The 72,089-nt window shown below is 46.5% G+C and overlaps 1 protein-coding gene across 1 annotated transcript; it reads left to right on the top strand.

The window, feature by feature from the left end:
• The first annotated feature begins 28,510 nt into the window (after window positions 1–28,510).
• Window positions 28,511–56,948, top strand: RIPK4 (receptor interacting serine/threonine kinase 4). The gene is made up of 8 exons (XM_063956682.1): window positions 28,511–28,784; window positions 44,566–44,857; window positions 48,881–49,029; window positions 49,327–49,376; window positions 51,335–51,493; window positions 53,070–53,176; window positions 53,497–53,749; window positions 54,041–56,948. The coding sequence occupies exons 1-8, from the start codon at window positions 28,603–28,605 to the stop codon at window positions 54,967–54,969; spliced, it is 2,121 nt and encodes a 706-aa protein (XP_063812752.1). The 5' UTR covers window positions 28,511–28,602; the 3' UTR covers window positions 54,970–56,948.
• Window positions 56,949–72,089: the final 15,141 nt, after the last annotated feature.

Raw genomic sequence — 72,089 nt, 5'->3', positions numbered from 1 at the left:
AGATAGAGGCCTCCTGTTAGAATTAGCGAGGATCCGAGTGCTGCGTCTGTAGGAGATAGAGGCCTCCTGTTAGAATTAGCGAGGATCCGAGTGCTGTATCTGTAGGAGATAGAGGCCTCCTGTTAGCATTAGCGAGGATCCGAGTGCTGTGTCTGTAGGAGATAGAGGCCTCCTGTTAGCATTAGCGAGGATACGAGTGCTGCATCTGTAGGAGATAGAGGCCTCCTGTTAGCATCAGCGAGGATACGAGTGCTGCATCTGTAGGAGATAGAGGCCTCCTGTTAGAATTAGCGAGGATCCGATTGCTGCGTCTGTAGGAGATAGAGGCCTCCTGTTAGCATCAGCGAGGATACGAGTGCTGCATCTGTAGGAGATAGAGGCCTCCTGTTAGCATTAGCGAGGATACGAGTGCTGCATCTGTAGGAGATAGAGGCCTCCTGTTAGCATCAGCGAGGATACGAGTGCTGCATCTGAGGAGACGGAGGCCTCCTGTTAGCATTAGAGAGGATCCGAGTGCTGCATCTGTAGGAGATAGAGGCCTCCTGTTAGCATCAGCGAGGATACGAGTGCTGCATCTGTAGGAGATAGAGGCCTCCTGTTAGAATTAGCGAGGATCCGATTGCTGCGTCTGTAGGAGATAGAGGCCTCCTGTTAGCATCAGCGAGGATACGAGTGCTGCATCTGTAGGAGATAGAGGCCTTCTGTTAGCATCAGCGAGGATACGAGTGCTGCATCTGTAGGAGATAGAGGCCTCCTGTTAGAATTAGCGAGGATCCAAATGATGCATCTATAGTAGACGGAGGCCTCCTGTTAGAATTAGCGAGGATCCGATTGCTGCGTCTGTAGGAGATAGAGGCCTCCTGTTAGCATCAGCGAGGATACGAGTGCTGCATCTGTAGGAGATAGAGGCCTCCTGTTAGCATTAGAGAGGATCCGAGTGCTGCATCTGTAGGAGATAGAGGCCTCCTGTTAGCATTAGAGAGGATACGAGTGCTGCATCTGTAGGAGATAGAGGCCTCCTGTTAGCATCAGCGAGGATACGAGTGCTGCATCTGTAGGAGATAGAGGCCTCCTGTTAGAATTAGCGAGGATCCGATTGCTGTGTCTGTAGGAGATAGAGGCCTCCTGTTAGCATCAGCGAGGATACGAGTGCTGCATCTGTAGGAGATAGAGGCCTCCTGTTAGCATTAGAGAGGATCCGAGTGCTGCATCTGTAGGAGATAGAGGCCTCCTGTTAGCATCAGCGAGGATACGAGTGCTGCATCTGTAGGAGATAGAGGCCTCCTGTTAGAATTAGCGAGGATCCGATTGCTGCGTCTGTAGGAGATAGAGGCCTCCTGTTAGCATCAGCGAGGATACGAGTGCTGCATCTGTAGGAGATAGAGGCCTCCTGTTAGCATTAGAGAGGATCCGAGTGCTGCATCTGTAGGAGATAGAGGCCTCCTGTTAGCATTAGAGAGGATCCGAGTGCTGCATCTGTAGGAGATAGAGGCCTCCTGTTAGCATTAGCGAGGATACGAGTGCTGCATCTGTAGGAGATAGAGGCCTCCTGTTAGCATCAGCGAGGATACGAGTGCTGCATCTGTAGGAGATAGAGGCCTCCTGTTAGCATCAGCGAGGATACGAGTGCTGCATCTGTAGGAGATAGAGGCCTCCTGTTAGAATTAGCGAGGATCCGAGTGCTGCGTCTGTAGGAGATAGAGGCCTCCTGTTAGCATCAGCGAGGATACGAGTGCTGCATCTGTAGGAGATAGAGGCCTCCTGTTAGCATTAGCGAGGATACGAGTGCTGCATCTGTAGGAGATAGAGGCCTCCTGTTAGCATCAGCGAGGATACGAGTGCTGCATCTGTAGGAGATAGAGGCCTCCTGTTAGAATTAGCGAGGATCCGATTGCTGCGTCTGTAGGAGATAGAGGCCTCCTGTTAGCATCAGCGAGGATACGAGTGCTGCATCTGTAGGAGATAGAGGCCTCCTGTTAGAATTAGCGAGGATCCGATTGCTGCGTCTGTAGGAGATAGAGGCCTCCTGTTAGCATCAGCGAGGATACGAGTGCTGTGTCTGTAGGAGATAGAGGCCTCCTGTTGGCATCAGCGAGGATACGAGTGCTGCATCTGTAGGAGATAGAGGCCTCCTGTTAGCATTAGAGAGGATACGAGTGCTGCATCTGTAGGAGATAGAGGCCTCCTGTTAGCATCAGCGAGGATACGAGTGCTGCATCTGTAGGAGATAGAGGCCTCCTGTTAGAATTAGCGAGGATCCGATTGCTGTGTCTGTAGGAGATAGAGGCCTCCTGTTAGCATCAGCGAGGATACGAGTGCTGCATCTGTAGGAGATAGAGGCCTCCTGTTAGAATTAGCGAGGATCCAAATGATGCATCTATAGTAGACGGAGGCCTCCTGTTAGCATCAGCGAGGATACGAGTGCTGCATCTGTAGGAGATAGAGGCCTCCTGTTAGCATTAGAGAGGATCCGAGTGCTGCGTCTGTAGGAGACGGAGGCCTCCTGTTAGAATTAGCGAGGATCCGAGTGCTGCGTCTGTAGGAGATAGAGGCCTCCTGTTAGAATTAGCGAGGATCCGAGTGCTGCGTCTGTAGGAGATAGAGGCCTCCTGTTAGAATTAGCGAGGATCCGAGTGCTGTATCTGTAGGAGATAGAGGCCTCCTGTTAGCATTAGCGAGGATCCGAGTGCTGTGTCTGTAGGAGATAGAGGCCTCCTGTTAGCATTAGCGAGGATACGAGTGCTGCATCTGTAGGAGATAGAGGCCTCCTGTTAGCATCAGCGAGGATACGAGTGCTGCATCTGTAGGAGATAGAGGCCTCCTGTTAGAATTAGCGAGGATCCGATTGCTGCGTCTGTAGGAGATAGAGGCCTCCTGTTAGCATCAGCGAGGATACGAGTGCTGCATCTGTAGGAGATAGAGGCCTCCTGTTAGCATTAGCGAGGATACGAGTGCTGCATCTGTAGGAGATAGAGGCCTCCTGTTAGCATCAGCGAGGATACGAGTGCTGCATCTGAGGAGACGGAGGCCTCCTGTTAGCATTAGAGAGGATCCGAGTGCTGCATCTGTAGGAGATAGAGGCCTCCTGTTAGCATCAGCGAGGATACGAGTGCTGCATCTGTAGGAGATAGAGGCCTCCTGTTAGAATTAGCGAGGATCCGATTGCTGCGTCTGTAGGAGATAGAGGCCTCCTGTTAGCATCAGCGAGGATACGAGTGCTGCATCTGTAGGAGATAGAGGCCTTCTGTTAGCATCAGCGAGGATACGAGTGCTGCATCTGTAGGAGATAGAGGCCTCCTGTTAGAATTAGCGAGGATCCAAATGATGCATCTATAGTAGACGGAGGCCTCCTGTTAGAATTAGCGAGGATCCGATTGCTGCGTCTGTAGGAGATAGAGGCCTCCTGTTAGAATTAGCGAGGATCCAAATGATGCATCTATAGTAGACGGAGGCCTCCTGTTAGAATTAGCGAGGATCCGATTGCTGCGTCTGTAGGAGATAGAGGCCTCCTGTTAGAATTAGCAAGGATCCGAGTGCTGCATCTGTAGGAGATAGAGGCCTCCTGTTAGCATCAGCGAGGATACGAGTGCTGCATCTGTAGGAGATAGAGGCCTCCTGTTAGCATCAGCGAGGATACGAGTGCTGCATCTGTAGGAGATAGAGGCCTCCTGTTAGCATCAGCGAGGATACGAGTGCTGCATCTGTAGGAGATAGAGGCCTCCTGTTAGAATTAGCGAGGATCCGAGTGCTGCGTCTGTAGGAGATAGAGGCCTCCTGTTAGCATCAGCGAGGATACGAGTGCTGCATCTGTAGGAGATAGAGGCCTCCTGTTAGCATTAGCGAGGATACGAGTGCTGCATCTGTAGGAGATAGAGGCCTCCTGTTAGCATCAGCGAGGATACGAGTGCTGCATCTGTAGGAGATAGAGGCCTCCTGTTAGAATTAGCGAGGATCCGATTGCTGCGTCTGTAGGAGATAGAGGCCTCCTGTTAGCATCAGCGAGGATACGAGTGCTGCATCTGTAGGAGATAGAGGCCTCCTGTTAGAATTAGCGAGGATCCGATTGCTGCGTCTGTAGGAGATAGAGGCCTCCTGTTAGCATCAGCGAGGATACGAGTGCTGTGTCTGTAGGAGATAGAGGCCTCCTGTTGGCATCAGCGAGGATACGAGTGCTGCATCTGTAGGAGATAGAGGCCTCCTGTTAGCATTAGAGAGGATACGAGTGCTGCATCTGTAGGAGATAGAGGCCTCCTGTTAGCATCAGCGAGGATACGAGTGCTGCATCTGTAGGAGATAGAGGCCTCCTGTTAGAATTAGCGAGGATCCGATTGCTGTGTCTGTAGGAGATAGAGGCCTCCTGTTAGCATCAGCGAGGATACGAGTGCTGCATCTGTAGGAGATAGAGGCCTCCTGTTAGAATTAGCGAGGATCCAAATGATGCATCTATAGTAGACGGAGGCCTCCTGTTAGCATCAGCGAGGATACGAGTGCTGCATCTGTAGGAGATAGAGGCCTCCTGTTAGCATTAGAGAGGATCCGAGTGCTGCGTCTGTAGGAGACGGAGGCCTCCTGTTAGAATTAGCGAGGATCCGAGTGCTGCGTCTGTAGGAGATAGAGGCCTCCTGTTAGAATTAGCGAGGATCCGAGTGCTGCGTCTGTAGGAGATAGAGGCCTCCTGTTAGAATTAGCGAGGATCCGAGTGCTGTATCTGTAGGAGATAGAGGCCTCCTGTTAGCATTAGCGAGGATCCGAGTGCTGTGTCTGTAGGAGATAGAGGCCTCCTGTTAGCATTAGCGAGGATACGAGTGCTGCATCTGTAGGAGATAGAGGCCTCCTGTTAGCATCAGCGAGGATACGAGTGCTGCATCTGTAGGAGATAGAGGCCTCCTGTTAGAATTAGCGAGGATCCGATTGCTGCGTCTGTAGGAGATAGAGGCCTCCTGTTAGCATCAGCGAGGATACGAGTGCTGCATCTGTAGGAGATAGAGGCCTCCTGTTAGCATTAGCGAGGATACGAGTGCTGCATCTGTAGGAGATAGAGGCCTCCTGTTAGCATCAGCGAGGATACGAGTGCTGCATCTGAGGAGACGGAGGCCTCCTGTTAGCATTAGAGAGGATCCGAGTGCTGCATCTGTAGGAGATAGAGGCCTCCTGTTAGCATCAGCGAGGATACGAGTGCTGCATCTGTAGGAGATAGAGGCCTCCTGTTAGAATTAGCGAGGATCCGATTGCTGCGTCTGTAGGAGATAGAGGCCTCCTGTTAGCATCAGCGAGGATACGAGTGCTGCATCTGTAGGAGATAGAGGCCTTCTGTTAGCATCAGCGAGGATACGAGTGCTGCATCTGTAGGAGATAGAGGCCTCCTGTTAGAATTAGCGAGGATCCAAATGATGCATCTATAGTAGACGGAGGCCTCCTGTTAGAATTAGCGAGGATCCGATTGCTGCGTCTGTAGGAGATAGAGGCCTCCTGTTAGCATCAGCGAGGATACGAGTGCTGCATCTGTAGGAGATAGAGGCCTCCTGTTAGCATTAGAGAGGATCCGAGTGCTGCATCTGTAGGAGATAGAGGCCTCCTGTTAGCATTAGAGAGGATACGAGTGCTGCATCTGTAGGAGATAGAGGCCTCCTGTTAGCATCAGCGAGGATACGAGTGCTGCATCTGTAGGAGATAGAGGCCTCCTGTTAGAATTAGCGAGGATCCGATTGCTGTGTCTGTAGGAGATAGAGGCCTCCTGTTAGCATCAGCGAGGATACGAGTGCTGCATCTGTAGGAGATAGAGGCCTCCTGTTAGCATTAGAGAGGATCCGAGTGCTGCATCTGTAGGAGATAGAGGCCTCCTGTTAGCATCAGCGAGGATACGAGTGCTGCATCTGTAGGAGATAGAGGCCTCCTGTTAGAATTAGCGAGGATCCGATTGCTGCGTCTGTAGGAGATAGAGGCCTCCTGTTAGCATCAGCGAGGATACGAGTGCTGCATCTGTAGGAGATAGAGGCCTCCTGTTAGCATTAGAGAGGATCCGAGTGCTGCATCTGTAGGAGATAGAGGCCTCCTGTTAGCATTAGAGAGGATCCGAGTGCTGCATCTGTAGGAGATAGAGGCCTCCTGTTAGCATTAGCGAGGATACGAGTGCTGCATCTGTAGGAGATAGAGGCCTCCTGTTAGCATCAGCGAGGATACGAGTGCTGCATCTGTAGGAGATAGAGGCCTTCTGTTAGCATCAGCGAGGATACGAGTGCTGCATCTGTAGGAGATAGAGGCCTCCTGTTAGCATTAGCGAGGATACGAGTGCTGCGTCTGTAGGAGACGGAGGCCTCCTGTTAGAATTAGCGAGGATCCGAGTGCTGTGCCTGCAGGAGATAGAGGCCTCCTGTTAGCATTAGCGAGGATCCGAGTGCTGCGTCTGCAGGAGATAGAGGCCTCCTGTTAGCATTAGCGAGGCTCCGAGTGCTGCGTCTGTAGGAGATAGAGGCCTCCTGTTAGAATTAGCGAGGATCCGAGTGCTGCGTCTGTAGGAGATAGAGGCCTCCTGTTAGAATTAGCGAGGCTCCGAGTGCTGCGTCTGTAGGAGATAGAGGCCTCCTGTTAGAATTAGCGAGGATCCGAGTGCTGCGTCTGTAGGAGATAGAGGCCTCCTGTTAGAATTAGCGAGGATCCGAGTGCTGCATCTGTAGGAGATGGAGGCCTCCTGTTAGAATTAGCAAGGGTCTTAGTGATGCGTCTGTAGGAGATAGAGGCCTCCTGTTAACACTAGCGAGGATCCGAGTGCTGCGTCTGTAGGAGACGGAGGCCTCCTGTTAGAATTAGCGAGGATCCGATTGCTGCGTCTGTAGGAGACGGAGGCCTCCTGTTAGAATTATCGAGGATCCGAGTGCTGCGTCTGAGGAGATAGAGGCCTCCTGTTAACACTAGCGAGGATCCGAGTGCTGCGTCTGTAGGAGACGGAGGCCTCCTGTTAGAATTAGCGAGGATCCGATTGCTGCGTCTGTAGGAGATAGAGGCCCCCTGTTAGAATTAGCGATGATCCGCGTGCTGCGTCTGTAGGAGATAGAGGCCTCCTGTTAGAATTAGCGAGGATCCAAATGATGCATCTATAGTAGACGGAGGCCTCCTGTTAGAATTAGCGAGGATCCGAGTGCTGCGTCTGTAGGAGATAGAGGCCTCCTGTTAGAATTAGCGAGGATCCAAATGATGCATCTATAGTAGACGGAGGCCTCCTGTTAGAATTAGCGAGGATCCGATTGCTGCGTCTGTAGGAGATAGAGGCCTCCTGTTAGCATCAGCGAGGATACGAGTGCTGCATCTGTAGGAGATAGAGGCCTCCTGTTAGCATTAGCGAGGCTCCGAGTGCTGTGTCTGTAGGAGACGGTGGCCTCCTGTTAACATTAGCGAGGATCCGAGTGCTGTGCCTGCAGGAGATAGAGGCCTCCTGTTAGCATTAGCGAGGATCCGAGTGCTGCGTCTGCAGGAGATAGAGGCCTCCTGTTAGCATTAGCGAGGCTCCGAGTGCTGCGTCTGTAGGAGATAGAGGCCTCCTGTTAGAATTAGCGAGGATCCGAGTGCTGCGTCTGTAGGAGATAGAGGCCTCCTGTTAGAATTAGCGAGGATCCGAGTGCTGCATCTGTAGGAGATGGAGGCCTCCTGTTAGAATTAGCAAGGGTCTTAGTGATGCGTCTGTAGGAGATAGAGGCCTCCTGTTAGCATCAGCGAGGATCCGAGTGATGCGTCTGTAGGAGATAGAGGCCTCCTGTTAGAATTAGCGAGGATCCGAGTGCTGCGTCTGTAGGAGATAGAGGCCTCCTGTTAGAATTAGCGAGGATCCGAGTGCTGCATCTGTAGGAGATGGAGGCCTCCTGTTAGAATTAGCAAGGGTCTTAGTGATGCGTCTGTAGGAGATAGAGGCCTCCTGTTAGCATCAGCGAGGATCCGAGTGATGCGTCTGTAGGAGATAGAGGCCTCCTGTTAACACTAGCGAGGATCCGAGTGCTGCGTCTGTAGGAGACGGAGGCCTCCTGTTAGAATTAGCGAGGATCCGATTGCTGCGTCTGTAGGAGACGGAGGCCTCCTGTTAGAATTATCGAGGATCCGAGTGCTGCGTCTGAGGAGATAGAGGCCTCCTGTTAACACTAGCGAGGATCCGAGTGCTGCGTCTGTAGGAGACGGAGGCCTCCTGTTAGAATTAGCGAGGATCCGATTGCTGCGTCTGTAGGAGATAGAGGCCTCCTGTTAGAATTAGCGATGATCCGCGTGCTGCGTCTGAGGAGATAGAGGCCTCCTGTTAGAATTAGCGAGGATCCAAATGATGCATCTATAGTAGACGGAGGCCTCCTGTTAGAATTAGCGAGGATCCGAGTGCTGCGTCTGTAGGAGATAGAGGCCTCCTGTTAGAATTAGCGAGGATCCAAATGATGCATCTATAGTAGACGGAGGCCTCCTGTTAGAATTAGCGAGGATCCTAGTGCTGCGTCTGTAGGAGATAGAGGCCTCCTGTTAGAATTAGCGAGGATCCGAGTGCTGCGTCTGTAGGAGACGGAGGCCTCCTGTTAGAATTAGCGAGGATCCGAGTGCTGCGTCTGTAGGAGATAGAGGCCTCCTGTTAGAATTAGCGAGGATCCGAGTGCTGTGTCTGTAGGAGATGGAGGCCTCCTGTTAGCATTAGCGAGGATCCGAGTGCTGCGTCTGAGGAGATAGAGGCCTCCTGTTAACACTAGCAAGGATCCGAGTGCTGCGTCTGTAGGAGACGGAGGCCTCCTGTTAGAATTAGCGAGGATCCGATTGCTGCGTCTGTAGGAGATAGAGGCCTCCTGTTAGCATCAGCGAGGATACGAGTGCTGCATCTGTAGGAGATAGAGGCCTCCTGTTAGCATCAGCGAGGATACGAGTGCTGCATCTGTAGGAGATAGAGGCCTCCTGTTAGCATCAGCGAGGATACGAGTGCTGCATCTGTAGGAGATAGAGGCCTCCTGTTAGCATTAGCAAGGCTCCGAGTGCTGTGTCTGTAGGAGACGGTGGCCTCCTGTTAGCATTAGCGAGGATCCGAGTGCTGCGTCTGTAGGAGATAGAGGCCTCCTGTTAGCATTAGCGAGGCTCCGAGTGCTGCGTCTGTAGGAGATAGAGGCCTCCTGTTAGAATTAGCGAGGATCCGAGTGCTGCATCTGTAGGAGATGGAGGCCTCCTGTTAGAATTAGCAAGGGTCTTAGTGATGCGTCTGTAGGAGATAGAGGCCTCCTGTTAGCATCAGCGAGGATCCGAGTGATGCGTCTGTAGGAGATAGAGGCCTCCTGTTAGAATTAGCGAGGATCCGAGTGCTGCGTCTGTAGGAGACGGAGGCCTCCTGTTAGAATTAGCGATGATCCGCGTGCTGCGTCTGAGGAGATAGAGGCCTCCTGTTAGCATTATCGAGGATCCGAGTGCTGCGTCTGAGGAGATAGAGGCCTCCTGTTAACACTAGCGAGGATCCGAGTGCTGCGTCTGTAGGAGACGGAGGCCTCCTGTTAGAATTAGCGAGGATCCGATTGCTGCGTCTGTAGGAGATAGAGGCCTCCTGTTAGAATTAGCGAGGATCCAAATGATGCATCTATAGTAGACGGAGGCCTCCTGTTAGAATTAGCGAGGATCCGAGTGCTGCGTCTGTAGGAGATAGAGGCCTCCTGTTAGAATTAGCGAGGATCCAAATGATGCATCTATAGTAGACGGAGGCCTCCTGTTAGCATTAGAGAGGATCCGAGTGCTGCGTCTGAGGAGATAGAGGCCTCCTGTTAGCATTATCGAGGATCCGAGTGCTGCGTCTGAGGAGATAGAGGCCTCCTGTTAACACTAGCGAGGATCCGAGTGCTGCGTCTGTAGGAGACGGAGGCCTCCTGTTAGAATTAGCGAGGATCCGATTGCTGCGTCTGTAGGAGATAGAGGCCTCCTGTTAGAATTAGCGATGATCCGCGCGCTGCGTCTGAGGAGATAGAGGCCTCCTGTTAGAATTAGCGAGGATCCAAATGATGCATCTATAGTAGACGGAGGCCTCCTGTTAGAATTAGCGAGGATCCGAGTGCTGCGTCTGTAGGAGATAGAGGCCTCCTGTTAGAATTAGCGAGGATCCGAGTGCTGCGTCTGTAGGAGATAGAGGCCTCCTGTTAGAATTAGCGAGGATCCGAGTGCTGCGTCTGTAGGAGACGGAGGCCTCCTGTTAGAATTAGCGAGGATCCGAGTGCTGCGTCTGTAGGAGATAGAGGCCTCCTGTTAGAATTAGCGAGGATCCGAGTGCTGCGTCTGTAGGAGATAGAGGCCTCCTGTTAGAATTAGCGAGGATCCGAGTGCTGTGTCTGTAGGAGATGGAGGCCTCCTGTTAGCATTAGAGAGGATCCGAGTGATGCATCTATAGTAGACGGAGGCCTCCTGTTAGCATTAGCGAGGATCCGAGTGCTGCGTCTGAGGAGATAGAGGCCTCCTGTTAGCATTATCGAGGATCCGAGTGCTGCGTCTGAGGAGATAGAGGCCTCCTGTTAACACTAGCGAGGATCCGAGTGCTGCGTCTGTAGGAGACGGAGGCCTCCTGTTAGAATTAGCGAGGATCCGATTGCTGCGTCTGTAGGAGATAGAGGCCTCCTGTTAGAATTAGCGATGATCCGCGTGCTGCGTCTGTAGAAGATGGAGGCCTCCTGTTAGCATTATCGAGGATCCGAGTGCTGCGTCTGCAGGAGATAGAGGCCTCCTGTTAGCATTAGCGAGGATCCGAGTGCTGTGTCTGCAGGAGATAGAGGCCTCCTGTTAGAATTAGCGAGGATCCGAGTGCTGCATCTGTAGGAGATAGAGGCCTCCTGTTAGAATTAGCGAGGATCCAAATGATGCATCTATAGTAGACGGAGGCCTCCTGTTAGAATTAGCGAGGATCCGAGTGCTGCGTCTGTAGGAGATAGAGGCCTCCTGTTAGAATCAGCGAGGATCCAAATGATGCATCTATAGTAGACGGAGGCCTCCTGTTAGAATTAGCGAGGATCCGAGTGCTGCGTCTGTAGGAGATAGAGGCCTCCTGTTAGAATTAGCGAGGATCCGAGTGATGCGTCTGTAGGAGATAGAGGCCTCCTGTTAGAATTAGCGAGGATCCGAGTGCTGCGTCTGTAGGAGATAGAGGCCTCCTGTTAGAATTAGCGAGGATCCGAGTGCTGCGTCTGTAGGAGACTGAGGCCTCCTGTTAGCATTATCGAGGATCCGAGTGATGCGTCTGTAGGAGACGGAGGCCTCCTGTTAGCATTAGAGAGGATCCGAGTGATGCGTCTGTAGGAGACTGAGGCCTCCTGTTAGCATTAGCGAGGATCCGAGTGATGCGTCTGTAGGAGACGGAGGCCTCCTGTTAGCATTAGCGAGGATCCGAGTGCTGCATCTGAGGAGACGGAGGCCTCCTGTTAGTATTAGAGAGGATCCGAGTGCTGCCTCTGTAGGAGACGGAGGTCTCCCGTTAGCACAGGTGCAGCAGTATATACACATGTGGGCATTATACACAGGTACAGCAGTATATATACATGTTAGCATTATACACAGGTGCAGCAGTACATACATGTGGGCATTATGCACAGGTGCAGCAGTATATACATGTGGGCATTAGACACAGGTGCAGCAGTATATACATGTGGGCATTATACACAGGTGCGGCAGTATATACATGTGGGCATTATACACAGGTGCAGCAGTATATACATGTGGGCATTAGACACAGGTGCAGCAGTATATACATGTGGGCATTATACACAGGTGCGGCGGTATATACATGTGGGCATTATACACAGGTGCAGCGGTATATACATGTGGGCATTATACACAGGTGCAGCGGTATATACATGTGGGCACTATACACAGGTGCAGCAGTATATACATGTGGGCACTATACACAGGTGCAGCAGTATATACATGTGGGCATTATACACAGGTGCGGCGGTATATACATGTGGGCATTATACACAGGTGCGGCGGTATATACATGTGGGCATTATACACAGGTGCGGCGGTATATACATGTGGGCATTATACACAGGTGCAGCAGTATATACATGTGGGCATTATGTACAGGTGCAGCGGTATATACATGTGGGCATTATGCACAGGTGGTGCGGTATATACATGTGGGCATTATACACAGGTGCGGCGGTATATACATTTGGGCATTATACACACAGTGCAGCAGTACATACATGTGGGCATTATGTACAGGTGCAGCAGTATATACATATGGGCATTATGCACAGGTGGTGCTGTATATACATGTGGGCATTATACACAGGTGCGGCGGTATATACATGTGGGCATTATACACAGGTGCAGCGGTATATACATGTGGGCATTATACACAGGTGCAGCAGTATATACATGTGGGCATTATACACAGGTGCAGCAGTATATACATGTGGGCACTATACACAGGTGCAGCAGTATGAACTCCCAGGACTTTGGTGAGGTTTGATCAGAGATGTGTGAAGAAGATAGGCGGGGGGCACTGCCTCACCTGCCATAGAATTTTTACTTCAGAGATTTGACTATAAAAACGATTAGAATAATACAAAGACGATATTTTTAACATATTCTTATGTATTTTTCATCTGATTTATACAAAACTCTGTCACAAACGTTAGTATGACAGGAAAGGTTCTGCCTCACCCCACCACACGTCACTGGCATAAACCTGTTAGTAAGAGAGAGGCACAATTTTACTGGGTACCGCGGACCCTTAGGAATCTCGGGAGTCCAGTTAATGTGCCTCTCTTGCCTGTTCACCTGCTGTATTCAATATGAATCCATATAGTCATCCTATGTGTGTTACTGGGTCAGCCTGGTGGAGGTGATGTAATGGTGTGGGAATGTTTTCTCAGCACACTTAGCGCCAGATTCATGTTTGTAAGTAAAGCAAAAAAGCAAGCAACTGGGCAAAACCACATTGCACTGCAGGTGGGGCAGATGTAACATGTGCAGAGAGAGTTAGATGTGGGTGGAACGTGTTCAAATGGAAACCTAAATTGCAGGGTAAAAATAAGCTGTCTAACATGTGTGGGTTACATGCAAAAGCAGCCAGTATTTACCCTGCACAGAAACAATATAAATGTATTTGCTCCCCTTGCATAGCAGCATGGTTTGTACCAGACACAAAGTTACTTGCTTGTTTTGCTTTACTTACAAACATCAATTAGGCCCTTTGGGCGTAATTCAAGGTTGATTGCAAAATAAAATTTTCCTCTAATGGGCAAAACCATGTGCACTGCAGGGGAGGACAGATGTAACATGTGCAGAGAGTTAGATTTGGGTGGGTTATATTGTTTCTGTGCAGGGTAAATACTGGCTGCTTTATTTTTACACTGCAATTTAGATTTCAGTTTGAACACACCCCACCCACCAAAATCTAACTCTCTCTGCACATGTTACATCTGCCCCACCTGCAATGCAGCATGGTTGTGCCCATTAGAGGAAAATTTTGTTTTGCAATCAAGCTTGAATTAGGCCCTTAATATCCATTGAACATTGTTTTAATGCCCCAGCCTACATGAGCAGGACTGCCCAGGGTGCAGGGCCTGTGTGCTGGTACCATTGCTGCCCCGTGGAATCTGTAATGACATCCTGCAGCCTGTAGAGTTGCTGCTGGATACTCGGGGCGTTCTATAGAGCTGTACTGAGCATCCGTAAGACACTCTGGGCCGTCATCTTCCTGGTCCACGTTGTGACATTATGGACACAGGGCGGAAACTTGCCTGGCTGCGGCACTGTACGGGAGCATTACAGCTGACTGTGTGCATCCCTTCACGACCACAAACTACCCATACTGATAATGGCTACTTCCAGCAGGATGCCGCTCCTCATCACATGTTACACGTCATCCCACACTGGGACCACGGACAGTGAGCTCAGTGTCCTCCAATGGCCGCAGCAGTCATCCAATGGAGCGCCGCTGGGATATGGCGGAGCAGAAGATTTGCAGCATCAATGTGCGGGTGACAGATCTGCAGCAACTGTGTGACACTGACATGTCATTTATCTTATCATTGTATGTTTTCTATGAATGCAATATTTAGTATTTAGGGTGTGTGTGCACTATCGGCATCACCCCTACCCCTGAGCCGAGTGTCCATCATCTGCCGCAGAATGGAACAGAATGTAGACTAGTGGGGAGATGCATACTTACCGATATTCCGGCTGCTCTCTGCGGGAGAGAGCAGCCAGGTTGGCTCAACAGGCGGGCCGGGGAGCACTCTGACGAATGAAGGGGGTGGGCCGGAGGTGGGACAGGGGTGGGGCAAGAGTGGGATGGGGGCGTGGTTATGGTGATGCCTCCTTTAAGCCATGCCCCCGCTCTGTAATGCCACGATCAACGGCATTACAATGCAGGGGCGTGGCTATGATGACGCGATTCAGCAAGAATTGCGTCATCATCTGCCTGGACCGCCCACTTTACACACAAAGTGGGCGGACGGGCAGGGGGGACCCATCAAATCGGAAGACTTGCCTGCTCTTCTGGGGGGCCGCAAGGGTCACCCGATTTTCGAGAGCCTCCTGGCCATTCCGGGAGAGTAGGCAAGTATGGGGAGATGTATCAGACTTTTGAGAGAGATAAAGTGCAGAAGTTGCCCATAGCAACCGGCTTCTGTCAGTTAACAGACTGTACTAGATAAATGACAGCTAGAATGTGACTGGTAGCTGTGGGTAACTTCCCAACTTGTTCTCTATGGATGGTTTGATACCAGCTGCGTAGGTGCCAGGACGGGGATAATCGGAAATATTCACTCCATGGCACTTACCCCTTCATTCTCCCCCCAGCCCCCCCAAAGTGTACTTCACAAGTGGAGCCTATGGGGGGAATTCAGTTAGGTGTAAAGTTCTTACTACCAAAAAACCTTGCAGAGCTCGTGCCCAATACCGGATCACCTCGGGTATGTGCGCTTCTGATACCTACAGTATCCAATTTAAAAAAATTGTTCAATTTTTTTTTTTTTTTTTTAGCCAAATCCCCAATAAGTTCTGTCCTTCAAGATGCGCACCGGTCCCTGGACTTCTGGGTACTGGCCCCAGGACTCCATCTGCACATGTCCAGAAGGATGCAGCGGATGCAGGGCATTCTGGGAGGAGCCCTCACACAGAGCGACACAGAAAGAAGCCCATAGGTTTCTATAGGGCAACGCCTAGCTGGCGCCACCCAGAAACCTGGCTTTAGTACATGTGGAAAATGCAGTAAAACCCCCAAAATAGGGGTTTTATCGCATTTTACAGTTAGTACATCCCACCCATTGCCTACCCATTCTGCCCGCTTCACTAAGGGGTGAGGGAGGACTACCAGAAAAATCTGAGGTCTCCCGCAACTTCCAGAAGAGTAGGCCGGTATGTTTTTAATGCAGACTTTTCCTCACAGCTCCTGAGGCTGCAAGGAAAAGTGCACCCTCCGGTAATCAATGCGCAGGGTTCTGGTAGCTAATTCAGTCGGTCAGCGCCAACATTTATCCACAGGGTAAACCCTTAGATTCCTGCATTATGCCCCTATGGGGGAGTTTCCTTTACCTTTGAGTATACAGCATCCATGCATAATGATTAATACCACATTTTAAAATAAAAGTTTATTGTGCACAAAGTTTTGTGGAACATTGATAAAAAAATATAGTAAAAATAAGTTACATATATATTTATATAGGAATAGGCTATACTTCCATGATATCCTGAGTACAAATCAGTAGCGGATCTTGCCACGGGCAAGCAGGACTTTTGCCCGGGGCGCCACCTTCCGGAGGGCGCCGCACCATGGCAAGATCCGCCACTGTGCCCCCCGCTTTGAAGGGAACCAGACGCGTAGCGTCTAGTTTCCCTTCATGGAGAGGACCTTTGCTGTGCGGTGCGCGATGACGTCATCGCGCACCGCACAGCATAGTGGCACAGACACTAGGGGTCATAATTGACCTTTAGTGTCTATGCTGTTCTATGGGAGAGATGTAATAACGTCTCTCCCATAGATCGAGGAGAGGAGAAGAGCGGCGCCGGCGGAGGAGGTCTGTAGCGGTCTGGATCAGGAACGGGGATAGTAAGTATACTTTTTTTTTCTTTTTTTTTTTTCTTTCAGCTGCGCTACAGGGGGCACAAATCGGGGCGTAACCGACCACGCCCCCATTTGAAGCCACGCCCCTATACTTTGCCCGGGGCGCCACAAGGGCAAGAACCGGCCCTGGTACAAATATACTGATACAACTGATATGTACAGATACAACTGATATATACAGATACAATTGAAACAGATGCATCTGATATGTACAAATCCTATAGATTGTAAGCTTGCGAGCAGGGTCTTCCTACCTCTATGACAGTTTTGTTTTATCATTGTGTCCAGTTGCCCTATATAATAAACTGTTAATAAATAATACAACTGATATACACTGATACAACTGATATATGTACAGATAAAACTGTTCTTGTCAGTCAATCACATGACTGAGATTTTCCCTCACTCAAAATGGCCGCAGAGTGACCTATCAATCAATCAATGAACAATTTGTTTGCTATTTGAAAGTGGATGTTTATCAGCTGACATGATAAGGGGAATTTGCAAACAGAGGCGGCAGTGTGACAGGATAATGCAGTACACAGGATGTATCAGATAGCTGTTACTGGTGAGCAGGTCCCCAGCCAGGCACTTGTCGCCCTTGTTATGTATTATTTGCACTTCAGTGACGGCTTTGATGTAATTATCAGGGCAGCAGGTCACTGCTCCACTTTTACTGCTTCCCTTATCAGTTCCCATTGTTCTATCCTGATGGTGTGCGCCCTCTGACCCAGCGCCTCGTCTGACCTCAGTCTTTTATGTCTCTCTAATACACTTGTCCATTTCTTATTCATTATCCCCTTTCTGATTGTATTCATTTCCTCTCAGAGGCAGCCTCATTCACATACAAAGCAGAGCCATAACACAGCGCTGTATACTCTGGGCACTAGAGACACTAGGGTACACTACCGCTGTCCCAGAGTCTACTGCGCATGCGCAGATCTCCGGGAATATGGTGCGGCGGCCATTTTCCCAGTGATTTCTGTAGTTCACATGCGTAAAAAAGGTTGGAAAATGGCCGCCGTGCCATTTTCCTGGTGATTTCTGCAGCGCTGCTGCTGCTGACGCAGGACTCCGGAGGGTAAGTATTGAAAAAAATGGGTGCAGGGTGTACGATATGCGGTGTGGGCCCTACCGTACCCCAGCGACCCGTGTGTGCCGCACACACTGCACCATACTTACCTACCTTCTGGCAGCTCTCTCTGGGAGAGAGCTGCCAGGACGGCTCAGTGGAGGGGCTGGGCTGGGCAATGTCGAGAGGAGGGGGCAGGGAGGAGGCTGAACCGGGCGGGGAGGAGGAGGGGAGGAGGCGGAACGAGGGTGGGGTTATAGATTTACACGTTTAAACCACGCCCCCCGCTCTGTAATGCCGCGATAACCGGCATTTTACAGCAGGGGGCGTGACTATGATGACGCGATTCAACAAGAATCGCGTCATCTACTGTCCGGACCGCCCACTTTACTCTCAAAGTGGGTGGCCGGGCAGGGGGAACTTGAAAAACCGGGAGACTTGCCTGCTCTTCCGTGGGGCCGGGAGGGTCACCCGATTATTGGGAGCCTCCCGGCCATTCCGGGAGAGTAGGCAAGTATGCACTGCACCCGTTATAAATACGCCAGTGATGTAATAGCATAACTGATGCAGTTTATTACTAAAGTTTTTTTTTATTATTTGTCTAACTTTATCTTTAGATCCTATTAGTGAATCTCTCACCCACACTAATTTATAGTGAACATGAAACTCACTGTTTTATGTTCACTATAAATCAGTGTGGGTGAGAGATTCACTAATACCCCTTTTCCACTAGCTCCTTAAAACACGGGTAAATGCGCGGGGGCGCGCATTTACTCGTGTTTTTCCCTAGTGGAAACGGGTCCCCCGGCAAATTCCCGGATCAAGTGATCCGGGAATCCTACCCGGGTAGCTAGCCGGATTGAACACGTGTTCAACCCGGCTAGCTGTCTAGTGTGAACGGGTGCCGTGTCGAGGCGACACGGCTCCCGTTCACAGTGTATAGGGAGGGCGGCGCTGGGAGATCATGTGATCTCCCAGCGCCGCCCCTGCCGCGTCACTAGCAGCGTCACCAACCTGGCAATATGCCGGGTTGGTGAGCGCTGTCATTAGGGGGCTGTAGCACGGGTCGCAGCCGTGTCAGGCGACACGGCTGCAACCCGTGCTTTGGTGGAAAAGGGGTATTATAGTGTCTGTACTTCTTCACCCCTCTGCGGCTGCCCAGCAGTTGGAAGTAGAGTGGGCGCACTAATGGTTTCCCTTGCTCACTTTTCAGGTGTAACTACTTCTACAGAGAAAACATTTAAGCTTACAGCCGATCGTCAACGGTTCCCCAATCTCTGCAAGTCCCTACACTAACATATATGCTTCACACAGACACACACCATTACATTGCCGTTAAAACCTACTCACCTAATATAATAAATTGGTGCAATCTACATTTATTTACATGTACTTTAGAAAATAATCATAATATTTTCTTGAAAAAAGAAAAGATTTCCCCACAAGGTCATTTCCTGCGACGTGTGGCTGATTTTGCACCAGACACCACTTTGATCCTTTTGACCCGGCTGATAATACCACCTTCTCTCACGTACCCATCATAGGAAGTCAGGTAACGAGGTTCCTTCACTGGGTCCATCGTGAAAAAAATAGTGAGCTATAGTGAGCTGGGGTGTGAGGGAACAGTTGTTCCACAGTCTCATGTGATTTCCTCTCAGGAGGACGACGAGAATGTTTAGCACAGGACACAAAGTGGAAGATGTGTTGTTGTACATGAGTACACTTCCCCTAGAGTGTAAGCTCCACCTTGCACCTTGTCTCAGTCAGTGACCCCTTCTTTCCACCCTACCAGGGCCCTGGGTCTCTGGGGATCATTCCGAGTTGATCGCTCGCTAGCTGTTTTTTGCAGCGCTGCAGTCAGATAGTCGCCCCCTATAGGGGAGTGTATTTTCGCTTTGCAAGTGTGCGATCGCTTTTGCAGCCGAGCTGTACAAAAAAGTTTTGTGCAGTTTCTGAGTAGCTCAGAACTTACTCAGCCGCTGCGATCACTTCACCCTGTCCGGTCCCGGAATTGACGTCAGACACCCGCCCTGCAAGCGCTTGGACACGCCTGCGTTTTTCCAACCACTCCCAGAAAACGGTCAGCTGACACCCATAAACGCCTTCTTCCTGTCAATCTTCTTGCGATCGGCTGTGCGAATGGATTCTTCGTTAAATCGATCGTCCAGCACCGATCCGCTTTGTACCCATACGACGTGCCTGCGCATTGCGGTGCATACGCATTTGCAGTTTTGCCGAGATTTAACCTGATCGCAGCGCTGCAAAAACTAGCTAGCGTGCAATCAGGTCAGAATCACCCCCTCTGTCTGCTACAATTACTGACTAAGGGCGAGATGTACTAAGGGAAAAATGCGGTAAAACACCCATTTTCGGGGGTTTTACCACAATTTCAAATGTACTAAGACCCCGCCGCCGGTTTTCCGCCGCCCAGGGTATCACCATCTCTGGATGGCGATACCCTATAGAAGCCTATGGGCTTCTTATCGCCGACCGCCGCAACCCGCCGCCTCCGCTGCCCCCCGCCACAGACGCCGACCCTCCTCCCCCTGGCATACCTTCCTCCAGGCTGCCCTGGTCCCGGAAGGTAATCTCCTCCTCCCCCTAGCAACGCAGCCGAAGGTCCTGCCGGCTGCAGGGTGAGGAGGCGATGCCGGCAGTGGCGGATCCAGGGAGGGGAAGGCACTCGGGCCCGTGCCCCTCTGTCATTTGTGGCCCCAACCCTATGCGTCCCCGGCGCCGCACAGGGAGATGACGTGCGCCCGCTGAGATTGTGTTACCAGCAGGCGCCCATCTCTCCTCACCGTGAGCCGGAGGCAGGAACTCAGTACTGAGCTCCGGCTTCCGGCGCTGTCACTGTGCGGCGTGCGCTATGGGAGAGACGTCAGTTATGACGTCTCTCTCATAGTGCTGACTGAGGAGCGGACACCCAGGGAGGAGGAGGACTGCAGCGGTCTGGAAGTGGGAACGGGGCTCGGTAAGTATGATGTGTTTTTTCTACCTTAGTGCAGCGGGGGCATCTACTGGGGGCAAACTACGGGGGGACCTTATTACTGGTGGGGCATCAACAAGGGGCATTACTACTGGGGAGGGCATTACTACTGGGGCAAACTACTGGGGGCACTATTACTGGGGGGCATCTATTGGGGTCATTAGTACTGGGGACATTATTACTGGTGGCATTACTACTGGGGACATTATTACTGGGGGTTTTACTACTGGTGGCATTATTACTGGGGGCATTACTACTGGGGGGTCATCTATTGGGGGCAAACTCCTGGGGGGCATTACTACTGGGGGGCATCTATTGGGGGCATTACTACTGGGGGGCATCTATTGGGGGCATTACTACTGGGGACATTATTACTGGTGGCATCTTCTGGGGGTTTTACTACTGGTGGCATTATTACTGGGGGCATCTACTGGGGGCAAACTCCTTGGGGGCATTACTACTGGGGGCAGCTACTGGGGGCAGCTACTGGGGGACATTTTTACTGGGGGGGCATCTACTGGTGGCAAACTACTGGGGGACATTATTACTGGTGGCATCTACTACATTACTACTGGGGCATTATTACTGGGGGGCATCTACTGGGGGCATTACTACTGGGGGGTCATCTATTGGGGGCAAACTCCTGAGGGGCATTACTACTGGGGGCAAACTACTGGAGGACATAATTACTGGGGGGCTTCTGCTGGGGGCAAACTACTGGGGGACATTATTACTGGGGGCCAACTGCCCCTCACACACTGCACCCTGCCTCTCACACCCTGCCCCTCACACGCTGCCTCCTGCCCCTCACACGCTGCCTCTTGCCCCCTGCACCTCACACGCTGCCCTCTGCCCCTCACACCCTGCCCCTCACATCCTGCCCCCTGCTCCTCACACGCTGCCCCCTGCACCCTGCCTCTCACACACTGCCCCCCTATATCCTGCCCCACACACGCTGCCCCCTGCCCCTCACACGCTGCCCCCTGCCCCTCACACACTGCCCCCTGTACCCAGCACCTCACACACTGCCCCCTGCACCCTGACCCTCACACGCTGCCCCCTGCCCCTCAAACGCTGCCCCCTGCACAATGCACCCTGCACCTCACATACACCGAAGCCGCACGCAAATGTACTTGCCCCTTCCATGGTGCCCCGCCTATCATTTTCTTCTAGATCCGCCCCTGGGCGCCGGGGACAGCCTGCTGCCTTGTTCCTGACAGCTGAGGTGAAGGAGAGCCCAGGGTGGTGACGGAGACCCCCTGCACACCACCTTACAGGTATCGCGAGGGGCAGCGATGTATGTTAATACATCCCACCCTAAATACCTCACAGCTTGATTTCCCCCTTGTGCTGTCTGATAATATTGTATTATTTGTATGTATTGCTGTATTTTTCTCTGCACAGTGCTACGGACTGTATATAAATACAATAAAAATACAGTGAGTGCACCTTACATACACAGGAATTACATTTACACACAATGGCAGCTCTGAGACAGGGTAATTACTTCATCATTAACATTTATTTGTATATCGCCGGCTTATTTCATTGTTCTTTATAATTGGGGAAAAAACAGTAATGTGCAGCTGTTATAGGGGCCACAACTGAAGGGAGACCTGTCTTCCTTTCTGTCCCATGTCTGTATGTCAGGGGTAATTCCAAGTTGATCGCAGCAGGAATTTAGTTAGCAACTGGGCAAAACCATGGGGGTCATTCCGAGTTGTTCGCTCGCAAGCTGCTTTTAGCAGCTTTGCACACGCTAAGCCGCCGCCTACTGGGAGTGAATCTTATCTTACCAAAATTGCGAACGAAAGATTAGCAGAATTGCGAATAGACATCTCTGTGCAGTTTCTGAGTAGCTCCAGACTTACTCGGCATCTGCGATCAGTTCAGTGCTTGTCGTTCCTGGTTTGACGTCACAAACACACCCAGCGTTCGCCCAGACACTCCTCCGTTTCTCCAGCCACTCCCGCGTTTTTCCCAGAAACGGTAGCGTTTTTTCGCACACACCCATAAAACGGCCAGTTTCGGCCCAGAAACACCCACTTCCTGTCAATCACATTACGATCACCAGAACGAAGAAAAAACCTTGTAATGCCGTGAGTAAAATACCTAACTGCATAGCTAATTTACTTGGCGCAGTCGCATTGCGGGCATTGCGCATGCGCATTAGCGACTAATCGCTCCGTTGCGAGAAAAAAATACAGAGCGAACAACTCGGAATGACCCCCCATGTGCACTGCAGGGGAGGCAGATATAACATGTGCAGAGAGAGTTAGATTTGGGTGGGTTATATTGTTTCTGTGCAGAGTAAATACTGGCTGCTTTATTTTTACACTGCAAATTAGATTGCAGATTGAACACACCCCACCCAAATCTAACTCTCTCTGCACATGTTATATCTGCCTCCCCTGCAGTGCACATGGTTTTGCCCAGTTGCTAACTAAATTCCTGCTGCTATCAACTTGGAATTACCCCCGTCGTCTCTTTTTTTTTTTTTGCCATTGGGCAACACACGGGGCCCTTAAAAATGTTACTATGGGGCTCACAAATGGCGTCAGGCATTTTGCATCCCCCATACATTTCAGTCTAGCGGACGCTGTGGATCGCGCCATCACGGCCCAGTCACCCACAGCATATATGTATGTATATTCTCCCCGTACTTGCGTGGGTTTCCTCCGGGTACTCCGGTTTCCTCCCACAATACAAAAATATACAGGTAGGTTAATTGGCTCCCAACAAAAATTAACCCTAGGTGAATGTGTCTGTGTGTACATGTGGTAGGGAATATAGAGTGTAAGCTCCACTGGGGCAGGGACTGATGTGAATGGGCAAGTATTCTCTATACAGCACTGCGGAATATGTGTACGCTATATCAGAGACATCACCGGGTGTGGTGACACCCGGAGCGCATTCTGTATTATCACCCCCCCCCTCCCCCGCGGGAGCCGCGGGTGTCCGAAAAGGGGGCGTGGCCTAACTGATCTTTTTTTTTCTGCTCCGGGGGCATATCCAGCTTTCCCGAAGATGCTGGCTGCCCCCGGAGACTGCTCAGCGTGCAGTGCCGGCTCTTCTCTGTGACAGGAGCCGAGTGCTGCAGGGGGTTATCTCATTGCAGCACTCGGCTCCTGTCACTACAGAATAGCAGGCATTTGGTGTCACCCCTTCGGTGGGGGACACCCAGGTGCGGGCCGCACCCGCCTTCTGACGCCACTGCGCTATATAAATAACTGGTAATAAATAAATAAAATAATGGGGCCACGATAACATTATTGACAGCACTACTCCCCACACCCCCGCCCCTACCAGCTAGACCTTCGCAGCCCTCCTACAGCGCAGAAAGTAGACTATATACCTACAACCCTTATAATATCATGTTTGCTGTTAACATACTTTTTTGTGTTGCAAATATTCCTACTTAAAATGATGAATCACAGAGAATAAGGTCCCATGGTGACACGTGCTTCCGGACCGCCATGTCTGATTAATATTGAAGATGAGGGATATTTGTAAGGATAAATCTGTAACGTCTTGCGATGCCTTCGGAAATTAGGGAAAGTTGGCAGCTATGTTTCTGCACATAAATGGTTTTTAATCTTTATAAATTACTCTTTCTCAGGTAAACAGATCAGACATTATAGGGCAGCGTGGCATAGTACATCCTTTCCTAACATCCACACACGGGTGGTATTCAGTATGCCGGCTGTTGGGATCCCGACGCTCAGTATACCGGCGCCGGAATCCCAACTTCTGGCATACCGACAACTATTCTTCCTCTTGGGGGTCCACGACCCCCCCTGGAGGGAGAATAAATAGCATGGTGCGCTTAGCGCACCACCGTGGCCGCAACGGGCCTGCAAGGGGCTCACTTGCACTCGCCCAGCTGCCGGCATGTATCCTGGGCGCCGGGATCCCGACCGTCGGCGTAACATACTACATCCCCACACGCATCCTGCACTACTGTGGGGCATGTGGAGGCTAATCAGGGAAGGAGGCGGGGCTAAGTGAGGAGCGCCAGGGGCGGGGTACCGTACTATTCTATGGAAAAAAATATTTCTACATTATTATTATTATTATCCTTTATTTATATGGCGCCACATGGGATCCGCAGCGCCAAATTACAGAGTAAACAAATAACCAAAACATGAAGACAATGACTTACAGTTCAATACAATATTGGACAAGTACAGGGTATATAAACATACAGTGGCGTAACTACTGCCCCCGCAGCCCTCGCGGTGGCTTGGGGGCGAGGGGCTGCGGGGGCGCCACCACTGATTCAGAGCAGATTGACATGCGGACGAGCGTCCGCATGTCAATCTGCTGTCTCCTCTCCCTCCCTGCTGTAACGGGACACGGAGGGCACAGCGCGCCGCGCGCGCCTCTCCAGTGTCCATCCTTCGTCTCCGTCCGTCTGGTCTAATAATGGAAGTGCCGTTCGTGAGCTCTGATTGGCTCACGAACCGGCACTTCCTTTATTAGACCAGAGAGACGGAGATGCAGGAGGGACATGAGAGAGGCGCGCGCTGTGCCCTCCTTGTCCCTCCTTCACAGCACTGAGGGGGCATGTATGGCACAGGGGGCACTGAGGGGGCATATATGGCACTGAGGGGGCATATATGGCACAGGGGGCACTGAGGGGGCATATATGGCACTGGGGGGGGCACTGAGGGGGTATATATGGCACTGGGGGGGAAGTGTGGGGGCATATATGGCACTGAGGGGGCATATATGGCACTGGGGGGGGGACTGAGGGGGATATATGGCACTGCATGTGTACCTGGCACATGGGGGGGGGGGCTATATTTGGCACTGGGGGCACGTGAGCACCTGGCACTGTGGGGGAATATCTGGCACTGGGGGCATATGTGGCACTGGGGGAGGGGGGGGGGGCTATATTTGGCACTGGGGGCATGTGAGTACCTGGCACCGTGGGGGAATATGTGGCACTGGGGACATATGTGGCACTGGGAGCACAGCCCTAGCAACAAGCACTACCCCCTAGCAACGAGCATGACACCCAGTGCATGAAACTCCTGGCAACGAGCATGACACCCAGTGCATGAAACACCTGGCAACGAGCATGACACCCTGAGCATGAAAACCCCTGGCACCGTGCATGGAACCAAGAGCATGAAACCCCTGGCAACGAGCAGGTAATTTAAAAGTAATTAGAAGCCTTACTGTGGACTTAATGTGTAATGGGCATTACGGTGTGTGGCATAATGTATCACGGACATTGCGGTGTGCGTCATAATGTGTCACAGGCATTACGGTATGTGGCATACTATATCACGTGCATTGTGGTATGTGGTATAATGTCTCAGGGGCATTGCAGTGTGGCATAATGTATAACGGGCATTGCGGTATGTGTCACAGGTATTATGGTGTATGGTATACTATATCACGGGCATTGTGATATGTGGTATAATGTCTCAGGGTCATTGCAGTGTGTGGCATAATGTATCACGGACATTGCGGTATGTGTCATAATGTGTCGGGCATTACTGTGTGTTGTATACTATATCACGGGCATTGTGGTATGTTGTATAATGTCTCAGGGTCATTGCAGTGTGTGTCATAATGTGTCACAGGCATTGTATGTGCTATAATCTATCAGGGGCATTGCAGTGTGTAGCATAATGTATAACGGGCATTGCGATTCCTGTCGTCATGTGTCACAGGCATTACGGTGTGTGGCATAATGTGTCACAGGCATTACGGTGTGTGGCATAATGTGTCACAGGCATTACGGTGTGTGGCATAATGTGTCGGGGGCATTATGGTGTGTGCATATTGTGTCATGTGCATTATTGTGCGTGGAATAATGTCTAAGGGCCATTGCAGTATGTGGCATAATGTATACTGGGCATTACTATAAGGAGGAAAAATGACAAATAATGTAAGGGGCATGAATCAGGATTATTTTTCTTTCCAGTGGTGGCTAACGTCTGGGCGTGCAGGTTGCAAAACTGGGGTATAAGGAAGTCTTTTCCTGCAATACCACGCCCCATTATGCAAAGCCACGCCCATTCCAACGAAGCCACACCCCTTGTTGGCGGCATGTTTGTCCCTTTCATGGTGCCAATAATGGGGGATGGGGGGGAGGGGGGGGGCAGCCGAAGGATTTTTTGGCTTGGGGGAGAAAAACTTCTAGTTACGCCACTGTAAACATAGCTGCGTCAGTAATCAGCACTGGAATAAGTATCAGGGTGGCAGAAAACTGGGGTATTTGCTGCTATCAAAGGGAGTATTGAAAAGAAGATAGCACATGAGGGAAGAGGGCCCTGCTCGTGAGAGCTTACATTCTAAAGGGGAGGGGCAGACAGACAGGGGTGACACAGATGGCGTAGAAAGTGAGCGTGGGCCACAGAGGGCTAAGGATGAAGGACCGATGTCATTTTTATGGGACCTCTGCCGTTGATAGCAAAGCGATTGACCATTGGTGGCAAACCATCAGTAGTTGCTAATCATTGATGACCACCCCTATGGCAAATTGGGACTGTGAGACACAACCAGTGCCGTTTCTAGTGGCGGGCGAGCCGTGCAACTGCACGGGGCGCTCGCCGCGGCACTTTGTGTGTCCTTATCTCCTCTCCTCCCTCTTCCCGAGCGCTCCTGATCGGGGGGCGGAGTTTCGCGAAATGACGCGTTTGCGTCGTGACGTCACGACGCAAACGCGTCATTCCGCGAAACCCCGCCCCCCTCTGAGCAGGAGCGCTCGGGAAGAGGGAGGAGAGGAGATAAGCCTGGAAGGAGGAGGTGGCCGGCGTGAGGGACGTGAGGCGGCCAGACCCGAAGAGCGGGAAGATGTAAGTAGTATCTCTATTTCTCTTTCTCTCCACCTCCCTCCCTCCCTCCCCCCCCCACTTGACACCTGCCTGCCGTGCTGTGTAAAATGGGGACACGTACCTGCCATACTGTGTAAAATGGGGACACCTTCCTGCCGTACTGTGTAAAATGGGGACACGTACCTGCCGTACTGTGTAAAATGGGGACACCTGCCTGCCGCACTGTGTAAAATGGGGACACCTGCCTGCCGTGCTGTGTAAAATGGGGACACGTACCTGCCGTACTGTGTAAAATGGGGACACGTACCTGCCATACTGTGTAAAATGGGGACACGTACCTGCCATACTGTGTAAAATGGGGACACCTGCCTGCCGTACTGTGTAAAATGGGGACACGTACCTGCCGTACTGTGTAAAATGGGGACACCTGCCTGCCGTACTGTGTAAAATGGGGACACGTACCTGCCGTACTGTGTAAAATGGGGACACGTACCTGCCATACTGTGTAAAATGGGGACACCTGCCTGCCGTACTGTGTAAAATGGGGACACGTACCTTCCATACTGTGTAAAATGGGGACACCTGCCAGCCGTACTGTGTAAAACGGGGACACCTGCCTGCCGTACTGTGTAAAATGGGGACACGTACCTGCCATACTGTGTAAAATGGGGACACCTGCCTGCCGTGCTGTGTAAAATGGGGACACCTGCCTGCTGCACTTTGTAAAATGGGAACATCTGCCTGCCGCACTTTGTAAAATGGGGACAGCTGCCTGCCATGCTGTGTAAAATGGGGACACGTACCTGACATACTGTGTAAAATGGGGACACGTACCTGACATACTGTGTAAAATGGGGACACCTGCCTGCCGTGCTCTGTGAAATGGGGACACCTGCCTGCCGTGCTGTGTAAAATGGGGACACCTGCCTGCCGTGCTGTGTAAAATGGGGACACCTGCCTGCCATACTGTGTAAAATGGGGACACCTGCCTGCCATACTGTGTAAAATGGGGACATCTGCCTGCCGCGCTGTGTAAAATGGGGACTTTTTTATTTTTATTTTTCCCCCCTGTGGTGGGCGTGATATCAGATGATGCCACGCCCACTTTAACGAGACCACGCCCATTTTATTCAGGCCACACACCCGCGCATGCTTTTTCTTTTTATAGGTATGTGGGGGGGGGGGGGACGCAATTTTTTTTATAGCAATGAGGGGGAGGGGAGGGGGGGGGGGGGCGCATTTTGAAATCTCGCACTGGGAGCCAAATTGGCTAGAAACGGCCTTGGACACAACTATAATTTACAGGGCCCATATTAACAAATATTTAAAAATGCAGATAACTATGCAAGTAGTATAGAAGTATAAGCACATTATATGGATGAGAGTAAGTTGCAATTTCCCTGCATATAATGGACTTTAAAGAAAGAGAATTGTAGTTTAACAGCACAATAAAAGAGTCACAGGTTGGAGCACCCAGCAGTTTGGCTGTCCCGCAGTTAGCACTTCTGGCCGCTGGGTGGCAGCACAGCTCACCTGACTCACAGAATGCCTGGAGGTGCAGCAGGTAGGACGAGTCAGGAAATGAGGTCAGCACCTGGTAATGAGGAACACACCTTAATCCTCACCTGGGCAGGGAGCTGCTGGCCTCTCACAGTCAGACAGTGCTGGGGGGAGAGGAGAGGACACAGGGTGCAGCACCATGGACAAGGAGGCTCCTTCCCCATGGGACATGGGGCTCCTCAGGACCTTTGACTCCAAGGAGTTCTGTGGGTGGGAGAAGATCGGGTCTGGGGGCTTTGGTCAGGTTTATAAAGTCAAACATGTTCCCTGGAAGACGTGGCTGGCCATCAAGTGTCCCCCCAGCCTGCATGTGGATGAGAAGTAAGTCCCGGGCCACTCTCTGACAGGAGGGCATGCAGCGGCTGAAGGGTTAAACTTGTTTTCTTTAGGATTGTGCATGTACTGTAGCTGTGTCTTATATTGTGCACATAGCTATATACATGTATCTATCTATACTACTGTGCACATAGCTATATACATTTATCTATACTACTGTGCATATAGCTATATACATGTATCTATACTACTGTGCACATAGCTATATACATGTATCTATACTACTGTGCACATAGCTATATACATGTATCTATACTACTGTGCACATAGCTATATACATGTATCTATACTACTGTGCATATAGCTATATACATGTATCTATACTACTGTGCACATAGCTATATACATGTATCTATACTACTGTGCACATAGCTATATACATTTATCTATACTACTGTGCACATAGCTATATACATGTATCTATACTACTGTGCACATAACTAGATACATGTATCTATACTACTGTGCACATAACTAGATACATGTATCTATACTACTGTGCACATAACTAGATACATGTATCTATACTACTGTGCACATAACTAGATACATGTATCTATACTACTGTGCACATAACTAGATACATGTATCTATACTACTGTGCACATAACTAGATACATGTATCTATACTACTGTGCACATAACTAGATACATGTATCTATACTACTGTGCACATAACTAGATACATGTATCTATACTACTGTGCACATAACTAGATACATGTATCTATACTACTGTGCACATAACTAGATACATGTATCTATACTACTGTGCACATAACTAGATACATGTATCTATACTACTGTGCACATAACTAGATACATGTATCTATACTACTGTGCACATAACTAGATACATGTATCTATACTACTGTGCACATAACTAGATACATGTATCTATACTACTGTGCACATAACTAGATACATGTATCTATACTACTGTGCACATAGCTATATACATGTATCTATACTACTGTGCATGCAGCTGTATATATAATATTGTGCATATAGCTGTATGTGTATATAACATTGTGCATATAGCTATATATGTGTATATATAATATTGTGCATGTACAGTAGCTGTACAGGTATCTATAATGTGCATATAGCTATATATGTATCTACTGTATACAACTTTGCATATAGCTACAGTATATACATTTGTGCATGTAGATATATATGTGTGTGTGTGTAGAATAGTGCATGTAGCTGTATCAACATTATACATGTTTATATTTTGGGTATTATGCATTTTGCTATATCTGTGTTTCTATAATTTTGTGCATGCTGCTATATAGTGTATTTTACTATAGTTGTGTATAATATTGCACATTGCTTTATAGTGTACATGCAGCTATATAATGTATGTTACTATAGTTGTGTATAATATTGCACATTGCTGTAGCTGGGATAGTGTACATGCAGCTATATAATGTATGTTACTATAGGTGTGTATAATATTACACATTGCTGTAGCTGGGATAGTGTACATGCAGCTATATAATGTATGTTACTATAGGTGTGTATAATATTACACATTGCTGTAGCTGGGATAGTGTACATGCAGCTATATAATGTATGTTACTATAGGTGTGTATAATATTACACATTGCTGTAGCTGGGATAGTGTACATGCAGCTATATAATGTATGTTACTATAGGTGTGTATACTATTACACATTGCTGTAGCTGGGATAGTGTACATGCAGCTATATAATGTATGTTACTATAGTTGTGTATAATATTACACATTGCTGTAGCTGTATAGAGGGGATAGTGTACATGCAGCTATATAATGTATGTTACTATAGTTGTGTATAATATTACACATTGCTGTAGCTGGGATAGTGTACATGCAGCTATATAATGTATGTTACTATAGGTGTGTATACTATTACACATTGCTGTAGCTGTATAGAGGGGATAGTGTACATGCAGCTATATAATGTATGTTACTATAGTTGTGTATAATATTACACATTGCTGTAGCTGGGATAGTGTGCATGCAGCTATATAATGTATGTTACTATAGTTGTGTATAATATTACACATTGCTGTAGCTGGGATAGTGTGCATGCAGCTATATAATGTATGTTACTATAGGTGTGTATAATATTACACATTGCTGTAGCTGGGATAGTGTACATGCAGCTATATAATGTATGTTACTATAGGTGTGTATAATATTACACATTGCTGTAGCTGGGATAGTGTACATGCAGCTATATAATGTATGTTACTATAGGTGTGTATAATATTACACATTGCTGTAGCTGGGATAGTGTACATGCAGCTATATAATGTATGTTACTATAGGTGTGTATAATATTACACATTGCTGTAGCTGGGATAGTGTACATGCAGCTATATAATGTATGTTACTATAGGTGTGTATAATATTACACATTGCTGTAGCTGGGATAGTGTGCATGCAGCTATATAATGTATGTTACTATAGGTGTGTATAATATTACACATTGCTGTAGCTGGGATAGTGTACATGCAGCTATATAATGTATGTTACTATAGTTGTGTATAATATTACACATTGCTGTAGCTGGGATAGTGTACATGCAGCTATATAATGTATGTTACTATAGTTGTGTATAATATTACACATTGCTGTAGCTGTATAGAGGGGATAGTGTACATGCAGCTATATAATGTATGTTACTATAGTTGTGTATAATATTACACATTGCTGTAGCTGGGATAGTGTACATGCAGCTATATAATGTATGTTACTATAGTTGTGTATAATATTACATATTGCTGTAGCGGGGATAGTGTACATGCAGCTATATAATGTATGTTACTATAGGTGTGTATAATATTACACATTGCTGTAGCTGGGATAGTGTACATGCAGCTATATAATGTATGTTACTATAGGTGTGTATAATATTACACATTGCTGTAGCTGGGATAGTGTACATGCAGCTATATAATGTATGTTACTATAGTTGTGTATAATATTGCACATTGCTGTAGCTGGGATAGTGTACATGCAGCTATATAATGTATGTTACTATAGGTGTGTATAATATTACACATTGCTGTAGCTGTATAGAGGGGATAGTGTACATGCAGCTATATAATGTGTGTTACTATAGTTGTGTATAATATTACATATTGCTGTAGCTGTATAGAGGGGATAGTGTACATGCAGCTATATAATATATGTTACTAAAGTTGTGTATAATATTACACATTGCTGTAGTTGGGATAGTGTACATGCAGCTGTATAATGTATGTTACTGTAGTTGTGTATAATACACATTGCTGTAGCTGGGATAGTGTACATGCAGCTATATAATGTATGTTACTATAGTTGTGTATAATATTACACATTACTGTAGCTGGGATAGTGTACATGCAGCTATATAATGTGTGTTACTCTAGTTGTGTATAATATTACACATTGCTGTAGCTGGGATAGTGTACATGCAGCTATATAATGTATGTTACTATAGTTGTGTATAATATTACACATTACTGTAGCTGGGATAGTGTACATGCAGCTATATAATGTGTGTTACTATAGTTGTGTATAATATTACACATTACTGTAGCTGGGATAGTGTACATGCAGCTATATAATGTATGTTACTATAGTTGTGTATAATATTACACATTACTGTAGCTGGGATAGTGTACATGCAGCTATATAATGTGTGTTACTATAGTTGTGTATAATATTACACATTGCTGTAGCTGGGATAGTGTACATGCAGCTATATAATGTATGTTACTATAGTTGTGTATAATATTACACATTACTGTAGCTGGGATAGTGTACATGCAGCTATATAATGTATGTTACTATAGTTGTGTATAATATTACACATTACTGTAGCTGGGATAGTGTACATGCAGCTATATAATGTGTGTTACTATAGTTGTGTATAATATTACACATTACTGTAGCTGGGATAGTGTACATGCAGCTATATAATGTATGTTACTATAGGTGTGTATAATATTACACATTGCTGTAGCTGGGATAGTGTACATGCAGCTATATAATGTATGTTACTATAGGTGTGTATAATATTACACATTGCTGTAGCTGTATAGAGGGGATAGTGTACATGCAGCTATATAATGTATGTTACTATAGTTGTGTATAATATTACACATTGCTGTAGCTGGGATAGTGTACATGCAGCTATATAATGTATGTTACTATAGTTGTGTATAATATTACACATTGCTGTAGCTGGGATAGTGTACATGCAGCTATATAATGTATGTTACTATAGTTGTGTATAATGCACATTGCTGTAGCTGGGATAGTGTACATGCAGCTATATAATGTATGTTACTATAGTTGTGTATAATATTACACATTGCTGTAGCTGGGATAGTGTACATGCAGCTATATAATGTATGTTACTATAGTTGTGTATAATATTACACATTGCTGTAGCTGTATAGAGGGGATAGTGTACATGCAGCTATATAATGTATGTTACTATAGTTGTGTATAATATTACACATTGCTGTAGCTGTATAGAGGGGATAGTGTACATGCAGCTATATAATGTATGTTACTATAGGTGTGTATAATATTGCACATTGCTGTAGCTGGGATAGTGTACATGCAGCTATATAATGTATGTTACTATAGTTGTGTATAATATTGCACATTGCTGTAGCTGGGATAGTGTACATGCAGCTATATAATGTATGTTACTATAGTTGTGTATAATATTACACATTGCTGTAGCTGTATAGAGGGGATAGTGTACATGCAGCTATATAATGTATGTTACTATAGTTGTGTATAATATTGCACATTGCTGTAGCTGTATAGAGGGGATAGTGTACATGCAGCTATATAATGTATGTTACTATAGGTGTGTATAATATTACACATTGCTGTAGCTGTATAGAGGGGATAGTGTACATGCAGCTATATAATGTATGTTACTATAGTTGTGTATAATATTACACATTGCTGTAGCTGGGATAGTGTACATGCAGCTATATAATGTATGTTACTATAGTTGTGTATAATATTACACATTGCTGTAGCTGGGATAGTGTACATGCAGCTATATAATGTATGTTACTATAGTTGTGTATAATATTACACATTACTGTAGCTGGGATAGTGTACATGCAGCTATATAATGTATGTTACTATAGTTGTGTATAATATTACACATTGCTGTAGCTGGGATAGTGTACATGCAGCTATATAATGTATGTTACTATAGTTGTGTATAATATTACACATTGCTGTAGCTGGGATAGTGTACATGCAGCTATATAATGTATGTTACTATAGTTGTGTATAATATTACATATTGCTGTAGCTGGGATAGTGTGCATGCAGCTATATAATGTATGTTACTATAGTTGTGTATAATATTACACATTGCTGTAGCTTGGATAGTGTACATGCAGCTATATAATGTATGTTACTATAGTTGTGTATAATATTACACATTGCTGTAGCGGGGATAGTGTACATGCAGCTATATAATGTATGTTACTATAGTTGTGTATAATATTACACATTGCTGTAGCTGGGATAGTGTACATGCAGCTATATAATGTATGTTACTATAGTTGTGTATAATATTACACATTGCTGTAGCGGGGATAGTGTACATGCAGCTATATAATGTATGTTACTATAGTTGTGTATAATATTACACATTGCTGTAGCGGGGATAGTGTACATGCAGCTATATAATGTATGTTACTATAGTTGTGTATAATACACATTGCTGTAGCTGGGATAGTGTACATGCAGCTATATAATGTATGTTACTATAGTTGTGTATAATATTACACATTGCTGTAGCGGGGATAGTGTACATGCAGCTATATAATGTATGTTACTATAGTTGTGTATAATATTACACATTGCTGTAGCTGGGATAGTGTACATGCAGCTATATAATGTATGTTACTATAGGTGTGTATAATATTACACATTGCTGTAGCTGGGATAGTGTACATGCAGCTATATAATGTATGTTACTATAGGTGTGTATAATATTACACATTGCTGTAGCTGGGATAGTGTACATGCAGCTATATAATGTATGTTACTATAGGTGTGTATAATATTGCACATTGCTGTAGCTGGGATAGTGTACATGCAGCTATATAATGTATGTTACTATAGGTGTGTATAATATTACACATTGCTGTAGCTGGGATAGTGTACATGCAGCTATATAATGTATGTTACTATAGTTGTGTATAATATTACACATTGCTGTAGCTGGGATAGTGTACATGCAGCTATATAATGTATGTTACTATAGGTGTGTATAATATTGCACATTGCTGTAGCTGGGATAGTGTACATGCAGCTATATAATGTATGTTACTATAGTTGTGTATAATGCACATTGCTGTAGCTGGGATAGTGTACATGCAGCTATATAATGTATGTTACTATAGGTGTGTATAATATTGCACATTGCTGTAGCTGGGATAGTGTACATGCAGCTATATAATGTATGTTACTATAGTTGTGTATAATATTACACATTGCTGTAGCTGGGATAGTGTACATGCAGCTATATAATGTATGTTACTATAGTTGTGTATAATATTACACATTGCTGTAGCTGGGATAGTGTACATGCAGCTATATAATGTATGTTACTATAGTTGTGTATAATATTACACATTGCTGTAGCTGGGATAGTGTACATGCAGCTATATAATGTATGTTACTATAGGTGTGTATAATATTGCACATTGCTGTAGCTGGGATAGTGTACATGCAGCTATATAATGTATGTTACTATAGTTGTGTATAATGCACATTGCTGTAGCTGGGATAGTGTACATGCAGCTATATAATGTATGTTACTATAGGTGTGTATAATATTGCACATTGCTGTAGCTGGGATAGTGTACATGCAGCTATATAATGTATGTTACTATAGTTGTGTATAATGCACATTGCTGTAGCTGGGATAGTGTACATGCAGCTATATAATGTATGTTACTATAGTTGTGTATAATATTACACATTGCTGTAGCTGGGATAGTGTACATGCAGCTATATAATGTATGTTACTATAGTTGTGTATAATATTACACATTGCTGTAGCTGGGATAGTGTACATGCAGCTATATAATGTATGTTACTATAGTTGTGTATAATATTACACATTGCTGTAGCTGGGATAGTGTACATGCAGCTATATAATGTATGTTACTATAGTTGTGTATAATACACATTGCTGTAGCTGGGATAGTGTACATGCAGCTATATAATGTATGTTACTATAGTTGTGTATAATATTGCACATTGCTGTAGCTGGGATAGTGTACATGCAGCTATATAATGTATGTTACTATAGTTGTGTATAATATTACACATTGCTGTAGCTGGGATAGTGTACATGCAGCTATATAATGTATGTTACTATAGGGGTGTATAATATTACACATTGCTGTAGCTGGGATAGTGTACATGCAGATATATAATGTATGTTACTATAGGGGTGTATAATATTACACATTGCTGTAGCTGGGATAGTGTACATGTTGCTATCGCTGTGTAGTGTGCACATAGGAGCTTGCAGCAACCTTGTGTCGGCCTATACAATGTTACATTGTGGAGCTGTACAATAAGCTTTGTTGTCAGTGTGACTTTGCCATAGCACACTGCTGTCTCCCGGGCAGGAAGGGTCTCTCTGGGCACACTCTGTGCTGGCAGTGTTTGGGGGTCTGTAGTCCCAGCTGGTGATATCTATGACCTGTACTGTACTGTGTAATTAGTGTGGCCGATGTGTTACCCTATACTCTGCAGTGTATTGTGTCTGTATTATGGAGGCAGGGGAATATAAAGGCTTGTTCCGTAGTTCATTCTGTTCCCTTATTTCCTTCTAATGTATACTTGTTATATCCCGGCTTCTCTATGGGGATTTTTTTTCATGCATATTTTTTTTCTGGTCACCAAAATCTGCTTTTAAGTGAATTGTTGTAATTAATAACTTTGCTCATGTTTATAGAATGCATATGCACGTAGATAAATTCATCGGAAAGTCCTTGTCTCTGATGTTTGTGTGTTTATTTTATTAAATGTATTGTTTCATCGCCAACTTATACCCCTTTTCCACTAGCTACATTTACCCGTGTTTTTGCATGTGGGGGGCGCATCAACACGGGTTTTTAGTAAGTGGAAACGGCTCAGCACGGGGTGAGTGACCCTGGAATCCTACCCGAGTAGCTACCTGGGTTGAACACGGTAACACGGTAATGACCCGGATTATTGTGCAGTGGAAACGGTCATTACCCGTGTTTCAGAACCGAGTAACGAGTGAAATCAGTAGGCTTTAACAGAGTTTACGCCAGAGCTTATCTGTGGAAACAGATCCGATCCGGGAATAACCCGTGTCAAAGTGCAGTGGAAACGGCGGGGCAGATGGGTGTGGATCATCAAATCGACAGTGTTTAGGTCGACAGGATTTCTAGGTTGACATGTGCTAGGTCGACAGGTCAAAAGGTCGACATGAGGTGTTTTTTTTTTTGTGTGTGCCGTTTTCTGCGTACAGTGACCGGGAAGCCGAATTAGTGCATCGCGTCCCATCGCATGGCTCGGCAGAGCTTACCGTTCCAATCTTAGTCCACGTGGATCGTTAAGTATGAAAAAGTAAAAAAATGAAAAACTCATGCCGACCTTTTGACCTGTCGACCTTCCAACCCTGTCGACCTCTTGACTGTCAACCTATAGTGGTCGACCTAAACATTGTCGACCTAGACTGTGTCGATCTTCAGACCGGATCCCGGGGCAGACACGGGTTGTAGCCGGGTTAAACATCCCGGATCGGACCCGGTATTCAGGTGGAAAGGGGGTATAAGTGTGACAGTAGCCCCCGGGCTGCTCCGCCGCCAGAGTAGCCCCTATGATGTGGGTGCTGCCATTATTATAATATCTGGCATTCGCTACTAGTCATTGCATTTCCTGCTAGGTTCAGTTGGCGAGACATGCTGAGATTTGCAGTTCCACCTGTTTTGCTGTCCATGGCACCCTAGAGGAAGGAAGGCTTCTGTCTATAGAGTGAGAACTGTCTTCAGTTTGTGCTCCAGAAAGATGGCAGCCGGGCCTTGTCTCACAGTTGGCTCACGCGTCGCTCTGACTGTGTTAGATGTTGGTGCTGTAGCAGGGCTGGGATACGGTCGTTAGGTCGACGCAGCTTAGGTCGCCAGTCATTAGGTCGACCACTAAAGTTCAACATGCATTAGGTTGACATGTACTAAGTCGACAGGTCAAACGTTCGACATGAGTTTTTCAAAATTTTTGTTAATTTTTTTGGATTTTTCCATACTTGACGATCCACGTGGACTAAAATTGGAACGGTAACCTGTGCCGAGCGAAGGAGACACGGTGCACTGATTGGGGTTTCTCCGTCGCTTTACGAAGAAAACGACACCAAAAAAAGTCTGAAAACTGATGTCGACCTTTTCACCTGTCGACCTAATGACTATCGACCTAAGTTGAGTCGACCCAATGACCCACACCCGCAGGGTGTGCATTCCCAGAGGGGCAGCTATGAGGGCTGCTGTGTGTGGGTCTGGTCACATCTTCCGGGCCTTCATTGGAGGATGATTAGCTGTTTACAAAGTGTGTTTATCTGGAATGGCCCGTGCACACTGCTGTTACTGGCGTCTTCATCTCTTTAACACTGGCAGGTGACAGCATGTACCTGGGCGTGCTGCCTGCTGGCTATAGTGACTCTGAGCCGTCAGGAGCAGCGGTGTCGTCTGTACGCTGCCTGGCCTCAGTTACTGGGTGCATTTAGGGTCAGTGGCGTGCCCTCCGCGGTTCCAGGACCGTGTCTGATATGCAGTGTCGCTGGCATTGCCTGAGGGGCGCCAGACTAATTAATCCAGATTTAGGAGACTATTTATTATCCTGCGATCAGACAAAACTGTTGCAAGATCATTTAATTCCCGAAAGGGTTAATGCCGCCTAAAGCTATGTACCGGGGCTTTCAGCTGTGCCCGTAGGCCTGAACGGGGATGGTGGAATCGGGCAACTATTCAAGCTGCAAAATGCAAAGCTTGTCGCTGCTAACGACCGCTGTACCAGGATGGCGTTAGCTGTGTCTGTCTATGGGTGCCAGTGATGCTGGAGGGGCTCTGCTGGGTCACCACTGGGCCAAATAGCTATGTCCCTGTGCGGACTGGATCCAAGTCTCTGCTTACAGTCACCCTTTCATTGCACTGGTACATCATTCTGTATCGCTGTACTATGGATAGTACATAGTTGCTCCATGCACACTGCCACCTATAATAAAAAGACTACAAGGGCCTTATGCAGGAGTCAGGCATGATGGGTGTATGGTTCCGGTGAGTTGGTCAATGTTTTTTAAGGCCACAATGGGGTCAATTCAATTTGCTGACAGTTGAATAGCGCCAGGAATTAGCTCCCGTCGCTATTCAGTTCTGCTCAATGTTAAGTCAGCGAATGCCCGTTCTCCCAGACTTAACAGGTTGATTTGTTGGGAGAACGGACATTCTCCGACTTAACTGCCCAGCGTGATGCTGATTCCCGACGGAATTGGCATTACGCCGGCCGCCTGCCAGCACTTTTGCTTGATATCTGCTCGCACCCCTCCTCCCCGGGGGTGAGAGAAGAAATCCAGACAATTAAGTGGCAAATGATGCTGTATTGAATAGCATCGGGAGCTAGTTCCCATAACTATTCAACTGTCGGCAAATTGAATTGAACCCTATGGTTTAAAGAACAAACCTGTGTTTTGAGTTTGTCTGTTCAATGACTACTGCTTTAAAAATAGACTAGAACCCGTGACTGCCTCCCGCAGGCTACTACATAGGGCCCCAAGTCACTGTATTTGGCTCTTGTGTTCTTTGTTTTATAACCTACAAATATCCACCTGCGACACCCAACAACATCTCCGTTCAAATCTAACCTGAACCTACGGTGCCTCACTTATTACTCCTGATAGGGGCGGAGCGAGATATTCTCTGTTACATCTTGTTTTACCCACTGGAGAAGCCTTTGTCTGTAAGGAGGTAATTGGTGAGGACAGTATGAGCTGCGTCTTGTAGAGGAACACAAATCCTGCTCATTAAGTCATTGTTAGATTTGTGACTGCCCCGCGGCACTGCCTGGCTTTCATGTCTTACAGTGGATTTCTTTTCTATATTTATTTTGTCATATATTGTGCCTGAGGAGCAGGGTGGCCATATGTTTCTGCAGGCAACGGAGGAGTTTAACGCATGGCATAGGCAGCCCTTGTAGAACTACAAGGCCCAGCAAGCCCTTCTAGCCATAGGGCTTGCCGCGCCACAAAAGTTGTAGAGCCACAAGTCTATACTCCTAGAGCAGGGATGGGGAACCTTCGGCCGTCCAGCTGTTGTTGAACTACACATCCCAGCATGCCCTGCAACAGTTTTAGCATGGCCAAATAGCCAACATTTTGCAAGGCATGCTGGTATGTGTAGTTCAACAACAGCTGGAGGGCCCGAAGGATCCCCATCCCTGCTCTAGAGCCTGGTATTATTATTATTATTATTTTATTTTTTAAAATATATTTTAGGGTAGCACGGCTGGTGTATTGGTTAGCATTACTGCCTCACAGCACTGAGGTCATGGGTTTGATTCCCACCATGTCCCTAACTGTGTGGAGTTTGTATATTCTCCCCGTACTTGCGTGGGTTTCCTCCGGGTACTCCGGTTTCCTCCCACAATCCAAAAATATACTGGTAGGTTAATTGGATCCCAACAAAATGAACCCTAGTGTGAATGTGTCTGTGTGTCATGTGATAGGAAATATAGAGTGTAAGCTCCACTGGGGCAGGGGCTGATGTGAATGCCCAAATATTCTCTGTAAAGCGCTGCGGAATATGTGTGTGTGCTATATAAATAATTGGTAAAAAAAAAATTGTTTATTGATTTTTTATTTTTTTTAAATGCAAAAAAAATACATTGTAACTTCTGCAATCATGATGGGGGACTGTCAGTCACATGTAACATTCTTGCATAAACAGCAGTAAATCGGAAATGTTTTCGATAGTTAACAGTTGTGTATCATTGGTATGTCGTTGCAGCTGTTTACTCAGAAAAACGTAGATGTTTCTCATTGCATGTTGCCATATCGGTGTGAAAGCTGGTCACCCAGTCCTAGTTTATGGTCTGATGTTCTTTGGGCTTTGTAAGAGAATATTTAAGCAAAAAATGAAAATGAAACCGAAATGGTGTTTATAACGCTGAAGATTACCAGGAACAAATGTCTGTACACTTTCCCACCTGTAACTATGACTGTAATAGGGAAAAAAAACAACTCAATGGTTCCTGTGCAAACATTTTTTTTAAATATCATCTATATTTTCCCACTGGGTAAGACACTACATTCATCAATCCCTGAATGTAAAATGTACGCCTATTTAATGAACGTGTTTTCGGAGATCTAACTGCATGCTCTTTTGCCCAGACATGTTTCAGTCTTAGGCTGATGCATGTGCCCCAAGATATTTTCTACAAGTATCCCAATAAATCTCTTGCTGACATGCGATGTGCTCGGCTGAGGCTTTTGAAGACTGTGTGCATTTAAATGGCCTCATTGTGATGTAGATACCGGCTAGGAGAATGCATACGCTGTGACTGGGCATTGTAGGCTGGGGTGAAGGGGGCATTGTAAGCTAATTCGGCCAAAGAAAGGACCAGACCGCTTTTTAATTAAGATAAAACCGCTTTGTAGAAATGCGACAAAACAAAGAGATTCGGAATAAACTCCTCATTGCATCAGAACCGGCTTTGTACCGTGCATTCCACATATCGGAATTCTTATTGAAATCTGCAGACTGCGTGGCTAAAAATGATGCTCAATGAAGCTGTATTTAACAATACAACCAACATATAATTCTATTCCCACTCCTATGGTGTTGTGGACACCCACGAGTGGGAATAGCCCTGGGACCCCTGCTGGCGTTCTGGCGTTCGGGATCCTGGCGTTGGTATACTGTAAATTGATGGTGCTATATTTAGGGTACCTGTCTATATAACACCCCTACTTCTAGATGCCCAGCCTCTCTGCTCCCCTACTGTTTCCCTCGGTCTCTGTATCCTCCCATAGGCCATCCAGAATGTAAGCTTTTGAGAGCAGGGCCCTCTTTCCTCTTGTGGATTCTATGTATGTTTATCTGCGGGATGTAAAGTGGTGTGCCGTTTCCCCATTAAAGTGAGCAGCTCGTGGCTTAACGAGGAACAGGGGGTTGAGAACAGCTGCTGAGTGGCATCAGTGGCGTCCAGAGTGGCGTTTACAAATAACCTGGCCCTGGGCTGCTGGGGGGTATACCTGTGCTGTGGCCGGCCAACGGCGGCGCCATCGGCCCAGTGATATCTTTGTTCTCTAGTGACCAGCGTCATCTTCCCAAATATCACTGGGAAGATGGCGCTCGCCGGGGAGGAGAGACCTGCTTCCAGATCAAGTAAGGTAGGAAGCGGGTGCCCTCCCCTGCCCATACTGCGTGCTCCATCACACAGCTGCAGTCCATCCTTCAGTGGCCTGTGTTCTCTGTGGCATGGACCATTGTCCCACATCTGCTTGTGCCGCAGATTGTGCCGCAGAAGGTGATGCAGCTCCGAGAATAGGGCTATATAGTCCCACCATACTCTTCATCATTCGCCACTGTTAAAATTCTACATAGACAGAGAGGGTCTAACCAGTGGTATAATCCAGTAACTGTATCAACTTCTATTTGGAAGCCTTCAAAGTACTTGACCTAAATCCTTGATCGTTTCATGTAAGTGTTATAAGGAAACGTGCTTGTCCCTTTTTTTTGTGCAAATCACAGTGCGAGCTGAAGCATTGGGGGACTTTCTGTTTTTCTATGGTGGAGAAAGCGTTTAGGTAGATCTTCTTTTTTTTTTTTTTTTTCTGCCCAACCCACCTCGTGAATATTTAAAGAGCTGTGGAGTGAAACCCTTTTATATACACATGGGAACATAAACCGTGCGTGTTACACTCATTGGCGCATACCGATGGAGCATGTAACTCTAGATTCATTTGTCGGTCCTCACTAGTTTTTATGTATCTAATACTATGAATATAGCTGAGATATGATCACCATATTCTGTCAGCTTCTAGCTATCAGTTACTGAGCATAGTTGGGTAGGAACAGTTTAAAATGTTATAAAAGGTTTTTATGTAAATAAAAAAAGATTTTTTTTTTTTTTTTTTTGCTTTTAATGTTTTAATTAAAAAAATTTAATCTTTCTTATTATATTAATACTGTGAATCATTGCTTTGCATTAGAAACCTTGATCAACCATGTTTTAATGTTTTCTAGTATTGGAGTCGATTCAATTCAGCGCGCTGTTTAATTTCGACGGGAAGGAGCGCACTGTTATATCAGATTACAGGATGTCTGCTCGCACGCCTCCTGAGGTGCGAGTAGGAATCTGACAAAACTACTGCCGTGATGCTGTTTGTGCCTTTGTGCGGCGGATCACTTCAGTCGGAGAATGTCCGTTCTCACAACTAAACACACGGTTTAAGGTGCCGGTACTAGCATTCTCCAACATAACAGTGCGCTGAATAGCTCCAGGACCTGCTTCCCGGCGCTGTTCACATCGCACTGAATTGAATTGACCACATTAAGGGGGAATTCTAATAGCAGCCATAATTTCAGTGCTTAAAGAGGTCCTAGAGTTGTTGTCCCCCCACACACACCTGAGCAATAAAGGGATTGCGCGCGCCGCAGGCGCAAAAAAGTGTTGTGGTCTCAAAAAGAAAGGGGCGTGTTCAGCCAGTAGTATTCCCAATTCAGATAACGCCGCACAGTAGCACAATCATTAGTGCCCCTTATACACAAAGCCCACAGTAGTAGCACCCCAAACACACACACAGTGCCCACAGCAGTAGTGACCCTTTATACAATGCCCTCAGTAGTAGTGCACCTTATGCAATGCCCACTGTAGTGGTAGTACCCACAGTTGTTGTGCCCCCTTATGTGGAGCCCATAGTATTGGTGCCCCTTATGTCCCCAGGAGTGATGCCCCTTATTAAGGGCCCCCAGTGGTAATTCCCCCATGTAGATATGCCCCCTGTAGTTATGCCCCCTCTAGTAGCGCCACTTGCACAAACAAAAAAAACACAATACGTACCAGCTCCGCTCCTGCTGTTTCCGGACCGCTGCCCTCCGCCTGGCCGCCTGCTCCTCGGAACTATGGGAGAGACGTCATGACTTCTCTCCCATAGCGCACAACCGCACACTGCCAGAGCTGGAAGCCGATGCTCAGGAGTGAGCTCCTGCTGCCGCTGATGGGAAGGAGCCGGCGCCTGCTGGTAAAAAAAAATCTCTCAATTTGTCCCTGAAGTGGACTGACCCGAAAATAAATTCCAAATAATTACCTTTTTTTTTTTTTTTTTTTCCCCCGGCTGTGAAAACGCATAGGTCCGTCAGCTTCTCACTGGTTCTATGTGTGTTTGCCTGAAAAAATATAATTTTTCGGGAGAAAAACGTAGTTTAATTGAAAAGGCCGAAGCGGAACATCGGGGAAATATTGCTATTAAATCCCCGTTTTTTTTTTTTTTTTTTCACCCAATCAATTATTGGGGCTAATTGAACGTACAGAATAGGTATTTTGTACAAGTTACCAATTGTGACTTTATTTGTATTTGCCTGGAGGTCATACTTTGGTTTGGGTAGCTTCCGGCAGTGTCAAATACTCTAGAATCTTGCAAAAAAACAAAAACTAAGACACCTATGAGGTTTGTGGCACCATACTGATCTCTGGTTGCTTTATCACTCAACAGAGAACGCATCGAGCTGGTTGAGGAGGCCAAGAAGATGGAGAGGGCCAAATTTCGCTGCATCCTACCGGTGTATGGCATCTGCAGCGACCCAGTTGGTCTGGTCATGGAATATATGGAGACCGGATCTCTGGAGAAGCTCTTGGCTTCTGAGCGCTTGCCGTGGGATTTAAGGTTTCGGATCATTCATGAGACTGCAGTAGGGATGAACTTTCTTCATTGCATGAGCCCACCACTGCTTCACCTGGACTTGAAGCCTGCGAATATCCTGCTTGATGGGCATTACCATGTCAAGGTAGGTGTCTGGCATTTACCATCCATCAAGGAAGCTTCTTTCTCCCATTGTGATCCATAAATACTGGCGATTAATTTAGATACCAAAACTGGGCTTGAATTCCCATGGTCCGATATAGACAATAGTGTCTCCAGCTGTTCCATAATGTCCGCTTCTCCAAACGGTTGGGGAACAAGTTAACCATGACTTTTATCGGACCATGCATGGCCACCTGTAGATAGTTGGGACCAGACGTGAACTGCAACAGCCAGAGAATTAATACTCTTGTACAGGAACCCTCCCATTTTATTTGTACTTGCTACACCTGCACAATCCACAACCGTAGACCACACATAGAATTGCAGGAGTTCTTGTCCAGAGACCAGGGGGTTGGGCGCCTTGTGCTGTAACATTTGACTGTTAGTCACGTTTTGTTTGAGTTGCAAATTCGATGAATGTCAGTGGCTACACTGAGGTTTGTAAATTTCTTAAATCTGTTACTGAAGTAGAAGGACATATTGGGGATATGTAACGAGTCTTGGAGAGCAAGATTAAAGGTTCTATTCATGAAGCAGTGAAAAGTGTGGAGAAGTGAGCCAGTGGAGAAGTTGCCCATGGCAACCAATCAGTGCTTAAGTAACATTCATAAAATGCATTCTATAAAATTATACGAAGCAGCTGATTGGTTGCCATGGGCAACTTCTCCACTGGCTCATTTCTCCACACTTTTCATTGCTTCATGAATAGACCCCAAAGTACCAGCCAATCGGCTTCTACCTGCCATGTTGCGGGCTGTGTTTGAAAAATGACAGGAGCTGATTGGTTGCTACTACAGTATATAGCGCTCCACTTTGTCTCTCACTAAGTTTTGATACAATGCCCCTTGTCAGTTACAAGTATTTGTTGAGGCTCAGTTATTTAACATGCCACATCCTGCTCTTCACAAGCCCTGAAGGGTCTCCGGATTACAAAATTGTGACCCTTTTATTTCTTTGATGTGACTGTCATCAGACTATAGCTGTATATGGGGTTTGTGGTGGGCTATATTCTGGACAATTGTCTGTTTGGTTTTATGTAAGTGACAAGGCCGAGCCTTAAGTTGCACTTCCGGCTGTGTAGACTCTTCACCCTGAGTTTAGTGTTTTTTGTTACTGTGGGGACTGTGCGTCTCCCTGCTTTATTCTAAGGTGTCTTCTTTGTTTTCCCAATGTCTCTAACGTTGGCGACTAGTAATTTACAAAACGGCTGCAACTTAATGCATCTCTAGTGGCCGCGCGCTTCTGTTTTGCAGGCAATTTTCAAGCAGTCGGCCTTTTTATTGCGGCGTGCGTTTCCTGATAATGAGCGTTTCGACTGACTTATACACTATTTGTAGAGATTTGATTGGGGAATGGCTTTCACGACCACAGTCTCCTTCCAACTAAACGGGCATCCCTTGCTGATGGGTCCAACTGCTTGTGTGGGGACATTTTGGTCCGATCCCCCACCACCCGTGCTATAGATGGAGAGAGAGAGAGAAATCTATTTGATGCATCTGCCCAAAGTCCTGCTTTCTTGCTGTGACATGTCCGCTGTCACGTGTAGGACTACCTTGGTTACGAAGTGGCGTGTCCTCAAGCAAAGTAACTCTGATTGTTGAGCAATTGGCTTCATTAATGTGCATTTAGCTATTCTGTGGTTTGGAGAAATATTCCTCCTGTCCGTGGGCTAGTATCTTGCGACATAACTGAGGCATGAGGCACTTTGTGCTTCATGCTAGGGTTTTTCCTCGCATCTACATCCCTTTGTCACCTGTATAATTTGTGTTATTTAAAGGTATGAGTTGGCAGCTGTGCTCAGTGATGTCACCGGTTCCTGGTAAACGAATCGCCTTTGTATTTGTGCCTCAGCCGTGTTACCAGCAAACCTAATAGTCCTGAATATAGGTCCTGGGCATAGAGGTGGCCCAGCCAGACCGGGCCCAGTGCTTTTGTGTATATAGTATAAACCAGGCTCCTGTCTGGACCATTTGATGTGATGTCAGGTGCTCCGTTATGACCACCGGTGATCCTCGCAATGAGATGGTGCCTCATGTAATTGCGATCGTTATACTTCACATAACGCGGTGTCCCGGCTGCAGTTATGTTCCTATTAGATGTGTATGTCTGGAATGCCCTTTAGGACCGTACAAATATCACTGCGTCTAATAATAACAGCTGAGTGAGTTACCTGGAATACAGAGGACATCATCTCTGGTTCCCGGCACAGGTTATTCACTAACCCTGTCACCAGACACCGTCTCTGACCCGTCCTGTACTCGTGTCATGGAATCCGGGAGCAGAAGGTTTCACAAACCTTACCAGCATCAGACTAACGCCAGGCAGATGAGCGGGTGGCACCCCTACCAGCGTCAGACTAACGCCAGGCAGATGAGCAGGTGGCACTGCAATATCTAGCTATTATTAGATTGATACCTCTTTATTACCCCTACCAGCGTCAGACTAACGCCAGGCAGATGAGCAGGTGGCACTGCAATCTCTAGCTATTATTAGATTGATACCTCTTTATTACCCCTACCAGCGTCAGACTAACACCAGGCAGATGAGCAGGTGGCACTGCAATCTCTAGCCATTATTAGACTGATACTTCTTTTTTACCGGAGGGGATGAAACAGCCACCTGGTCACCACCATTTATCTCTGTACCACCACACTCCGCGGCAGTATTCTTGAGCTCCTTGAGTGGTTAGTTTTTTCCTATTAGTCACTTCTTTGTGTGGAGATTTATCAAAGCTTGGAGAGAGAGTACCAGCCAGGCAGCTCCTAACTGTCAGTTTACAAACTGTGGGGCAGATGTACTAAGCCGTGGCGAGAGATAAAGTACCATCCAATCTGCTCCTAACCGCCATGCTACAGGCTGTGTTTGAAAAATTACAGTTCGGAGCTGGTTGGTTTCTACTTTCTCTCTCTCTCTCTCTCTCTCTCTCTCTCTCTCTCCTTTGATTAATCTCCCCCCTTTGTGTTTAAAAAGTCCGGACTAGGCGTCACGAGCAAGATTCAGTGTACGCGCAGTGAGAACAGATCACGCATCCGTCTCCGGTGTTGTGATCAGTCGTTGTGTGCATTGTTAAAGTCACATTCAGGCACGGCTCTGCGGGGGTCAAAGCAAAGTCCTTCCTTCTCTGATATCACGTGTTCTGCAAGTCGTCTGCACTGTGCAGCCAGTGTGTAACATCAATATGTATTCCGCGTTTCCTTGTGTACGTGGAAAGACGGACACTTTTTTAAAAAAACAAAAAACTTTTTTTAACCTATATATTTTCAAGATGTGATGTTCTCCAAGGTGTTCTCTCACGTCTGTGTCTGTATAACATATTGGCATCTCGTGCACTGTGGAGACTGCCAGCGAGGCACAGCATTAATCAGTGTTCAGCCACGTTGTTGTCTCGGTAAAATGGAAAATTTGACACCATGTAGTCAAGTGGTCAGACTATTGGAAAATTAAAATAAAGATCAGTTTGCGTGGGGAATGTTGAGCGATAAAGTTTGGAAAATAATTTTCAGAGATTACCCTTGGTTTATGTGGCAAATAAAACTTTAAATGAAATACTGCAAAATGATTATTAATAATGGTAAAGTTTAAAAAAAAAAATATATATATATATATATATATATATATATAATATAATTTTTTGAAAAAAATATTTATATCTATCTTTTACTATTCCTTTTTCCATCTATATTGTTTTGTAGCGAATGATCTGAAAAAGCCTTATAGACACTCGGTCCACCGAATTGTTTGCCAACCGTAGCTAGCTGTAACTGTACAGAGCCCGATTTCCAATTCGAATGGCGTGTTTATTCACTGCGAGCCCATGTGTATGAGCAGTCAGTGGATGCTTGATGATTAATGGTACATGTAGAACCTTTGCTATTCCAGCAGTGGACCGGTTTGTTCCCATTGAGCCGGCTTGCTGGAGAACCCTTGTCTCTTGGCATGTGTGTTTGGGAAGTAAATGATTGCTCCTCACTAACCATGTTTTTATATCTGGTTGCTCACTCTCTAGATCTCAGATTTTGGGCTCGCGAAGTGGAACGGCCTGTCTAATTCTCATGAGCTGAGCTTGGATGGGATCTGCGGCACCATTGCCTATCTCCCACCAGAGCGTTTCAAGGAGAAGAACCGGAGCTTTGACACCAAGCATGACGTCTACAGGTGAGCAGAGCCGGAGGTCAATCTTGAGGCTTTGTGAGAAGTCTTCATTCGTTCGTTACGGTGATTTGTAACAGAGCTGGATCTATTCCAACTGGCATGGCTTCTTGGATCTTTGTCTTGGATTTTTCACTTTATATGTTTTGGGAAGAGATAACATTAAATACTTGTTCCAAGTTGTCTACTTCTGTAGCACCAATGCATGTCCTGTTGTCTGTTTAGTTTATCTTGTACAGATGACTTAATGCATAGAGTTTAATATTTTTATTATTTTGTTTTCTTCTCCCCTTCATTGTCCAGTTTTGCAGTCGTCATTTGGGGACTCCTCACACAGCAGAAACCCTTTGCAGGTAACCACCTTATAAGTTGACCCTACTAATTTGCTTTGCTGTCATTTAAGACCTCTCAATGGCCACTGGTTAAATTAAGATTGTAGCCCTAGCGCTTTCACTGATCAGTATTCTGTTTCTCGATGGCCACTAGAGGCAGACAAAATGGCTGACGGCGGGCCCATCGCCTATAAACTGAACTCATAAATTTGTTATCACTAGTTTCTGGCACTTCCAAAAGATATATCCACAAGTAAAGTTCAATAACAATGTATGTGTCCTACACCTACTTCTCATTCATAGCTGTTCCCATTTGGGAGGCTGTAACCGAGCCTCCCAAAATCCCAGATCAGCCTAACCCAGAGTTTCCTAAAGTCCTCCATTTACAGTCCAGATATTAAGGATATTCATGCTTAAGCACAGGTGACTTTTATACCCCGTTCACACCGCACAAATAACCCGGTATCGACCCGTCATGTTGCCGGGTCTGTGTGCGGTCCCAGCCCGGTAATTCAACCAGGGAATAAAGCAGGGTTATTTTCTGGTTCAATACTGGCTCAGTGGCAGCGTGAACGGGTTCCCGTTCACTACATAGGGAGAGGCGGCGCGGAGGTGAGTTCATCTCCCAGCGCTGGCTCCGCCCCCCACCGCAAATTGCCGGGTCCGGAAGCCAGCGCTTAGGCTCCAATGCCGGATTCCACCGGGGAAGGACCCGTTTCCAATTCCCAGATGGGATCCAGCATTGGCGACGTCAAAGGGGTATTAATTAGTACATTAGTCAATTTGAAGTAACCACCTGGCCTGGATATCCTTAAAACTGGACTGTAATAGCAGCAGAGTTTTGGAATCTCTGCCCTAACTTGTTTATTTATGTTGACCAACAGAGGAGAGGGAAGGGGAGGGGGGGGGGGGGATTAATACATTTCCGGCCATATTATACTGTATATTGCTGTTCCAGAGAGAGAGATATACAGATGGGTCCACATTTATCTTGACCTTTAATAGGATTAACGGAGACTGGGCAGTCGTACGTAATCCCCTGCTGTATTGTTCTCTGTATTGTATTGCAGCTGATAACAATAGATGAAGGGTTTATGCTAATAAGTCATGTTGGGCCTAGGCGCAGAAAACTAGTCAAGATAACCGTGGACCCATCTGTACGTACAACAAAGTGTTTTTGTTTAGTTTGTGTAAGGCACCTGTTCTGGCCATTGTGCGACGCAGAAAGCGATAGCATAGGTGGACTGCCGTGCCATGTACCGCTACTGTCCTTGGGAAATATTTGGTCATGCGCAGAAAGCCCCAGCAAAGGCCACCGCTTGCTGCAGCTTTTATTATTCAGTTCCGTCTTGCGGTGCAAATGTTCCCCTTTGCAGGGTGTGCTGACGCTCTCCCGCCGGTATGCATAGCATTTCCAATTGTGTCTTTTTCTGTAGGGGATGTGGCCAAGCCTCCCTGATTTGGCCACACCCACTTTAGTACCTGGGCCCCATGGCTGTCCCAACAGCCCTGTAAGGGAATACCCACGAGTAACTGAGTAGTATGGGTGCGACTGACTCGCCTTGCCTAAAATTAGCGGCCCCTAGCTGCTATTGCAGCCATGTTTGTTTACAGTTACCAGCCAATGGATACAAAGGGGAAATATAAAACACTTGAGTGTTTTATATAAACTCTTTAGTTCTATGCAACTTTCATATTGGTTCTATAGCACCTTTTTAAAATGAGTTTATTTACAACTCCCCCCTCCCCCAGCAGTTTCCAGTGGATTGCGTACTTATATCCCAGGCAAGTTGAGGCATATTCAGCTACGTGGCTTGCGGGCTGTACTGGTGGTTAGTGTGATGTTTTAGGTGCGGAGCGTGGGCAGTGCAGAAGTATGTGCAGCATACACGACTGAGGAAAGTGATTTATGGTACTTTTCCTGGCTGTTTTTTATGTTTCTGAATTGCATTATTATTTTTTTATTAACTCTCTTGTAGAGGAGAAAAACATTCTGCATATTATGGTGAAAGTTGGAGGGGGTCTGCGGCCGGACCTATCGCACATCCCAAGATCCCGACCCCCGCAGTGTGAGGAGATGATCAAACTGATGCAGCAATGCTGGCACGACAAGCCTGCCAGGCGACCTACATTTCAAGGTAAGAGGCGACTGTATTGTACGGTGCCCAGATACAAATTCAATACTTACCGTGTACAGTCCGATGCAATCCTCTTGCAATTTATCAAGGAGATTTATCAAGCCTTGGCCAGTGATAAAGTGCCAACCAATCGGCTCCTAACTGTCATTTTTTAAACTCTGGCTGTAACATGACAGGAGCTGATTGGCTGGTCATTTATCACTCTCCAAGGCTTGATAAATCTGGGCCTAGAAAGGCGTGCAAGTTACAGGCTTTAGAGAAAAGGAAGTTTCGGAGTGGCCGATTACTTCTACTTGAATAAACAGAGAGATACGTGTGCGCGTTATCTGGAGTGTGTCATCGGGGGAAGAACAACTTCCTTCACACACTGACACTTCAAGTTGAATAAAAGTTTAAGTAGAACCCGTTGCCAAATATGTTTCTTGGAGGTTGTAGGCTGAGTTTGCAGGATTTTGCTTTGTGTGTGGTTTTTTTTTTTTTTTGTTTATACATTTTCTTTCCGTCAATCGGAAAATGTATGTTTGGCTGAGCTTCCGGCAGCTGATCCTGGAATGTGGACTATCCGGCATCGACAAGTCCTGACAAAGTGTCTGTTGTGTCAGGGATGACTTTGTTACAACACTTTTAAAGTTTTAGCACTTCAGTTCTGAATGTTCTCAAACCTATGATGAGAGAGGTCAGCGTGAAATATTGCAGTTTTCTTTTTTTTTTCCTTAACTGCTGTTATTTTTGTTTTTTTATGTCTCCACGTTCTCTGATCATATCTGTACTCCTAAGGAGATTCTCATTCTACATATAACTGCCCATTAAACAGATATGTAGATAGTTATCGTGTAAAGATTGTTACATCTTACTGTGTATTATAGGCACTACACATTCGCCGAGATGGCCGATACGGCCGGCGGGTGAGCCGGCGGCGGAAGGGGAAAGGGAGGAGTGAAGTTTCTTCACTCCCCCTGTCACCCGGCTCCATAGCAGTGCATGCGAATATGGATGAGATTGTCCATATTGGCCTGCACGCACAAGCGACCCGGCACCAACGATGAACGAGCGTGGGGCCGCGCATCATTCATCGCTGGTGCCTACACACTGAACGATATGACGTTCATATCGTTCAGTTAGATCTTCAAGTGTGTATGGCCGATTAGTCATGTAGTTTCTCCTGAATTTGCCTTTGTACATAGCCCTCTTTCAGTGCATTGGTAAATATTAATGAGCATCCCTTTTTACTGCTACCTTTGCTCAAAGTGTAAATGGAGGAAGGCTGCAAGGGTTCAGCACGCAGGACCACCCACGTTAACAGCTTATTTAAGTATTGTTAGCTGCAGATGCGCTAGACAGAGGGAGTGGTGACACAACAGAGGTGTGGGATTTTTCCACAATTCTTTTTCACTTTTATTTCACTATATTTTTTTAATTGACATTTTGTCAATGTAAGTGTGGAAGAGCGCTATATTTTTTACTAACTTTGAGTTTTATGCTAGTTATTAAACGCCATTAATTTGACTTTTGCGCAGTATATCTGGCAGATATTTGACCACTTTTTTTTTTTTTCTTTTCTCCCCCCACTAAATAGAAATTGCCTCCGAGACGGAGCTACTGTGTACAAAACATGAGAATGACACCAGTCCTGTTCCTTGCCCGGACGCTATGGAAAATGTTGGCACAGGAAGTAAACAAGAGGTAATGAGTTATAAATCTGCTATTGTGCAAACCAGAGGTAACAAATTGACTTAACAGGTAGACTTACAAATAGTTTCGGCCTAGATGACCTGATAATTCAAAAGATGAGACGAAATAGGTCATTATTGTAGCACCAATTGGCAAAGGACATGCCTCCAATCATTAGGCCACACCCCTTCTGACCACAAGAACTGAAGGCGACCAGTTCTTGGTGGTTACGTAATCTAAATATACGCATACATAATTTTACCAGAGGGTTGCCTTGTTAACTGAGCCGTGCTGCAGATATTGGTCTAACCGTGACGCTTTTTCTGTTTTAGAATTTGGCCAAGCGGTCAGAACGCGAATGCCCCACTCCCGTGTTTGATAAAGACTACAGCCTTTCCGAACTGCTCTCCCAGCTGGATTCCGGGATCTCGCAAACCATGGAAGGACCTGAGAGCCTCTGCCACAGTGTTTCCGAGCCAGAGCTGGCGACCAGCGACAAACGCCTCTCCGGAATCTCCTCTGACTCCGCCTTCTCATCCAGAGGCTCCCTATCCCTCTCCTTCGATAAAGATTGTTCAGTAGCTGGTAAGTTCTGCAGGTTCTGAGCACGTTTGTCCAGGAGATAGTATGGTGAACTCCTTTGTAGTGTGTTAGCCTCTGTGTCATTGCCAAAACAAGTGCACATGCCTGACCCAAAATGAGAAGGTTTCTATGTAGACCTTGTGGGACTAGGTTCATACAAAGCGTAGAAGAGGCACAAATCTAAGCCCACATTATACAGTTAATTTTAAAATGCAGTGAAGCATATGGTAATTAAACTTCATCCGATGGACTCATTTCCTACTAATATATATGTTTTCTTTTCCTCCCAATCAGACCTTAGCACCACGGAGATCCAGAAGAAGAAGCTGATTGATGCCATTGTGGCCGGAGACAATGCAAAGCTGCTGAAAATTCTGCAGCCTCAAGATGTGGAATTGGTGTTGGATGGGAGGTCCAGTCTCCTTCACCTGGCTGTGGAGGCCGGGCAGGAGGAGTGCGTCAAGTTGCTGCTTCTCTACAATGCCAACCCCAACATGACCAACTTGAAGGGCTCTACACCACTCCACATTGCTGCAGAGAAGAAGCTGAAAGGCATCGTGGAACTTCTCCTGTCTAAGAAGATCAACATCAGTGCCAAGGACGAAGACCACTTCACCGCTCTTCACTTTTCCGCCCAAAACGGTGATGAGTCCATTACTCGAGTCCTCCTGGAGAAGAACGCCTCCATGAGCGAAGTTGACAGTAAAGGCAGAACACCTCTTCACATCGCTTGCCAACACGGCCAGGAAACAATCGTCCGTCTTTTTCTCCGGCGAGGTGCCGATATTACCATTAAGGGACTGGACAACTGGGTGTCCCTGCATTACGCTGCCTGGCAGGGGCACTTAAATATCGTCAGGCTTTTGGCAAAGCAGTATAAGGCTGACCTGAACTCCCAGACCTCTGATGGCAGAACCCCCTTGCATCTCGCTGCACAAAGAGGGCATTACAGAGTGGCTCGGACCCTCGTGGAGCTCGGCTGTGACGTGGACATTCCAAACGTGCACTTGAAAACCCCTCTGCACATTGCGGCTGAGACTGGCCACACCAGCACTGCGCGACTGCTCGTCCACCACAGGGCTAAGACTAATGCCACCACGGTAGATGGCTACACGGCTCTAGATCTAGCCAGCCACCACAAGCATTACTCTGCTATTAAGCTTTTGATGGATGAAAGATCGAATGGTCAGGAGGAGGTGGTCTTTTTTGTGGAGAGTGTTTAACACAACAATTCTAGTCTATTGAAGCCAAGCCTGTGTTTCTCAAGTCCTTTGAGTGGATGGATGTTTTTATGGCCCTCACCGGTTTCAGTTATGTGATGGACCTTACTGCAAATGTCTTAAATTGGTTTCTGTGGCAACATGTCTCACTTATCGCACACACGTGGAACTTCCAAAGATTCCTACAGTTTTCCTTCTGTTGCAGCTGTCAAATGCTTCCTGGGGTTTTTAATTCCATAAAGAGGGAACCCTGTCTAAAATAAGACTTTACCAAGGACATAATTACCTCATTAATTTTAATGATTACAGTCCTGTTCTTGGAGTATATTTCATTTCATTTTGTTTGAAACATTTCTGCATAGTTCAATTTTTTTTTTTTTTACAAGATTTGCTGGTCTCAACCTTGGATTAAGGGTCGTGGATTACTCTCACTGTTAGTTGTGGTATTTGTACACTGATATTGGTGGAGCTATAAGAAACCATGGAGAGAGAGAGAGAGTGGAGAAGTTGCTCAAAGCATCTAATTAGCTTCTAAGGGGGCTATTTACTAAGCCGTGGACGGAGATAAAGTTCCAGCCAATCGGCTCCTAACTGCCATGTAACTGGGTTTGAAAAAATGACAGCTAGGAACTGGTTGGCTGGTACTTCATCTCCGTCCACATAATCTCCATCCAAGGCTTAATAAATAGACCCCACAGCAAGTGTAATTTATCTTGCATAATGGGTGTTTGAATTGGCAAAATCTGATTTGTTGCTTTGGTCTTCTCCACTTTGTCTCTCTCCAAGGAGTACATGGTACATCCCCCCCCCCCCCCCCCATAGTCACACAAATTATAGCAAGAAAATAAGTAACTATGTATGTATACATGTAGGATCAATGATCCCTTTCTTACGTGGTTTTTATCATGTATTTTTTTTTTTGTAAACTTTTTTAATTTTTTAAATCTATTAGAAGATGAATAATTGGTAACGTGGAACTACAACCACAAAGCTACTTGTGTTTGACACCGCACCGCTCCGTTTTCTATGACTGCTTGTTTTGTTTTTTGTTTTTCACTTTGGGTCAAACGGTAAAAGCACTTTTCTGGAAATATGCTGATGTTTGTAGATCTGCACTCCATGGTGTTAAGTACATAGGTTTCCCAATTTTTTGTGAACTTCATTAATTGGCTTATTCAGGTCTTTTTCCAGGATACAAAATATTCTTTCTGGTCTCCTCCTTGTTTTTTTTCCAAAAGCTCATTTATACCTTCCAGACAGAGTGGTTTGTTTGTGTAGGCCTTGGATACAACACGATTGTGTCCGGCCTGAGTCTCTGTTGTATCGAAGGTCAACTGCATGAACTGCAACTGCAATATACAAACACTTATTGCAACAGCACAGGAACAAGAAAATCACTATCTGTAACAGATGCAGGAATTCACTTAAAAGACCATGTACTGTATTACCTGATGGTGGAAAACACATTTAAGAAGCCTGGGGCCGTCTGTAATAGCGTGCAGGTGGCGGCCGCATTCCAGCCGGTAATGATGACCAACTGGTTAAGGAAAGTTGTCACATTTCTCAGTGACAAGTTCCAGGGCAGTTCCGGTCAATAGGTCGTAATCAATTGGTCGACACAAATATATCCACATGATTTTTTTATTTTTTATTTGGGGGGGGGGGTTTCTACTAATTTTTCTTACTTTACCATCCACTTGTTCTATGATTGGGAACGGAAGCATGGCAAGCAAATCGTTACACTAATTGGGGTTCCATGTGCTGAAACCTACAAATTGACACCAGGAAACCTAAAAAGAACTTGTGTCGACCTTTTTATGTGTCCATCATTTACAAGGCATGGTTTTGCCCTATGAATGATTGCCACTTTATCCACTTGACTGACAATTTCCCCCCCCCCCCCCAAAAAACGCTCTGAAATTGTAGTTTTTTTTCAGGAGTGAATTAAGTGAAGAACATTAATTTAACCCTATCCAAAATGATTTTAGTTAAAAAATAATAATAATATATATATATATATATATATATATATATATATATATATATATATATATATTATTTTTTTTTAACTAAAATCATATATATATATATATATATATATATATATATATATATATATATATATATATATATACATACACACACACACTTTTGCAAAAGAAAAGAAAAAAAGACCAGCACTCAACGTTTGGATGATAAAAAGTAAAAAGGGGTTTATTCCTTACAGAAGAAACATCTGGACATGATCCTAGTACTACAGCCCGACGGCCGTTTCAACTCTCCCTGACGAAAACCACGGAGAGTGCTGGTCTTTTTTTCTTTTCTTTTGCAATAGTGTCTGTATCAATTTCCAGGACCCTGCACCACCATGTCAATTTTATTTGATTTTTATGGAGTGCTGTCATTTTGCTATGTTTTGTGTGTATATGTATGTGTGTGTGTATGTGTGTGTGTGTGTGTGTATATATATATATATATATATATATATATATATATATAATGCCCGAAACATCAATAGGAAACATCGTGATCATCATTTTGAGGGCCTGGACAGCCTCCAGGTACACAGGGGGGGGGGGGGTAATTTACACTCCCCAGCGGCTGCTATTGTCTGCAGCTGCTGGAGGAGGGGATCCTGCCGTGCTGACCAATCAGCAGTGATCGGCAGCACAGCAATCATTAGGGGAGAGTGCAGGGAGGCAGATGGACTTCCGGTCTTTCTGACAGCAGCAGCGGAGGGAAGTTTCTCTTCCCTGCCGCTGATAACACTCTCAATCTGACTGGTCGCATCCTGTGCTCCCAGGTCAGATAAAGAACTTGCAGGCATGGTCGCATCTGATGCAAGTGGTAAAAAAAAAAAAAAAAAAAAAAAAAGTCCAAGATCATCCGGCAGAAAATCCTGGCATTGTGTTGCAGCGTGGTTTGCACAGGGGCTCACTTACTCCTGTTCGCTTTATCCCCATCTGAATAAACCCCATAGTGGACTTGGATGTTTGTTTTGCTTGTTAAATTTGTTTTTCCATTTGTGGTGTCATTTTAAGTGAAACTGCCCGTTGAGCTTTAATAAACGCATTGTTGTAAAGGAAACTGATCTTAGCTGAGGAGGTTGACGATGCACAAAGCATGCTGCGAGTTGTAGTTCTTTTAACCCACAGTGTGCATAAATCACACAGCCTGGCGATCGTGGCTGGTGCCGAGCGGGTTAACGGGAGCCACCTGACAGCCAGCCGTCCTATGGCCGGTTAACTCCCTTTTACCAAATTACAGGCCGCATGAGGCCTCGCCTGTGGCTGGTTTGTGTGCACACGTGTCTGTTTGCTATTGCAAATCCATGTAATATTATCTCGTTTCCCTAAACGAATTGTTAATTTGGGGACTAACGATTTAATTATTTTTTTTTTTAAATGACTGTAATTTGAATACACAGTTGCTATGAAATATACTGTGTATATCTCCTTTAGCCGGTCTTGCATATAACCTGTGTTTATCTCTTTCTGTGACAGAACATGTGTTGAATGGATGGATTGTGTATGTTTTAGTACACCCTTTTGTTTTGTATTGTGATGTTATTTCTCGTTCTTCTGCATTGTATTACAGGAATTTTTACAAATAAACTATTTTACTACTGAGGATGAAACCTATCCTGTGTTTTATTATTAGGAAGTTTTTAGCCACAATGGTTCATAAGACCACACAAATCACTAGTAAACCATCCACTCACTTATTAGTCCACTTGCACTAGACGGAGAATTGTCAAGAGTTCTGGCGCTATTGTACAAGTAATTTCTACTGTCTACTCTTAGGGGGAGATGTTTCAAATCTTTGAGATAGATAAAGTACAAACTAATCAGCTCCTACCTGTCATAAAAAACCCACAGCCTCTAACATGGCAGTTAGGAGCTGATTGGCTGGTACTTTACTTTATTTCTCTCCAAACTTTGATAAGTCTCCCCAATAGGCCACTGTCCTAATGGGGGATTCCATGCGTGAGGCTTTACATATTACAGCACTGTTGTATTAAGTAATCAGATATTCACATTCAGTTTTTAAATGACTGTGGATTAATGACAGCCAGAACCTGTTTGGTTGGTATTGTTAATAGGACATTTGTGCAAATGGCATTCCCCTTTTCTTTTTGTTGAAGCAACATTGCATTGTAAACGTGACAAAATATACATTTGGATGGAGGCATTTTAGAATTGGTGTACATATAAAATGTTAAAATGTCTACTTCCAAAAATCTTATAGAAAAGAAAACAAAAACCGTTACATAAAATGCAGTATGCATAGGATTTTTATTAAGAATATCCTTTTCATCCTTTCTGGTACAGTCCTTAATGATCTTACTGGAGCAGTCCAGGAATCAGCACAGGATTGTATATCTTATCCTCTGGTCCAGCCAATCAGCTCCTAACTGCCATGTTGCATGCTGTGTTTGAAAAAATTATAGTTAGGAGCTGATTGGCTGGTGCTTTATCACCGTGCAATGTAACTCTCCCAAGGCTTGATAAATCTGGGCCAGTGACTATACGGAGTTGGTGCTTCCTGTCTGCTAGTCTGTTCTAAATTATTTACCCGCCACCTAAAAAAAAAAGTGCAACATCCATGAATTTCATACGGGCTTGGAGAATGGCACCTAATTATGTCTCTTTTTTTATTTTATTTTTATTTTTTGTAAGTACAATATGCCATGCTTTTATATATGTTACATACAAGTAACAGCTACTAACTGGCAGGGAACTCCTCCAAGGCACTGGATTGACCTGCCCCAAAGAGCTTGCAATCTAAAAGCTATGAGAATTTTTGTGTGGATTCTGGCTCATTTTGCCACCTTGTTATAGCATGACTGAATTGAGATGTTCTGCAAAATCTGGGCAGCACAGCTGGCGTGATGGTTAGCATTACTCCCCACAGCACTGAGGTCTTAGACTGGGTTCCTGGCATGGCCCTAACTGTGTGGAGTTTGTATATTCTCACCGTGCTTGCGTAGCTTTCCTCCCACACACAAAAAATCTGCTGCTGGGTTAATAGGCTCCCATCAAAATGAACTCTTGTGTGTGTGTATACGTGTGGTAGGGAATTTAGATTGTAAGCTCCACCTGTATAAAATGTTTGCATAATTTTTCCACATAGGTCTCTTCCACAATTACTCCACACCGCCAGTTCTAGGGAAAATCTGCTGCGCCTCTCCCGTAATAGCTGTCCTTGGTGTGTATATAGGGTGCTTCCGGTCTATTTACAGAATACAGACTCTGTTGACACGTGAGATGTGGTGCAATGGATGTACTCATAGTGCCTGCAGGTGATATTACTCTGCAGCAATAAAACTGATTACTGACCAGGGATCTATTCTGGAGTGTTTATAAAGGGAGGTGTACCTGCTTGCCTTCTGCCAGCTAATTTAGATGCTGGGAGGCTGACACTCGCACAAGTTGCAGCAAGTCTCCGCTGTCATCTCATATGTTCCCAGGCTCCCCGCAGCTCTCAGCAGGTAGAGTCACATTTACATACACCGCGCGGCTTTAATAATGTATTTATAGGCGCACAGCTGATAGCGCTGGTTGTTGACACACATTTCTGTGTATGACCCGAATACGTTTTCCAGAGAGTGACTCTTCTTCAGGAGTGGGAGGCTCACAAACACTGCTTTTTAAGCTTATACGGATACATGCACCCAGCCAATCAGCTCCTAACGGTCATGTCACAGCCTGATTGGAGCTGATTGGTTGGCACTTTATCTCTCTCTCCACTTTATCTCTCTATTTATTTAAGCTTTGATAAATCTCCCACTGACTATTAACGTTTTCTCATCTTAGAGAAGAACAAATATGTGGTTCTCAAAGTCCCCAACAGAACTGGCTTTAAGGATATCCGTGCTTGAGCACAGGTGATTGGATTACTATTTTGGATATTCTTCTTTAACTAGCTGTGCTCAAGCATGGATATTCTTCAAGCCAGGAAGGTTTAGGGGGCTTTGAAGGTTGAGTTTGGGGAACACTGAACTATTCAGAGAGAATTTCCCCCATTATAGAAAATGGTCTCCGTTTGGCAGGTCGACCCTACTTAGGTCGACAGCTATTGGTCGACATTGACACGGTCGGCATGGATAAATGGACGGGATCCGGTCACTAGGTCGACCAATATTGGTCGACAGTAACTAGGTCGACATGTTCTAGGTCGACAGGTCAAAAGGTCGACATGAGTTTTTCACGATCCCCCCCCCCCTGTTTTTGAACCCTTTCATACCTAACGATCCACGTGGAATACGATTGGAACGGTAATCTGTGCCGTGCGAAGCAAGGCACCTTGCCCGAAGCATGGCGAGCCATGCGAGGGGACACGGTGCACTAATTGGGGTTCCCTGTCACTGTCGACATAGACACTGTCGACCTAGTTACTATCTACCTTCCATATCACACCCTAAATGGATGACACATGAAAATGGTCGACACAGGGCATGTAGACACATGAAAGGGGCGACAGTTTTTTTTTAATTAGATTTTTAACTTTTTCATACTTTACCACCCACGTGGACTACTAATGGGAATAGCAACCTGTGCCGAGTGCAGCCGCGAGCCATGCAAGGGAACGCGGTACACTAATTGGGGTTCCTGGTCATGTTACGGGAAAAATGACACCAAAAACAGTCCAAAAATCCATGTTGACCTTTTCATGTGTCGACCTGTCCTGTTTCGACCATTTTCATGTGTTGACTATTTGTCCATGTTGACCAGTAGCGGTCAACCTAATGACTGTCAATCTTAACATGGTCGACCATTCATACCAGAACCATAGAAAATACAGGGCCATATTGTGCCGGAGCCCCCAATGTACCGGTTAGTGAAAAAGCCACTGATCGTTAGTAGCGCAATCCCTGTTGTGGAGACATGTTCTTCTTCCACTCCTGCCTTGGGCAGATAAGTCACCCAGACCCTGGCACGATCTCAGTAGCTGGTATGGACTGCCAACCCATGACCACTCTAATAGCCAGGAGCTATAACCCCCAATCATCTGTTCAGGCAGGAGACCAGCTTGGTGGGGTGACTCCCCTTCTTTTATTCCCTTATGCAAGGCCCATGGTGGTGCGGCAACATCAGGGTTCTCCTGACTCCTGAGATATCTCCCCTTCACTTTGACATGGCTGCTGCTAAACTTCCAACATGTCCTCTGGTGATTGCCGACGGAGGGAGAGAGGTTTTAATCCTTGGGGAGAAAGCACCTACATTAAAAGCTGATTGGTTGGCACTTTATCTGGGTTCAGTATGATTTACTGACGGACATAATCCTGACAGCCATTGGTCTACAGTCAAAATACTGACACGGTCAAAATACCGACATTCATTATGCCAACGTTCAAAATGGTGACATAGAATACTGATGTCTGAAATGCCGACATGTGAAAATGCCAACATTAGCTTTTTTGTTTTGTGTCCATATCGACATGGGCTCCAGTAATGGGCTCCAAGGGTTCTGCGCCCCCTCGCATGGCACTGTGCCTCGCTGCGCTCGGCACACTATTATATACTCCATCCAGGTCCACTGGGATGGTATAGTATGTACTAGTCTGTTTTTGGGCAAAAATCCCTTAAAAACACATGTCGGCATTTCAAATGTCAGTATTCTGACTATGTTGGCTTTTTGAACATGGCATAATGAATGTTGGCATTTTGATGGTTAATGGGTGTCGGTATTGTGTCCGTCGGTAAATCAGCTGCTACCCCTTTTTCTCTCTCCAAGGTCTGATACATCTCCCGCAGGGTGTGTTGGCTTTTTATTAGCACTATATTGCAAGAAATGCTCTGAAGCAGCGCTATCCCCTCGCAGTCCCTCTGTTTTTGCAGAAGCAGACCCCAGCTGATTTTCATGGGGCTGCTAAATCGGGTGTAGTATGGTATGCCGGCGGCCGGGCTCCCGGTGACCAGCATACCGGCGCCGGGAGCCCGACCGCCGGCATACCGACAGCGCGGCGAGCGCAAATGAGCCCCTTGCGGGCTCGCCACGCTGCGGGCACGGTGGTGCGCACGCTATTTTATTCTCCCTCCAGGGGGTCGTGGACCCCCGCGAGGGAGAAAAAGTGTCGGTATGTCGGCTGTCGGGATTCCGGCACTGGTATACTGTACGTCGGGATCCCGACAGTCGGCATACTGAAGACCACCCGCTAAATCATGTCTTACATAGCGTTAGCAGATGGGCCACATGTCCACAAACTTTTTGGGGCGAGGGATACGAAGGGAGAACCTGTGCCCCTACAGGACATTTTTTATGCATTCCATATTGCGCCAATAAGAAATGATACTTTTCGGGCTAAAATGCAAGAAATAATAAATATGACCCTAAGTAACAGGAGTCTTTTATTCTTTTTTTCGGTTGTACTGGATGACTGAGTTCTGGATGAGCCTCATACCCGTCACTAAGCACCTGTACTAAGAACTGCGCACAGAACAGTAATCACAATATAAGACCATGGGAAGAACGGTCTGCCAGCTCAGGGCACCCTGGTGCAGCAGTGCCCCAGCGCTATGTGTATGTTCTGCCCAGGTGTATATGGGGTTCCTCTGCATCCTGTGGGTTGTTGCTGCACCTGTAAGCTTACAGCGGTGCCCTCATACACCCGTCCTTTTTGCGATGCCATAGGGTAGTTTTTCCCATCATTTTTCCTCAATTTTGGGCATTACAAATTCGCTTATAGCAGTTATTCCAAAAGTCCGCCCTCAAGGCACCCTAACAGTCCAGGTTTTCAGGATTGCCATGCTTAAGCACAGGTGACTTAATTAGTACTGCAGTCAGTTTGATTATACCATCTATGCACAAGCATAGATGTCGACTTTTCACCCTGTCGACCTTAACCGATTTCTACCTTTTATCTGTCGACCTTAATGCTGTAGATCTTCTATACTGCTCTTGTTTGGCGTGGTCAAGTCTCAAAGTCCATTGTGAGCCTAACAAGGGTACTTGGTGCGATTTGAGGGTAGGTGTATGTCGGCAATGGTGTTGTCATGAATATTGGTATAACCTGTGATATCACTGCCTCCGCAGCTACACTGCAGCAGCAGGAGGGGAGAGCGTGGCATACTATATTCCTGCACTGGGAGAGTCTAGTTCCATGGGTTTAGTCGGCGACACCTGCTACATCGCACAAGTCACAGCAGGCAGAGGATTGAACAATCTCCACCACCCAAGAGAGGGTTTGTCTGAGAACAGAGGCTAAGCTACCACCCTGCCCTGCTCTTCTATTGCATTCATTCATAAGGGTTGTCACTGGGCAGATACCAGTACATAGTAATAATGCAGTCACTACTGGGAGAATGACAGAATAAGATCGCTCAGTGAGATATACAGAGCCGGTCACAGACTGGGGGACTGTGCGGTCAGGGTGAACTCTGTTGGCACCATGGGCCCAATTCAGATCTGATTACAGCAGCAAATTTGTTAGATAATGGGCAAAACCATGTGCACTGCAGAGGGGGGGATGTAACATGTGCAGAGAGAGTTAGTTATGGGTGCGGTGTGTTCAAATTGAATCTAATTTGTAGTGTAAAAATAAAGCAGCCAGTATTTACCCTGCACAGAAACAATATAACCCACCCAAATCTAACTCTCTCTGCACATGTTATATCTGCCCCACCTGCAGTGCAGCATGATTTTGCCCATTAGCTAACAAATTTGCTGCTGCGATCAGATCTGAATTACCCCCCATGTTCCCAGCGATCACAGTCTACTCTGCAAATGCGCCCGTGAAAGGGGCGGTGGCTGGCACGGAGGCTGCATACACCCTCTTATATCGCTTCTAAAGCGCAGTCCGTTTTGAGCATGCATGACTGGGGATTGCTGGGTTTCCATGATAAAAAAAAAAAAAAGGGTAATGTAATAGGAGTAACAAATGTCTTGTTCTAATATACTTTTAAATAATAAAAATTATTTCTCTGAATAACTGAGCCGTTTTTGTTCTTGTTAATCACACAGACTTACCATACAGTACTATTATTTTAATAGAAAAGCATACTTCTTTCTCTCATCTATTGCCATCCTGAGTGGGGTGTAGGGTGCTCAGTGTGGGATGGGCTGCGGAAGCTCCCGACTCTGCACCTGCAAGATTTCACGGGATGAGATAGGAAATGAGTTCCAAAGGGTAAAGATTTGGGTGACGTCTGGGATTTGCGGATTCTCCCAGAACCTTTCTTAACCTTGCAAAACGACCAGGTTTCTGCACATCCTGCTTTGCAAGTGGTGGAGTTCAGATGTCAAAATTAAGTATGAGATCATGATGCCCTCTTATTATTATCTTTTATTAATAAATTCCAGAGCTCTGTACAATAACTATGTAATCGTCCACATCAACCCCAGGACTAGCAGAGTTTACTAGTCTGTATTCCCTACCACACGTACAACCTATGGCTGGATCTTTGTCAGAAGTTAATTTATGTGCATGTATGTTTAAGACATTGGATCTCAAACTCGGTCCTCAGGCATACTTACCGACATTTTAATTCTCCTCTCCGGGAGAAACCCGGAGAGGAGACGCTGCAGGTGTCTTCGAGGGGCGGGGCTGGACTGTGACATCACTAAGCCCCGCCCACGCACTGGGAAATGCCGCGATTCGCGGGTCCGCGGGAAGGGGCGGGGCTAAAATGACGCGATTTGCGTCATTTTAACCCCTTCACCCGCGGGAGGTTATCTCTCCATCCTGCTCGCATCACTAGGGTGCGAGCAGGATGCGGGAGACCTGCCCACTCTTCCGGGGGTGCGGGGGGCTACCCCAAAAAACGGGAGCCTCCCGCAGCTTCCGGGAGAGTAGGTAAGTATGTCCTCAGGACCCCACACAGTTCATGTTTTCCAGATCACCCAGCAGGTGCACAGGTGCACTCTTTGGGGCAGATGTATTAACCTGGAGAAGGCATAAGGAAGTAATAAACCAGTGATATGTGCAAGGTGACAAAGGCAGCAGCCAATCAGATCCTAACTGTTAATTTACATATTGGGGCTGATTAGCTGGTGTGTTTATCACCTTGCACTTATCACTGGTTTATCATTTCCTTATGCCTTCTCCAGGTTAATACATCTGCCCCATTATTCGCTGACACACATTAAAAGATCCACAGGTGGAGCTAATTATTTCACTTGTGATTCTGGGAGGAGACCTGAAAAACATGAACAGTTGGGGTTCTGGGGTCTGAGTTTGAGAACCTATGTTTTAAAACTATATGCTCACATCTGCTCTCAGCTGAGGCATCACATGGGACCTCACACTATTTTCAGATGCATGAGCATTTGGTGCATGCAAGGGGTTTACTTGCTGCACCGGGTGCCACTGGCCCTGAGAACACGAGACGTGACCTCTATGGAAAGTGCCAATGTATTGCCTAGAATGTGCATGGCATGGGAACATTGACGCACATTATGGGCCAATGTAGGGTGTGTACTACTTTCTCATCATTTTATATAGGGAATGCTGGGAGTTTGTATATACACAGTGGGCATCTAAAGGGCCCCAAACACTTATACGACATGACGGTCCGTCATGTCATCTAAGATTTCCTCCAACCTCCCGGCAGCCTCCCCGTTGGCAGGATAGTATTAGATCTATCGTATGCAGTTTTTTTTGCATACAATGTATCTTTTACTTTCCCGTCCATTTACTGCGGGATCCGACATATAACGAGTGCAGCACTTGTGATATGTCCGATCTTGGGGGATCCGATTCGATGCACACTGGAACGCGGATCGGGGGGAAAGCACACCGAAAATGCCCGATTTCACCCAATATATTGGTCCGAATGTCCGAATTGGGCTATAATCGGCCATTATCGATCTAGTGTATGGGGCCCTTTAGCTATTTTATGCATTTTTCGTTGTTTTGGACCCATTATGCGTCTATGTTAATGACCATAGATTTGTCAGTTCATGCAGAAACAGTGCACCTGTCCTGCCTTACTCCATTCCTACTACACCAATATTTGCTCGTATGCCTTATTTTTTTATTATTTGTATATAAATGATTTATTCTCCATGCAGTGTGGTCTCATCCTGATTTCCTACCAGAACACGATCAGCGAAAACATTCCCTCTTTTTCTGTATATAGAATTAGCTCAGCTCCATACAGGTGCGTCTAGGTCAGGCATGTCCAAACTGCGGCCCTCCAGCTGTTGAGAAACTACAGCGGCGGCGCCCTGGGAGGCATGTTACTGAAGTTTTGTAAGGGCGGCATATGATTGTGGGTGCACCTTTTACAGACCCCCGCCGGCATTTTACATGAGTTTGAATTTGGCGGGCCGAAGCCGCCGGGAAGGGGGCGGAGTTTCGGTCCGCGGCTCACACGCACCATTTTCTCCCTGCACCAGACGGGGGGAGAGACGCTGCCGGGACCTCCACGCTGATTTCAAGTAAAGGGGGCATCTCCAGAGGGGAGCCGCAGTGGGGTATCAGTCTTTTTGATAATAAGGCAGCGCTGGGTACAGAGCCGGCCATAGGCAAACTAGGCAATTGCCTAGGGCATTTGATATGCCTAGGGGCATCAGCAGCTTCTGCTGATTAAAATGATATGCGACATGTCTATATTCTGTGTGTAGCATTTCATATGCAGATACAGCCACAGTCTCACACAGTATATAGGCATGCTGCATATCATTCTAATCAGCAGAAGCTGCTTGTGCATCCTAGCCACATAGCAATGCAAATAAGATGCATTTTCATTAAAAAAAGTGCCCAACGTTAGCATTGAAGCAAGATTTATGAGAACACATCTGTATCCAAGCAGAGGCAGAGGTCACAGTGTTAGTGGCAGTGTGAGTGCTGTGTGCATGTGAGTGGGTTGGTTGTGCAGTAGTGTTCGAAATATGTGTAAGGAGCATTGTGTCTCATATAAAAATGCATGAATAATGTGCAACATATGTGTAAGGGGCGCTATGTGTGTCATTATTTGTATAAGGGCATTAATAATGTGCAGCATATGTGTAACAGGGTACTAATGTATGTGTGGCATTATGTGTATAGGGGCACTAATAATGTGCAGCAAATGTGTAGGGGGCACTATGTGTGTCATTATGTGTATAAGGGCATTAATAATGTGCAGCATATGTGTAAGGGACATTATGTGTAAAAAGGCATTAATAAAGGTTGTCATAATGTGTAAGGTGCATTATGTTTATAAGGACATTAATAATGTGTCTCATATGTGTAAGGGGCATTACTGTGTGGCATTATGTGTATAAGGTGCTCTACTATGTGGCGTTGCGTATAGAAAGGGCACTACTGTGTCGTCTAATGTTTATAAAGAGCAATAGGGTGTGGTGTAATGTGAAAAAGGAACAATTCAGTGTGATGTAATGTGAATAAGGGGCTCTACTGTGAGGAGTAACATTTATAAGGTAAAGTGATACTACTGTGGGATGTAATATGAATTATGGACACTATCGCATGATCAAATCTGAATAAAGTTGCAGTACTGTGTGGCGTAATTGGAATTGGGGTTACTATTGTGTGGCCATGCCCCTTGCCAGCAAAAACACACCCCTTTTTGGGCTCTGCGCCAAATATACGAACTGTTCCTATTTAAAATATTGGGGGTACAAACACCAAAATAAGGACTGCTATGGATGAGGGGCGATGGTGCTGGGAAAGAGGTGCAAGGTCAGAGGCGGAACCAGCGGTGGTGCTAGGGGGCACCAGACAAAATCTTGCCTAGGGCATCATATTGGTTAGGGCCGGCTCTGGCTGGGTACATATATTCGTGTACCAATATACAGACGCTGGGGTGTGAGCTGGCATACTCCCTCTGTCTCCTCTTCTGGGCTGCATTGTGGGCCTGTCACCTTGCTGGGACGGTTCTGTGTGGGTTGTGTGTCGGTACTACGTGTCGACATGTCGGAGCCTGAATGTTATTCACCAGAGGAGGTTATGGGAGGTGTGGATGCAGGGCTAGATGTAGCACTGTCGACGCAGCCGACTCCTGATTTACTAGCACTCCTTAATACAATAAATTCCAATGTAGCTTCTTTATCTAAGAGGTTAGATAAGGCTGAGTCACAGACGCAGGTGTGGAAAAAGTCCATGGAGGAGGCTTTATCTCAGGTACAGACCCCATCCGGGTCCCATAAGAGGCCTTTTACTCAGGTGGGGGATACGGATACCGACACGGACTCTGATTCCGAGGTCGATTTCACTGAGGCTGCGTTACATCCACGATTAGTTAAGAGTATTCAGTACATGATTGTGGCTATAAAGGATGTTTTGCAAATTTCTGATGAACCTGCGGTACAGGAAACAAGGATTTGCTTGTTCAAGGGAAAGAAACCTGAGGTGAAGTTTCCCCCCCTCTCATGAAATGAATACTCTTTGTGAAAAGGCTTGGGAGTCGCCGGATAAGAAATGGCAGATTCCCAAGAGGATTTATATGGCTTATCCTTTCCCCTCTGATGACAGGGAAAAATGGGAGACATCTCCAACTGTTGATAAAGCTCTATCCCGTTTGTCTAAGAAGGTGGCGCTTCCATCTCCTGACACGGCAGCTCTCAAGGATCCGGCGGATCGCAAGTTGGAGACGTGTCTGAAGTCCATTATCGCTAATACGGGTGCATTGGTCAGACCTGCTGTGGCGTCGGTATGGGTGAGTAGTGCTATTGCTAAATGGGCTGAAAATTTAGCTAGTGACATGGATACTCTTGATAAAGATAATGTCCTTCTAACTCTCGGTTATATTAAGGACGCTGCGGATTACCTAAAGGACGCGGCAAGGGACGTCTGTCTCTTGGGATCAAGGACCAATGCCATGTCGATATCTGCCAGGAGGGCCTTGTGGATCCATCAATGGAATGCTGATGCCGACTCCAAGAGGTCTATGAAAGCTCTACCCTTTAAAGGTACTGTCTTGTTTGGGGACGGCCTGGCGGACCTAGTCTCGACCGCGACTGCGGGTAAGTCCTCTTTTCTTCCTTATGTTCCCACACAACAGAAAAAGGCACCACATCAACAAATGCAGTCCTTTCGTCACAACAAATACCGGCGTGGGAAAGGTTCATCTTTCCTCGCCTCAAAGGGTAGAGGACGGGGAAGAAAACTTCCTGCAGCCTCAGGCGCACAGGACCAGAAGTCCTACCCGGCTGCTACCAAGTCCACCGCATGACGCTGGGGCTTCCCTGGGGGAGTCCGGACCGGTGGGGGGCCGTCTTCAGGTATTCAGCCAGGTCTGGATTCAATCAGACCTGGATCCTTGGGTGTTAGAAATTGTGTCTCAAGGATACAAACTGGAGTTTCAGGAGATGCCCCCTCACCGGTTCTTCATTTCGGCATTACCAGTGGTTCTTCCGGACAGGGAGGAGGTCCGGGCGGCGATTCAAAAATTGCGTCTACAGAAGGTCATTGTTCCCGTCCCTCCGTCCCAGCGGGGGGAGGGGTTCTACTCGAGCCTCTTTGTGGTACCGAAACCGGACGGTTCGGTCAGACCAATTCTAAATCTAAAATCCCTCAATCCATACTTGAAAGTCTTCAAGTTCAAGATGGAATCCCTTCGAGCGGTGATTGCCAGCCTGGAGGGGGGGGGGGATTTTATGGCGTCAGTCGACATAAAGGATGCCTACTTACATGTGCCGATATATCCTCCACATCAGGCTTTCCTCAGGTTTGCAATACAGGATTCTCATTACCAATTTCAGACGTTGCCGTTTGGGCTTTCCACGGCTCCGAGGATTTTCACCAAGGTCATGGCAGAAATGATGGTTCTTCTTCGCAAACAAGGGGTTTCAATTATCCCGTACTTGGACGATCTCCTGATAAAGGCGAGGTCCAAGGAACGGTTGCTGAGAAGTGTAGAGTTGTCACTATCGGTTCTGCGACAGCACGGTTGGGTGCTCAAATTGCAGAAATCCCAGTTGATTCCGACCACTCGGCTTCCTTTTCTGGGCATGATTCTGGACACGGAGTTACAGAAGGTATTCCTTCCAGAAGAAAAGGCTCGGGAACTGCAGACGATGGTCAGAGAACTTCTGAAGCCGACGAGTGTGTCGATCCATTATTGTACTCGGGTTCTGGGGAAGATGGTTGCGGCGTACGAAGCCATTCCATTTGGCAGATTTCACGCCCGCGTGTTTCAGTAGGACTTGCTGAGCAAATGGTCCGGATCTCATCTACACATTCACCGGAAGATAAGTGAATCTCCCAGAGCCAGAATTTCTCTCCTGTGGTGGCTACAAGCTCATCACCTCCTGGGGGGACGCCGATTCGGTATTCAGGATTGGGTACTTCTGACGACAGATGCAAGTCTCCGGGGCTGGGGCGCAGTCACCCAAGGAAGAAATTTCCAGGGAAAATGGTCGCTCCAGGAAGCCTGTCTCCCCATAAATATTCTCGAGTTAAGAGCCATTTACAACGGCCTGCTCCAAGCAAGAAGTCTTCTTCAGGATCGACCGGTCCTGGTACAGTCAGACAATATCACAGCGGTGGCCCATATAAACCGGCAAGGCGGAACGAGGAGCAGAGCGGCAATGGCGGAGGCCACAAAGATCCTTCGCTGGACGGAACAACACGTCAGCGCACTGTCAGCAGTTTTCCTACCGGGGGTGGACAACTGGGAAGCGGATTTCCTCAGCAGACACGACCTCCATCCGGGAGAATGGGCTCTGCACCAAGAGGTATTTGCAGAAGTGACAAGACGCTGGGGAATTCCGTTGATAGACATGATGGCGTCTCGGCTCAACAAGAAGCTCCCGAGGTATTGTTCCAGGTCAAGGGACCCACAAGCCACTGCAGTGGACGCCCTGGTGTCTCCGTGGGTCTTCCAGTCGGTGTATGTGTTCCCTCCACTTCCTCTCATTCCAAAGGTGCTGGGGATCATTCGTCGAGCAAGGGTTCAGGCGATTCTCGTCGTTCCAGACTGGCCAAGAAGGGCCTGGTACCCAGATCTTCAGGACTTGCTGGTGGAAGATCCTTGGCCGCTTCCTCTAAGAGAGGATCTGTTGTTGCAGGGTCCATGCGTGTTTCCCGACTTACCGCGGCTGCGTTTGACGGCATGGAGGTTGAGCGCCAGATCTTAGCTCGTAAGGGTATTTCCAGGGAAGTCATTCCAACTCTCATTAAGGCTAGGAAAGAGGTTACGGCGAAACACTATCACCGTATCTGGAGGAAGTATGTT

This window comes from Pseudophryne corroboree, chromosome 2 (assembly GCF_028390025.1).
Source record: "Pseudophryne corroboree isolate aPseCor3 chromosome 2, aPseCor3.hap2, whole genome shotgun sequence".
Classification (NCBI taxonomy): Eukaryota; Metazoa; Chordata; class Amphibia; order Anura; family Myobatrachidae; genus Pseudophryne; species Pseudophryne corroboree.
This window is presented reverse-complemented; position numbering and strand designations above follow the sequence as displayed.

Coding starts and splice junctions, on each gene's coding strand:
- RIPK4 (XM_063956682.1), top strand. CDS start 28,603: ATGGACAAGGAGGCTCCTTCCCCATGGGACATGGGGCTCCTCAGGACC. Junction 49,030..49,326: donor ACCAAGCATGACGTCTACAG/GTGAGCAGAGCC, acceptor TTCATTGTCCAG/TTTTGCAGTCGTCATTTGGG. Junction 51,494..53,069: donor CAGGCGACCTACATTTCAAG/GTAAGAGGCGAC, acceptor CCCACTAAATAG/AAATTGCCTCCGAGACGGAG.